The following is a 53,222-nucleotide window of genomic DNA, read 5'->3' as shown; positions in this document are numbered from 1 at the left end:
CCGAGGGAATATTAAACAATTAAAGTATTTTAAAACGAACACAGATGACAAAACCAATAAAGATAGAATAAAACTGAAAGAAATAATAATAATAAAATCCTCCATGTGTAACTGAAAATTTAAAACTCCAATCCTCCAAAACTTCAAAGTTACAACTTGGGAATCTACTGATGGACCCCTAACTAAAGATTCAACTGAGACTGAAACTGAAAATAGATAATACTAGAAACATCGGGGAAAGTCCTACGTAATCCGATGAAAGTGAGACTGTCCTCGACAAGTACGATCAAGCTCTATGGCTGACACCGTCCTGTACCTGAAAAGAATAATAAAGGAGTGAGTCAGACCCACGAGCAAGTTCTAATCTAACTACAATCCATACAGTGACCCGATACGCAGATATATCGTAGACACCTCACCATATCTATTTAGTCCATACGTAAAAATATATCCACACTAAGGGACATTCACTAGTCTATAATAAGGTCTCAACCTGAATAGAAGGCAACATGCGAATACGCACCCAAAGGTGGGCATAGGTACCTAGACCAACAGGGTACACCTCAACCTATTATAACCAGCTACGCATCCACTGTATATACGCACCCTAACCAACGAGTCTGAGACTCAAGCTCAACTCGTGGTACCATAAACATATATATAAAGTCCGTCCAAATCCAGGGTATGCAGTTCAACTATTTATTAAACTGACATACAATAAACCAACTAGTTAGTCACTCAACTTATTCAGTTAATATGACTTAACTACCATCCGTTAATCCAGGAAGTCATCCAACATGGTTACAGCTGATCTGACTTAGCCACAATTAGGATTCGATATCTTTCAATCCATTCCATTAATCCATTAGGTTAGGTTTATGCGTTTTGAGCTAAACCGTCCCTAGTATGTCACCGTCCTATACCGATACATACAATCCTCCATATCCATGTAAATTACAACATATATAACAGTTCAATAATTTACAGACCAAAAACCACCATCCAATACTTGCAGAAGGAATCTTAACAATCTAGCAAATAAAATCCAGTAATAATCCATGTAATTGCATCGGAGAATAAACTATTCTAACAATTAACATCCAACACATGCATAGTTCAAATTTAATAAAACAATGACCCTATCATGTATTTAAAATTAGTTCTATAATAATATTATAGTCCAATAAATCGCTAAATTAAACTAAGCGATCTAGTTCCCTCCATCCGGTTACAGAATACTAAGTCATATACTTATATTGTGTTGTATCCTTTAGCACAGAGCCCCCACTATGCCACAAGTCCAATATATTACTTTAAAAGACTTCATCGTGCATCTAAAATAAATTTAAAATCATTTTATAGCACCCTAAACCATCAGATTAAAATTAATCAACAAATCTCCTTCCAGCCGTTAACTGTACGCAAAGTTGTCAAATAGCGTACTGTTAATTCCATTTAAACTAAGGGGTAAATTTATGCAATTCAAGACCTTAGTTACAAGTTAAAATTATTATTTAACACCCAACTAAAATTTTAAAACTGATTAATAACCCAGATTGCCCAAACAGTGAACATAGTACGTAGAAAAATTTTAAAAAACTTAAAACAAACCAAAAATAACAAGGGAGCTTGCTCCAGAATTTGGAGCAGGCTCTTTTCCAGCCTAGAGCCGGCTCTAGGACTTCTTAGAGCCGGCTCTACTTTGTTGTGGGAGCCGGCTCCCACTTCTATGGAGCCGGCTCTCACCTCATTTGAGAGCCTCTGTCCCCGTTGCTTCGTTTCAGTCCGTCCGCTCATTCTCTGATCAAATCCAACCACTTTGTTGGTCTTTAAAACTAATCTTAGGACTCTTAATTTAGTCTAGAAGCATTCCCCAAGATTGTTTACAATAGTTTTGCAAACAATTACAAAGTTTAATCAAGCCATTTAAACTAGCATAGTTGAAGAACAATACTGAAACTAAATTGCGACATCAGTTTTATCCCAACCCCTCTGTTCTTCCTCCAATTTTAAATTTGAAGTCTTAAATTACGTCTAGTATCCAATCAGACCTCGGTTGATTTCAGTAAGATTCAAAATAAAAATTAAATCAGTGAGACGTTACGCCAAAACAGAGTCAAGAAAACATACGTGCTATAATTGTTTTGTAAATAAATTTCACAGATAAAATGATCAAGTAAAACATATATAAAACATGCATGGTTCAGTTTAAGGCCAATTAATCTCCTAGAGATGTCCAGCACAGAACACAAATCAAAGGGAAGGAGGAAGATAAGAACTTGCCTTTGAGTTTTAGACTTGAAACTCTAAATTCCCAGTTCTGTATTGCCCATTCAATTCCCCACTGCTATTCCACAAACCCACGTTCCTTCTACCTTGCTTCCACCTATCCTTCCTCTCCTATCTCTCTCTATTCTCCCTCTGTATCCCACGGTCTCTGTTGTTTTTACAGCAATTACGTTTAATTATTCTAAAACCTTAAACCACCGTGACACACATACTTATAGGCTTAGTGATTAAACCCTAATCCATGTAACCTTTAAGCCAGAGCCCATCTCGGCCCATAAACCAACCTAAGATAAATACCTACGTCGACCACCTATGTAAAATTGCAACCCTAAATTCACGTAAAGAACCAGAAAACTAAATTCCCTTAAATTTAAATTTCCATTAAATAAAATTGATTAAACAATTAAATAAACACAATTAAATAAATAAATAAAATTATATAAACAGCTACCAAAAACATATTAAGTAACATGACTGATTAAACAAATAAACCATTAAGTAATTAATTAAACCAAATAATGCACATACAACCAATTTAAACAAACGAAAAACAATAAAATAAATAAAAATGCGATCAAGACAATAAAATAAAGAAAAATGTAATACAATAAATATTAAAAATGCCGAGACTATCCTTTTAAAATTAGGGGTATTACAGATTTTTCCAGATTTAGAAAATTTTTGAAGTTGTTGAAATCACTCGGACTGGTCAGACTTCAAACAATTATAACTTGGTTATTTCTAACCCAAATTAGGTCATTCTTGAGTTTAAATTGATGCATTTTGAGCCACATTTCCATTGGTATCAACCTCATTTTATAATTTTAATTTGAAATGACTATTTTATCCCTCGTGAGCTGAAGTAGGCTTTACCATTCTTTAATAATCCGATGTGGTTACAAATGACTAGTATGACTTCATCATGACTCCTAACTCATAGTAAGGTGCATAATAACCATTTTCCCCTTAGTTAACCTTAGGTTTAGGTAAGAACCCGGATAGCGATTCGGATCTTCGGGTTTAGGTCGTTACAGTAGCAAAAGTTGAGAATGCTATGAATTTACTCTCGGGGACACAACGACAAATTATTTGGTCCGGACAATATTTGAATAATTCCACGTCATCCCAAACATATGTTCGAATTTTTGCGAAGGAACGGTCTTTTTCTTGTATGGATCAATGTGAGGGAATTTTTTCGACCGCAAGATAGTTTACGATATCGGCAAACCATGGCACTTTTAATTGAGAAATCTAAAAAAATTGCTCATTCGGGAAAAAATCATGAACCGGAATGGAGTCAAGTGAAGGGTCAATGAGAATTTGAGAAAGATGGTCGGTAACGACATTTTCAGAACCTTTTTTTGTCCCAGATTTCAAAATTGATTTGTTGAAGCAAGAGTATCCAACGAATCAATCGGGGCTTGATTTCTCTTTTGGCTAGCAAATGCCTAGAGTGGGCATGGTCGGAGAAAACAATGACCTTGGATCCCAAGAGGTAAGATCGGAATTTGTCCAAGGCGTAGACAACAACTAGCAACTCCTTTTCGGTGGTAATGTAATTCATTTGGGCATCTGAAAGAGTTTTGCTTGTATAGTAAATGACATGTGGAATTTTGTCCAAACATTGGCCCAAAATTGCGCCTACCGCATAATCGGAGGCATCACACATGATCTCATAGGAAAGAGACCACGTTGGTGGTTTCATGATTAGGGCGGAAGATAGGAGGGATCGGAGCTTCTTGAAAGCTTGAAGGCACGCTTCATCAAAGTGGAAATGAGTCTCTTTAGCCATAAGATGGCAAAGGGGCCCAGAGATCTTGCTAAAGTCTTTGATGAAACGACGATAGAAACCCAAATGACCAAGAAAAGACTGAATTTGCTTCACCGAATTAGGTGGCGGAAGATTAGAAATGTGCCCCAAAACAATGTCTTCTTAGACTATAAAATGGCTCTTCTCCTAACTTAAGATAAGATTGGTTTCTTTGCATCGTTTGAGCACAAGAGAAAGATTTTGAAGACACGTGTCAAATGAGGATCTAAATACGGAAAAATTGTTCATGAACACTTCTAAGAATTTTCCACCATATCCAAGAAACTAGACATTATATATCTTTGAAAAGTCGCTGGTACATTGCATAGCCCAAAGGCATGTGTCTATAAACAAATGTGCGGGACATGTGAAGGTGGTATTATCTTGATCCTTGGGATCAATGGCCACTTGGTTATAACCAGAATAATCATCAAGAAAGCCATAATAGCTTTGCCCGCTAAACGCTCTAGGATTTAGTCAATAAATGGCAATGGAAAATGATCCTTCCTAATTGTGGAGTTGAGCTTCCGGTAGTTAATACACACACGTCAACCCGTAGTTATGCGTTGTGGAATTAATTCTCCTACTGAATTTTGAACCACGGTAATGTCGAATTTCTTTGGCACCACTTGGGTGAGGCTAACCCATTTGTTATCCGAGATGGGGTAAATGATTCCCGCATCTAGAAATTTACCATTCCTCTTATCATAACTTCCTTCATGTTAGGATTTAACCTACGTTGCACCTCTCTAGAAGGTTTGGCATCATCTTCCAAATGAATGTGGTGCATGCAAATGGAAGGGTCAATCCATTTTAGATCAGCTACTGACAACCCAATAGCCTCTCTGTACTCTTGAAGCATGTCTATTAGGCAATTCTCTTGATCTTTAGTTAAATCCGAAGCAATGATCACCAGGAGAGTTTTATTGGAGCCCAAGAATACATATTTTAGCTTGTCCGGCAATGGTTTGAGCTCAAGCTTTGGCGCAGACACAAGGGACGGAATTGGTGGAGTGCTAAAGATAAGAGGAAGAGATTCTTTTGGCAATTTCCATACTGGAACATCCATGATTGTCACCGCATCAAGCAAGGCATTGGCCTCACGAATGGAGTGTTCTATGTTAGAATTATCAATGCCAAAATAAGTTAAGCATGTCTCTAGAGGGTTTTGTGTCAAAAGGAATGGGAGAGAATCCTCGACCATTTCATCTATGATATCAAGAAAGTAACACTCACTTTTATCTGAAGGATGTTGAGATGCATTGAAGACATTAAGCTTGACTATCATGTTCCCGAAAGATATGTCCAGGACCTCGGTTCTACAATTTATGCAAGCATTAGTTGTGGCTAAGAATGGACAACCAAGGATCACGGGAATGTGACTTTTTGGGTTGTGGACAGGTTCCATGTCAAGAACCAAGAAATCCATCGGGAAGTAGAATTTGTCAACTTTGATGATGACATCCTCAATGATTCCACACGGTTGCTTGACAGATCGGTCTGCAAGTTACAAGACAACTGTCGTGAGTTTAATCTCTCCCAAGCCCAATTGCAAGTAGACCGAGTAAGGAATAAAGTTAACACTTGCTCTTAAGTTAAGGAGGGATTTTTAATCTCGTTATTGCCAATGAAACACGAGATTGTTGGAGCACCGGGGTCCTTGAACTTTAGAGGGTCATTATGTTGAAGAATGGCTCTCACTTACTCGGTAAGACGTACTTTCTTTGGGGCATTGCTCTTGAATACTCGCTTATAAGTGCACAAATCCTTTAAAAATTTTGCATATAGAGGGATTTGCTTGATGGCATCAAGAAGAGGAAGGTTGATTTTTACTTGCTTGAATACCTCCAGCATGTCATGAATTTTGTCTTCGTGCTTCCCAAAGGAGGTCGGTTCCTTGAGATGTCAAGAAAATGGAGATTTTGGCCCATATGATATCTCAAGGGTTGGAGTCGATGAAGAAGGTACATCAAATCTCACTTGCTTTTCATTTAAAACTTTTAGATCTTAGGGATGATTTGGATTATCGAAATTATGATTTGGATTTTGGGAATAGTTTAACTCATCATCTTCATTTTCTTGCACTTTGTTATCCACTACCTTTCCATTTCGAAGCGTGGTAATGGCTTGGACTTGCTCATGGTATAATGCACTAGGCGGGACATCACCAATCATGTATTGTCCATTGCAAAATGACTTTGAAATGAGTGGGGCGGACCCAAACGGTAGCTTGAAGAAAAAGAATTGAAAGGTCAACTAGTGGTTTGAAAGTTGGGTTGAGTAATGGGTTAACCTTGCGGTCCATGATGTGGAGTTGAATTTTGTGTGGCTTGTTGCGGTTGCTACGAAAAGTTTGGATGATCCCTCCATCCCAGGTTGTAAGTATTTGAATATGGATTATAACCCGATCAAGAGAATGTTGCATTGACTTGCACTTGATGATTTTCAGAAAATTATTCCATTGTGGGACAATCTCCTAGATGAAATAGACTTGAGCAAAATGCACAAACTTCATAAGATGAACTTGAATGAGGAGGAAGAGAAGGAAGATGAGATGTCATAAGTTGATAAACCTTATGAGCTATGGCAGTGACTTGAGAGCATTCTTCCCTCATGTTTCGTAGTTGACATGGGTTTGCACCCTTGCTAGCTCTACGAGAACCATTTTGCGTAGAATTTTTGCTTATGTTCTCAAGTAAAGTCCAAGCTTCATTCTCATTTTTGGACATGAAAACACCACCACAAGATGAGTCAGCCAATTGTCTTTATGACTCGGTTAAGCCATTATAGAAACCTTGCACCAATTTCCATTTTGGAATTTAATGGTGCGAACATTTTCTTAAGAGTTCTTACAATCTTTCCCATGTTTCGAAAAATTGTTCCCATCTATTTGGGAGAAGATGAGAATTAAGCGGTGCATTTGGTTAGTTTTTCCAATAGGGTAATACTTCTTTAGAAATTCATATTGCATTTGGTCCCAAAAAGTAATAGAATTTGCTGCTAAGGAATTCAACCAATACTTCACTTTTTCTTTTAGAGAAAATGGGAATAGACGTAAGTACAGAGCATTTTGAGGAAAATCCTGCATTTTGATGGTAGAACAGATTTCTAAGAATTCATCAAGATGCTTGTAGGAATCTTCACTATCAAATCTGTGAAATGATGGTAACATTTGAATGATGCTGGATTTGATTTCATATTATTGTGCACCAATGGTGGGCATTTGGATACACGAAGGAGAAGTGTATGCGGTTGGTATGAAATGATCCCTAAGGACCATTGGTATCTCATTCCTACCAGCAACCATGTTATTGTTTTCACCTTCTTGTTCTCTGAACAATTCGAGATCCCTAGGGCTCCGTCTAAGTTGTCTAAGAGTTCTTTCAAGTGAAATAATATCAAGGTGGTTGTCAAGTAAAGGAAGAGATAATGAATGACAACCCAACATACACACAAATTATCAACATATACAAACGAAGCAAAAGTGCATACAAAGATATACAAAAACTTACCTGAGGTCCTGAAAATTTTTGATTCCTTTTTCCAAAATGATGACCTTCGTATCTACATAATGCACTCACAACAACAAAATTTCAAAACCAAATATATACAATTCCTATTCTAAGAACCAAACTAAATTTAATCTTTAAACTTAACGACAAAACCGTTAACGCAATCCCCGACAACTGTGCCAAAAATTGATGCATTCTAAAACTTGATATTCTTTTCAATTAAAAACCACTCGCAATAGCACGAGTCCTTGTAGGATACAGCTACGTAAAGGGTGTCGAACCACAAGGATTGCGAAGTTTATGGCTGTTAATTTTACAAGATTGGTTCCAGTTTAATTTGAGAATGGTTGAATGTTGAATAATCTAAATTACTTGAAATTAAATGATTAAGTTTGCAAATGGAAAGATGTCTAGGGAATTGAATTCACCATCCCCATTGTAACTAAGTCCGATTATGTTTTTCTTAGGGGAAACAATATTAAGCGTAGCAATGAATTATGTGGCTTACACTCACAATAAATTCTTTAAAAGGATGAATGCACATACAATTCAAGAACTAAGCATAGTTTATCTTTGGTTGGTACAATTCATTTACTTATCTAAAGTAATCTAATGTGTAGCACGAATTGTCTTCCCTATGTATGATATATCAAAGTTTTTGCCTTGTATACCATATAAACATGTGTATAACTTGTTATTTCCATTGTCACTATAAAGATGATCATGGCTCAAACACAACAAAATCTTTCTAAGACAAGAAAAAGGGTTTTATCATGAAAGAATATAAACATTAAACTCTATTACAAGATATATAATACTAGAAATATCAAAGTTATACAACAAAGTTATGCATTAACATCATTTTTCCCAAAATACAAACAAATCAAAACATATTTACTTGTAGATGGCTACATCAACTCCTTTAGAAGAGGTTTAGTTGCTCATGGTCAAGGTGGAGGCCTCTTTGGTGGAAGAAGATATCATCTCCAAGTTAGAATCCATGGATGAGCTTCAAGCTTGAAGAACCAAGCTTTCTCTTTCTAGAACTCTCCCTTTCTCTTTCTATAAATGAAGATCAAGTCTTCTATGTAAGACAAACCCCTTAAATAACTTGTGTGGTCTGCCAAGAGGTCAAAATTCGAGCTCCATAAAGCTACTATCAGATCCACAAAAAGGAGGAAAGTTAGCTACTTTTCACCTACTAGAGCATATTAGACGATCGGTCGTAGAGAGTCAGGATGCTAGCCATGGCATTTCTGCGCGCGCGTGGGGAGTTGTCAAGGTGCTGAAGGCTGGCATGCTACGTCCGATCTTAACATGCTACGTTCAGTCGTAGGTTTACAACTTTTGTGGACTGGGAGTGCAATTGAAATTGCAGCATCTTTTTATAATGACGACCGTTCGTAAGGATCATGCATTGGGGCTACGACCTGTCGTAAGCCTTGAGTTTCCAATGTTTCTTGTTGAGATTGTGTTTTGCTTTGCCCAACACCTTCCACCTTCAATCAACTTAGAATGGGCCATGGACTTGGGCAATACTCTTGAGATCTTCGTTGAATTGATGAGCGCTGAAAAGTACACATTTAAACCCCTTAAGCTTGAGTATTCTAGGACCTTTATCTATCTTATTTACTCGTTTTAGTACTTATTTGTGTTTTTGTCTATTTCAGGTTAATAATGTTAAAATGGGCTAAAAATGAGTTCTTAAGGCCTTTTTGGAGTCAAACTAAGTCTTAGCGATGATCCGGAGCAAAAAGAGGCTGATTTGGAGCAAAAAGAAGCTGATACTGAAAAGCTGAAAAGTTGGATGGATCGCAGAAAAAGTTGGATCGATTGAACTTTTAGTTGGATCGATCAGAAAAGTTGGATCGATCGAAATAAGTTGGATCGATCGAAAATAAGTTGGATCGATCGAACTGGACATGCTGGCAGCAAGCTGTCACTTTTTCCGTGCGCGCCCAAAAGTTCACCTACCAAAAAGTTGCGAGATTAGATATTTTTTGGCATATATTCTAGACTTAGTGACTAAGAAAAGGACTTTCTATATAAAGGGAAGCAACCCATTTGTAAAAGGGGATTCTTTAGACTTTTTATCATATTTTATTTTCTACATTGTAATTTTTATTTCTCTAGAAAAGTTAGAGATTAGGGTTAGAAGAAAAGAGAGAAGTGGAGGCACATCTCAAGAACACATCTCTAAATTCACTATCTCTCCATCTCTAGAGCTTCAAAGAAGAAGAAAAAGAAGATAGAGCCATGTTTGGAGCTTGATTCCATGATTACATCCACCTCCTCCATGATTGACTAGATCTACACTTAGGGCTTGGATGAGCCCTAAGTCTTGTGTAATTTAAACCCTTGTATTTCTATTTTTGGGGATTTTTAAATATATTGTTGTGATTAGTGTTCTAGCCTTGTGAATTTCAAGAATCTTGGTATATTTCTATGATTTCCATGGACTAATTCTTCCTATTAATTCTCTAGTTTATTTACATGTCTATGTGTGATTAAATTAGGAATTATGTCTCACATGATTCATATGGGTTAATTCTTCCATTGATTCTCTATTTTAATTACATGTTGTCTTATGTGTGATTATTTGGGGAATTGATCTCTACACTAGTTTTTCTATATTAATTGCATGTCTATGTGTGATTGATTGAAAATCTAGTGATGGCTAGACATTAGTGCTTAATGGAATGCTCTTGTTATGTCTCTTGATGGTTCATACTTATTCCTTGATGGATTATACCTCTCCCTTAGTTTATTTTCATGCTAGTAGTGTAGTTGTAGTGTAGTGTTAGATGGGGGAGACAATTCATGCTTGTTCTTTGATATTCCATGTTTTTGAATGCAAGAAGCATATGCTCTAATATTGTGGTGTAATGGAATTTTGAGCTTAATGAAGGATTAATGACTTGTTATGATATATTGTATCTTTCACATGTGTTTAGACAATATATTCCTCTCCCAATAGATATATTGTGGCCTCTCACATGATGTTTAGACAATATATGTTTAACTAAGTCATCCTTGTGAATTATTTGGACTATGAGCTTAATGAAATGTTCAATGACTTGATTTGATATTTTGTTCTCTTCACATGTTGTTTAGACAATATATTCCTCTTCCAATAGATATATTGTGGCCTTTCACATGTTGTTTAGACATTATACACTTGTTGAGTCACCTTTGCTAGTCGAACCAATTTTGTTCATAACAATGTATTCCCCATTAATGGAAAACAAGTGGTTAATTACACAAGCTTAGTGGTGATTCCAACACCCTAAGTCCTCTCTTCTCATCTCTTAAATCCCTATCTCTACTTAGTTTTATTTTAATTGCATTTTAATACATTCTTTTTTAGAAGTAATCAACCAACCCAATTCTCTTTTGCAATCATTTGGTACGCTAGAGTCGAAGTTGAAATTCCAACACGTATAATCCCTTGGGACGATCCCTACTCACTCTTGCTACGTTAGTAGTGGTGTTGGTAGTGGTTTTTATAAATTTAAATTTGACATAAAAGGCTTTTCTTGAACCACACATTCACTACATTTAGTTTGGTGTATTGGAACGGCCGTCGTTAAGATTTTGGCGCCGCTGCCGGGGATTAACGGTTTTGTTGGAATTAAACTAGACAATAGTGTTCATTAGATTGCTTCTATTTTTATTTTATTTTTCATTGTATATTCTTTTCTCTTGATTCTCATTATTATTTGTTCAATTAGGTACTTGACTACAAGGAAGGCGAACTTTGGAACTTAAAGCAATCATTGGAGCTTAAAAACTAAATTTGGAGTTGAAGTGCTAAAAGACCATTGTGAGCAATTCTTGGCACTCTTGTATTTTAATTGTTTCACTTCTTTGTATGCTTGTGATAGCCCTTGTTGAGGCTCATTTTATTGCTAAATTTTTGTCCAAGCATAGGCCCTTGTTGAGGCCAATTTTTTTTTTTTTTTTTTTTTTTTTTTTTTTTTTTTTTTTTTTTTGCATTTGGGTTTTAATTATGAATGGAGGAATTGTTTGATCCAAGTTTAGGGGGGAATTACATCCCTTCACCTTATGCTCCTCCATCACATTTTAATCATTATGAGATTGAGTCCAATTCATTTCATACATCATCTTATTATGGACTTGATCACTCATTTAATCCTTCTTGTGACTATTACCCTCCCCCACCATTTTATGATGAATCAATTCCACCACCTTCTAAGTACTCACCCGGATTTGAAGAAAAAGTGTTAGCTTTACTTGATGTGCATATTTCACACACTTCACTTATTAATTCTCATTCTCAAGCTTTAGCCAACTTAGAAGCTCAAGTTGAGCAAATTGCAAGTACTCTTTCTCATCAAGAGGAGGAGTAAGAGGCAAATGAAAAAATGGCAAGAACTTCAATGTATATAGATGAGGATGATGAGAGTGAGGAGAATGGAACAAGTGAGCTAATGCCTAGCACTCTATCTTGTATAGAGGAGGAAGTGGCAAGTGAGTTAGTGGCTAATCCAATAGAACATAACATGATTAATGAGGACTTTCCTTGTTTTGATTATGATTTTATCTATGATATGGCTACTCTAGATAGTGAGGAGATGTTGACCACACTTGAGGTAGGAGAGAAGGAGGAGGAACTTGTTGAAGAGGGCCTTCCTTCTATTATCTCTAATGACCCTCTTGAGGAGTGTCTTTTGGAAATGTATAAAAATTGTGGTTTTGACTTTAAAAGCTCTAAAAATGAAATAATCTCTCTAATGGACTCCTTAGCTTACTTATAAGGTGATGAAATGGTAATTTATGAGGAGGAGAAGAGGGATGAAGAGAGGGTGTTTCTTATTAATCCAAATGAGTCTTTGAAAGACAATGCCTCACCAATTATCAATATGGATGATCATTTGAATGTGTTTCAAGAACACAACAAAGAGGCAAGCCTAACCATGATTGATTTTGTTTTCAAGACCGTGGATGAAAGGAACAATATCATCTCTTTTATTTCTTTTCAAGTCATTCTTTTGGAGGATGATTTTATTGTCATAAGTGGGACATTAAATGAGAAAAGTGAAAAGAGGGTCAATAAGGATGTTTCATATCCAGTTTTTGATTCATTTGATTAGTGAGTTGACCTAACGTCTTGCTAGAGACGTTAAATACTAGTATTCGTAGAGTTTCACAACTCTATTCCTCCCTCATTTCTTTTTATTTTTCATTCTTGTGTACATTCTTCCATCTATTTTTCAAATTTTCATTCTTGTTACCATCATTGGGGCTTAGCATAGGATTTTCTGCATTTTTAGTTCAAAATTAGGCATTTGATGCCAGTTCGATCGATCACAAGAGCACATTCGATCGATCGAATTGTTCTTCGATCGATCCAACTATGGATTCGATCGATCGAACTCCATTTGAGTCCCAACACTTAGAAAAAAATTTTGGACCTGCATCCAAATTCCAAAATGCATGCTCTCGGGATCTCCAAATTTTCAAAAGTTCGATCGATCGTAAACCATTTCGATCGATCGAACTACCTTTCGATCGATCTAACATGTGGTTCGATCGATCATGAGTCCCAACACTAAGAAAAATTTTGGACCTGCATCCAAATTCCAAATGCATGCTCTCGGGATCTCCAAATTTTCAAAAGTTCGATCTCGTAAACCATTTCGATCGATCGAACTACCTTTCGATCGATCCAACATGTGGTTCGATCGATCATGAGTCCCAACACTAAGAAAAATTTTGGACTTGCATCCAAATTCTGAAAATGCATGCTCTCGGGATCTCCAAAATTTTACATTTCGATCGATCGAATTTCATCTCGGATCGATCACAGCTATGTTCGACCGATCGAACTTCATCTTCGATCGATCACAGCTCTGCCCCTTTGACTTTTTGACTTTTTCCTATTTCTATTTTTATTTTATTTTATTTTATTTTTTATTTTCTTTTATTTTATTTAGTTACTTCTATCTTGGTATTTAAAATAAAAATATATATATATATATATAAAAAATAAAAAAAATATAATATTTCTTTTCTTTTATTTTATTTCCAAAAATCCAAAAATATTTTGTTTAACTTTAATTTTTTTTAAAAAAAATTTGCATTCTTTATTCCCTTACATTTTTACTTCTTGCATTTATTATTATTATTATTATTATTATTATTTTTTTTATTCAGTTGTCTTTTTATTTTTGTTTCTGTACATATTTGTTTTGTCTAAAAAAATAATAATAATAAAAAAAAAAAAACGGTTTTTCAAAGAAACATTCCGTCTTGATAGAGACGTTAAACTTAGCACCCATTTTGCATATTTCTTACATTTTTAATTTTTCTTTGCATGTTTTCACATATATATTAAAAAAAAAAAAAAATGAAAAACAAAAAGTAAGAAAATTTTGTATACACTTGCATTGTACATATTCTTTCCATTTTTTTGCATTGTACATATTCCTTTTCATTTTTTGCATTGTACATATTCCTTTTTCATTTCTTGCATTGTACATATTCTTTCATTGCATTTTGCCTTATTTATTTTTCTTTTTTGTATTTTGTTCATGCATTTTATTCTTTGTTTTTCTTACATTTTGTATATACTTGCTTTCATTAAATGAAAAATATAAAAAGATTCATCATTGTGCCCTTATGTATAGTCATGCATACTTTATGCTTTAGTTAGGGCTTGATCTTATATCTCTCTTGTATCATGTGTTACATTGCCTTAGAATGCTTGATTTGATTATTCTTATCCCATTGGATATTTGATGTGAGTTTGCTAGCGTGGTTATTCAAGTAGGTTGTTGATTCCAAGTTTGGGGGAGACGTCTTTCAAATTGGATCATGACCGGGCTTCATGTCTACACCACCACGGTATACTCTTTCCACTTTTTTTTTTCCATTGTTCTCATTGCACATTGAGGACAATGTGCGGTTGAAGTTTGGGGGTAAGGTGTCTTGTTGCATTCTACTTAAGATTTGAGCTTTAAATGTATGATTGAGATTTGAGATTGATGTTAGCTATGATTTTGATCTTTTGAGGACTATATTGCTTAAAATTTAAAAATTGCTTGACTTGAGAGTCCAATACTCCTTGTATGCCTTGAGGATGCCATTTAGGAGTAAATTTTTCAAAAGATTGATATCTTGCTTGCATTTGTGGTCCACATCATCCTGAATTTGTGATTGTTTTGAGATTTATTCTAGGATTCTACACTAGCACCGGTGCACACTAGCATTCATTTGTGGGGTACATGCTTTGTTGATTATTGAATTGGTTATATCCCAATTGGGCTAGTAGTGCATTGAAAGCTTTCATTCTTGATAAAGGTGGATAACAACCCCTTTTCATTGAGTAGTCGGGATTCTTGCCTCATTAAGTAGTGAACTTCTCGCCGCCAAAAGGTGGAGGGCCCAAACTCTAGGTTAATAATTGATTTCAAAAAAAAAAAAAAAAAAGAGAAAAAGTTGCAAAAGTAATAAAAGTGAGGACTTCTCCCAAAAGGCGAGAAGTGGGAAATGATTAGATGGTTGTTGTCTTGATTTGTAGCCTAGTTGATTTGAGTTTGTAAGTCCGTTGGGGTGTCTTAACACCTAATGCCCTAAAGCCATCTGGTTTGGGAGTCATTGACCTAACGCTCGTTACATGAATCTTCTAGAAAGCTTAAGAGATCAACACATTGCACAATATTTCCATCTTTGATCCTCAATAAAAAAAATAAAAGAAAAAAAAAATAGAGTGAAAAGAATAAGCGCACCTAGAAGAATAAAGCTTTAATAAAAGGTCCACTCTCTTATCTTGATGATCGGTACTAGATTTGTGTGCTAGTTTGAGGGTAAGGATGTGATTACTTCTCTAGTTGGCTAAGATAGCAACACACTTGATGCCGGACCTCTCACATGGATTCTAGACTTGTTTCGATTTTCATGATCATTTTCTTGATGTGTGGAGGACCATGCTTGCTTGTTTGATGTTGAGATTTTGGGAGATTGCTTGTAAATGGTTGAAAACTTGCATGCTTGAGGTAGTTTTCTCCCAATGCTTGTTTGCAATATTGGTGCCTCTTTTGAAAGAATGAGCTTAATGTTTGTGGGTACCATTTCTGGAAACCCTCACGAGACTTCACTCGTCTACTAGGGGTAACCTAGGGGTTTAAAAGGCTTGTTGCATATGCTAAATGCAATCGTGTTCCCTACGAAAGTGGCGCTATCATTTTATTGCTTTCTAGTTCATAGTTGTTTAGTTGTTCATTTCATTCCTTACTTCGTAGTTCATTGCTAGGGACTAGCAATATTTAAGTTTGGGGGTGTGATGAGCGCTGAAAATACACATTTAAACCCCTTAAGCTTGAGTATTCTAGGACCTTTATCTATCTTATTTACCCGTTTTAGTACTTATTTGTGTTTTTGTCTATTTCAGGTCAATAATGTTAAAATGGGCTAAAAATGAGTTCTTAAGGCCTTTTTGGAGTCAAACTAAGTCTTAGCGATGATCCGGAGCAAAAAGAGGCTGATTTGGAGCAAAAAGAAGCTGATACTGAAAAGCTGAAAAGTTGGATGGATCGCAGAAAAAGTTGGATTTATCAGAAAAGTTGGATCGATCGAAAAATAAGTTGGATCGATCGAAATAAGTTGGATCGATCGAAAATAAGTTGGATCGATCGAACTGGACATGCTGGCAGCAAGCTGTCACTTTTTTCGTGCGCGCCCAAAAGTTCACCTACCAAAAAGTTGCGGGATTAGATATTTTTTAGCATATATTCTAGACTTAGTGACTAAGAAAAGGACTTTCTATATAAAGGGAAGCAACCCATTTGTAAAAGGGGATTCTTTAGGCTTTTTATCATATTTTATTTTCTACATTGTAATTTTTATTTCTCTAGAAAAGTTAGAGATTAGGGTTAGAAGAAAAGAGAGAAGTGGAGGCACATCTCAAGAACACATCTCTAAATCCACTATCTCTCTATCTCTAGAGCTTCAAAGAAGAAGAAAAAGAAGAGGAAGAAGAAGATGGAGCCATGTTTGGAGCTTGATTCCATGACTACATCCACCTCCTCCATGATTGACTAGATCTACACTTAGGGCTTGGATGAGTCCTAAGTCTTGTGTAATCTAAACCCTTGTATTTCTATTTTTGGGGATTTTTATATATATTGTTATGATTAGTGTTCTAGCCTTGTGAATTTCATGAATCTTGGTATATTTCTATGATTTCCATGGTCTAATTCTTCCTATTAATTCTCTAGTTTATTTACATGTCTATGTGTGATTAAATTAGGAATTATGTCTCACATGATTCATATGGGTTAATTCTTCCATTGATTCTCTATTTTAATTACATGTTGTCTTATGTGTGATTATTTGGGGAATTGATCTCTACACTAGTTTTTCTATATTAATTGCATGTCTATGTGTGATTGATTGAAAATCTAGTGATGGCTAGACATTAGTGCTTAATGGAATGCTCTTGTTATGTCTCTTGATGGTTCATACTTATTCCTTGATGGATTATACCTCTCCCTTAGTTTATTTTCATGCTAGTAGTGTAGTTGTAGTGTAGTGTTAGATGGGGGAGACAATTCATGCTTGTTCTTTGATGTTCCATGTTTTTGAATGCAAGAAGCATATGCTCTAATATTGTGGTGTAATGGAATTTTGAGCTTAATGAAGGATTAATGACTTGTTATGATATATTGTATCTTTCACATGTGTTAAGACAATATATTCCTCTCCCAATAGATATATTGTGGCCTCTCACATGATGTTTAGATAATATATGTTTAACTAAGTCATCCTTGTGAATTATTTGGACTATGAGCTTAATGAAATGTTCAATGACTTGATTTGATATTTTGTTCTCTTCACATGTTGTCTAGACAATATATTCCTCTTCCAATAGATATATTGTGGCCTTTCACATGTTGTTTAGACATTATACACTTGTTGAGTCACCTTTGCTAGTCGAACCAATTTTGTTCACAACAATGTATTCCCCATTAATGGAAAGCAAGTGGTTAATTACACAAGCTTAGTGGTGATTCCAACACCCTAAGTCCTCTCTTCTCATCTCTTAAATCCCTATCTCTACTTAGTTTTATTTTAATTGCATTTTAATACATTCTTTTCTAGAAGTAATCAACCAACCCAATTCTCTTTTGCAATCATTTGGTACGCTAGAGTCGAAGTTGAAATTCCAACACGTATAATCCCTTGGGACGATCCCTACTCACTCTTGCTACATTAGTAGTGGTGTTGGTAGTGGTTTTTATAAATTTAAATTTGACATAAAAGGCTTTTCTTGAACCACACATTTACTATATTTAGTTTGGCGTATTGGAACGGCCGTCGTCATGAATCGTAGCCCAAGTAGAAGTATCATTTAAAAGCTTGAATTTCTCAATTTTTATTCTTTTTAAGGACAAAAACCTGAAAGATAAAGAAAATACAACCAAAAATCATGGATTCAGGTGTTTGATTACGCTTGGGGAATGTGTTAGGCAACCCAAGACGCACGTACCAAGTATGGTTACTTACTTTAGCTTTCATGTTGCTTCTGAATATGATGTTACCTAAAGCTAGACTAATTCAATTTGCGAATGGGTCCAAATCATATTTAGGTGTGTGGGGGACATGGTATATATAAGTGTGAATGAAATTAAAAAGGATGGAAATGTGTGGTGGCTTGAAAAAACTTAAGGTTGCCTAAGTTGCTTATGCATCATGGCTATACAAAATGTGTGGGTATCAAGTCAAATGTAGTTCAAAGTAACAAGTTAGAAAGGCGAAGGAGAGTGTGGTGAAAGATATGGAAATTGAGTGAGGCTTGACTGAACTTAGGATTGCCTACGTTTTCTAATTGTACGAAGCGTGTGGGAATCAAGTCAAACATAGTTCGCTTAAATGTATAAGAAGGGCTATGTTTGTAATAGCCTTTACCTTACCCAGACACAATATTGTCCGTTTTTGGCTCCCCCGGACTAGAGACTTCCCAGAAGGTCACCCATCCTGGTAATACTTTAGAGTATGCATGCGTAACTTTGGAGTTCTGATGGGTTCATGTCCATCACGGCTTTAAAACGCATTGTATCATAGAAGGGTGTTGAACCTACATATAGCACTTCACCTTTCCTAGGCGATGTGAGATCATGACACCCTGTAACCTGCCAGTGTGGTAACTCGTCCAGAATCTCGTACCCACCCATAGGTCGTCACTATCACCCCCGTGGGGTCCCAGCATCCTCGTTGGCCATACTTTCGACTGGGCTTCGGCTCTGATACCATTTGTATCAGCCTTCACCCTACACGAACACAATTGTCCAATTTTGGTTCCCCCAGACCAACATCCTGGTACTACTCTAGAGTAAGCACGCTTAACTTTGGAGTTCTGATGGATTCATGGTCATCGTGGCTTTAAAACGCGTTGTATCATGAAGGGTATTGAACTTACATATAACACTTCACCAATCCTAGGCGATGTGGGATCATGATACCTTGTAGCCTACCAATGTGGTAACTCATCCAATGTCTCGCACTCGCCCACATCACACCCGCCCATAAAAGTCGTCATAATGCTTCCTAAAGAATATACAAATCTAAAAGATGTGAGGTATGGGATGAAGAAAGTCCTAAAGAACATACTAGTCTAAAGGATGAGAAGTGCGATGAAAACAATCCTAAAGATAATGTGTGCTTGAAGGAACGAGGGGGGTGATAAAATAATCCTAAAGACGACGTGTCTTAAGGAATAAAGGAAAGTGATAAAACAATCCTAAAGACGATGTGTGTCCAAAGTAGCGACGAAATGTTATAAAAGCAATCCTAAAACGATGTATGTCTCAAGGAACGAGGAATGTAGTAAAAATAAGTGTCTCAAGGAACGAGGAATTCAAACACCTTTTCAAACAAAAAAAAAAAAAAGGAGGAATGTGGTAAAAGCGATCCTAAAGTTGATGTGTATCTTAAGGAATAAGAAACGTGATAAATTGATCCTAAAGATGACGACGGTTTCAATGAACAAGGAATGCGGGAAAAGTGATCTAAAGACGATGTGTATCACAAGGAATGGGGAATGTAGTAAAAACAAAACTTGAAGACGATGAGTATCTCAAGGTACGAGAAATGTGGTAAAAGTAATCATACAGACGATGCACGCCTCAAGAAATGTGTAATGTAGTCAAATCAACACTAAAGACAATGTGTGTCTCAAGGAACGAGGAATCTGGTAAAGTGATCCTAAAAACGACATGTGTATCAAAGAAGGAAGAATGTGGTGAAAGGGTTCCTAAAGATGATGTGTCTCATGGGACGAAGGAATGTGATAAAATGATCCTAAATACATTTTTTTTTTGGAAGTTAAGGTATTGTATAGATTGAGTATAAAATGTACAAGGCCGAAGTCCAAAAACAACAAAACAAAGGACTCATCAAAGAGTCCAACCCAAAACAGGAGGGAAAACCAAGCCCAGCCCACAGTTGACCAAGATAATTGTAGCCTATGAACCCTAGACTAATGTTATCTCTACCAACATTACATCCGGTGTCATCGTTTAGAGAGGCAGAGCCTCCCTCACTCAGTCTGGTTCCGGCGGTGGTCTTATAAAAGCTTGGGGAAGGTCCTAATAAAAAACGAGCTTTCTAGCCATGATGGAGTCTTTAACCCTTATATTGCAGTCGCTGCTTCACCATGTCTAAGGTTTGCTTCAAAATCCCCGATTGCGAACATCTCTTGTTACGAAAGATCCGATCGTTGCGTTCGTTCCAGAGTCGATTGACGGTGGTGGAGAGAACGAGCTTGTTAACAGAATTCTGCAAACTTCGACCCCTCTACTGACGAGAAGCCCAAATTACAAAGTCCTCCCAAGAGAGTTGAGCAGCCCGAAATCTACACTTCGATTGTAAAAAAACTCCAAATTGGGCTAGTGAAGGAACACGAAAAGAACAGGTGATCATGAGATTCGTCTACAGCTTAACAGAGGAGGCAAAGTCTAGATCCCGAGAATGACTGCATACATTATCGATTTTTTGTAGAAAGACGTTTTTGCACAGCAAGCCACAAGCTGACCATGCACCGAGGGATGGAGAAGGAGTTCCAGACCAAGTGATTCCACTGTCGTGGTTAATGGTGAGGGGCAAACCATGTGACTGTATGGCTAAGCGAGAAATCTCTAAATGGTGGGGAAATCCATTCATCCTTATCAGGTGAATTGCAAGGGGGATCAGAGAGCAGCAGATCGGGAAAGCGCTGTGTAAGCTGAACCGGGAAAACCCATCAATTGTTAGCTGATAATGAAGAGAGCTTCTGCCCCAATGAAACATGTGAATCTCTGATGAAATCTGAGCTTGCTCTGAAGGTAAGAGGTCCACCATACATCCAATTGTCGTCCCAAAAAAAGGTCTGTGAACCACAACCAACCTTATTCCTTATCATTGACCTAGCCACACCTCTAAGTTGCATGAGTTTCTTCTAACTATTAGAAGACGCCTGTGGTATACTCATAGTCCAAAAACATCTAGCCCAAATGAGTTGCACCCTCACCCAACTGACCCAAATATTTCCCCTATTAGAGGAGACAACATTCCAAATATGTTTGAGGTATGCGGCAATGTTAACAATTTCCAGACTCCTGAAACTTAGACCACCACAACTCCTGGGCATGCAAACAGCAGACCAAGTGATTTTAGCCCCTGAGAATTTAAGATCAGTCCCAGACCACAGGAAGTTCCGTAGGAGCCTATTAATCTCTGCAAGAACTGACTTAGGCAAAATAAAGAGACCAATCCAGTAGTTGACAATGCTATATAGAACCGATTGGATCAATTGAATTCTTCCCGCGTAGGACAAGAAATTAGATGACCAATGGCAAATTCTTCTAGTTACTTTCTCCATCAGCCCTCTGCAGTCATCCGCCCTTAGAGCAGTAGAGACAAGAGGAACGCCAAGGTACTTAAATAGTAACTCCCCCAAATCAAAGCCCAATAGGATCTTAATGTCATTTACAAGGTCATTAGATACCCCAGAGACGAAGAAACAACTTTTATGATTATTGATGCACAGTTCAGAGAGAGCAGTGAATTGGTCAATGGCATTCTTAAGAGTGGTGATAGAGGCTAAGTCTCCATAGAGAAAAGTAGAAGGTCATCAGTGAAAATGAGGTGGGAGATTGCTAGAGTTTTATATCTAGATACAAGCCTTTATCCAATTTACAAAAGTAGGTGGAAACCCAAAGAGTGTTAACGAGTCGAGTATAAAGTCCCACCCAACAGAATCGAATGCTTTCATTAGGTCATCTTTTACAGCACATCTGGGGGGCACAAGATGCCTGTGATAGCCCTGAAAAAGCTCCTGAGCTAGTAGAACACTGTCACCAATGTGTCGTCCCTTGACGAATGCATTTTGTTATGGATCAATAATTGAAGGCAGAACCTGCTTGAGCCTATTAATAATGAGCTTAGCTATGCACTTATAGATTGTATTACAACATGAGATGGGCCGAAAGTCATTAAGAGTTGATGGGTTGGGTACTTTAGGGACTAGGGCAATATATGAGTTATTAATTTCCTTTAGCAGTTTCCCACTGAGGAAAAAAGATCTGATTCCATCAATGATGTCATTCCCTATAACTGGCCAGGCAACATGGTAAAAATGTGCATTATACCCATCAGGTCCTGGTGATTTCTCTTTGTTAAGAGAGAAGAAGCAAGTTTGGATTTCTTCCTCTGTGAGAATAGAGATAAGTGACGAATGGAAGTGTAATAGGATGGTTTTTGTGATTATAGGCTGCAAGTATGAAATCCCAGGGTATGGGGGAGGGGAAGATCCCAGTAAAGTCTGAAAATGAGAAACAATCTCAGAGTTGACAAGCTGTACCTGATCAATGGTAGTGCCATTAGCTGAAGTTAAGGATGTGATTTTCTTCCTGTTGGTCTTAGAGTTGAAAACCTTAAAAAAAGAAAGCTGTGTTACTATCCCCATCCTTCAACCATCTGATCTTTGATTTCTGCCTGAAAAAATGTTGTCCAGCAAGAGAATAATTAATGAGTTGTTGCATGAGCTCCTTCTCAAGAGTCTTGAGGTTCACATCCATAGGATTAACATCCAGCTGCTGTTGGCATAAGGACAAAGCATGTCTAGCCTGACTGACCTGTGCAGATGCTTGAGAAATTTCCACTCTACACCTTTGTTTGAGTACCCCCTTAAGAGTCTTCAACTTCTGTACTATTTGAAACATTGGAGTTCCTCCGATGTTGGAAGCCCATACTTGCTCAATAGAAGGCATGAAGTGGGGGTTAGAGGCCCAAGAGTTGAAATATCTGAAGGGTAATTTCCTCTTCGGAGCAGGAGGGCCTAGTCTAACAAGGATAGGGTTGTGGTCAGATAGGCTAGGTGGGAGAAAAGTGCAGTCAGACATAGGGAAGATTCTAGACCACTCTTTATTAGTAACTGCTCTATCAAGTTTCTTCGCAATGTTGGCAGATCCCAAGCTCTGATTGTTCTAAGTGTAGTGAATACCAGTGTACCTTAGATCCTCCAACTTAGAATCCATCACTCAGTCATTGAATTCAGCCACTGCACAAGACCTTTTAAGGGAACCCCCAAAATTCTCATTGCAGTTAATGATTACATAAAAATCCCCTAGGACCAGCTAAGGGGATTCACAAAAGAGATTAGCATAGTGCTTGATGGAGGCCAATAAGTCCCTTCTATCAATATAGGTATTGGCACCATAAACAAAAGAAATGAAGCAGTGCTGGTTATTAGGGAGATCTACAGAGCAGTGGATGACTTGTTTAGTGGCAAACACCACTGAGATGTTAATCACATTTGGATTCCACATAATCCAAATTTTTCCAAGGATAGAGTGATCATAGTTGTGAATGATGGACCATTTAGGTGCTATAAATTTATGAATGGCAGCCATATTATCAGGGGAAACTCTTGTTTCCAACACAGACAGAAGGTCCAATTTATGTGACCTAATTATTTCCTGCAGTTCAAGCTGCTTTGAGAGGCTGTTCAGGCCTCTTATATTCCAAGTAGCTAGACTAACCATTAGAGAGGGATTTGGAAGCTCCCTTCAGGTGTCTAATCCCTTTAAAGGGAAAGACATGCACATGCAGCCCCTTTAAGGCTTTCTTTTTCTTACCAATGTTTTTCTTTCCTTTTGAGATGTTTGAGCAGGTCATACTTAAGGAGGATGAAGAAAAAAGTTGCTCAGACTCATCATGAGAGGGGGCAACAGAACCCTGGGGATCATCCTCTGCAATCGGGTAAAACCTATTTCAAAAGTTCCAACTGCTGAGACTCCAATGCAGTGCCTGAGCTCTGAGGGTCACAAACAATGAGCCTATTATCCACGTTGGCTCTTGCTAACTTTTTTAGCTTGTATAAGGGAAAGGTTTTTAGATAGTGGGTTAGTATATGTTTTGGCTGTAGGGGATTGTGCAGGACATTGCAGAAGATATGTGAGAGGGGTAACTGCAATGCTTGTGGGAATGCTTGTGAGATGTGAGAGATCAGGTTGTACTCCAGTTGTGGTGGGGAAAGGCTAGGTGCAGGTGGTGCATGATTATTAATAGCTCCAGCATTCTGTAGGCCATGAGGAGATGATCTACTCTTTTTTTGTGGGTATGACATTCCAACCTGACTGTACCCTTGGGGAGTGGCTATAAGGTGAAGGTCCCATCTTTTGTGGACAAATGGATGAGGGGTGCCCAACCAGTCTGCATAAGGTGCAATATTTGGGGATGCTTAGATACTGAACATGAATTTCCACAGTGCTTCCATCCCCATTCTTCAAAGGGAAAGACCTTAAAAGCGGTAAGTCCAAGTCAATCTCCATACAAATCTTAGCAAATCTCAGTTTTTCTCTACTTTCTGTGAAATGATCAGCATGCAGAGGATGCCTTACTGCACTTGGAATATGACTTAACCCTTTGGCCATACACCAACATAATGGAACATTGAAAATTTTTACCCACACATGGATTAGATGACTGGATTATTTCTCCTTTGACAAGTTGGGATGCCATCTATGGAGCTGGATGGGTTTCTTGGCAATGAAGTACGGCCCAGATGCAAGGATGGATGCCAAGGACACCTCATTTGCAAATTTAAAGTAGAAGAAACCATTCCCGTCCGCGTAAACTTGTTGCAGTCCTTTATCCTTCCAAAGCTTCTCTGCTTCTGATGCACCACACTAAAGGCTAGTTTTCTGTAAGCAAAATGACTTGGAAGTAACCCAGACCAAGATGAGCATCCCTCTTTCTCAATCTCCATGGGGGGCTCTACAACAGATCCCAAGTCAGTTTTAGAAGGTTCAAAATACTCAAGGACCATTTTATATTGTTGTGGAGTGGGTGGTGGTTGGGCAGCAATGTTGGCCCATGATCTTTGTGGGGAAGGGATAAGATGTGATATGTCAAGGGGAGGTGGGTTTGGCCTTCCTGGCTAGGTAATGACCCCAGGTGGCTTAGTGGGTCCAACAGGTGGAGTGGTTACAGTCTCTTCGGTCAAAGCACATTGGGTAAAAGGTGTAACTTCCAAATAAGGTGATACAACAGCTTCTTTTCTCTGACACGAGGATAGAGAGCTAGAAGTAGGTGGGTTGGGGATGGGAGCATCAGCAGGGTGTGGCCCTGCAGCAGTGACAGTGGAATTCAAATTTGAAACAGTCTGAGGATGAGAAGTTGAACTCCGGTGGCCTATACTCCGATCAGAGAGTGAACCAATTAGAGTTTGAAGATCCTTGATGATGTCCAAGATGAAATCGTGGCTTCTTTTGGCTTTCTCCAAGACAGCCTCAACATCCTGCTTCTGTGGCATGCTTTGGCAGGAAGCACAATGGGTGGGGATGGGTGAATCATTGGTGTGGTTGGACTGGGAGGCCTTTAGCCGAGCTAACTCTTCATTAGAGTCCAAGAGACGCTTTTTCAGTCTAGCCACCTCGTCAATAAGATCAACTTTGGACGCAACCATAATGACGGCATCCACACTCTCCGGAAGATTGTAAATGTCATTAATGGTTTTGTTGGTTGGGTTGAGGATTCATCGTTTTGAAGGACCTTCTTGATTCTATCAATGGTGTGATGAGTAACAGAGGGGGGTCTGGGTTCGTAACGAGCCGAGTTGTCTCTAGGAGAGGAGCTGGATCCTTCAACCTGCTTTGTGGCCGAGCTGGGTCAGCTAGAGTGATCGTGGGAGTTTGTCTGAGCTGGGCCTGGAGATCTTGTTTAAGGAACGAGCGTGCTTGGTGGATGGGTGAATCGGCTAAAATGATCCTAAAGACATTGCGTGTCCAAAGGAATATGGAAATGTGATAACAACGATCCTAAAGATGATGCATGTCTAAAGGAACGATGAACGTGGTAAAAGTGATCCTAAAGCCGATATGTGTCTTAATGAACGAGAAGATGACCTTATTCTAGGTGCCTTCAAAATGAAAGAAGATCCGAACAGAATGGTGGGCCAAGAGGAGTCCCACGAGGCTGTAGATATGAATGACTTTATTCAAAGTGCCTTTGAGGAAGTTTTAAAAAGCAGAGTGTTTTGTTATGAAAATGCGATGAAAAATACTCATGCTTTGAGAGAAAAAGGAGTAAAATGTAACAAGAAATGAAAAATACCTCATAGATTTGTTTCTAGTCTAGCACATCATCGTAAAAAAAAAAAAAAAAAATCCAAGCTTAATGTCACATGGGGTGAGCTGAGTAACCCAGTTAGTAGAGGCACTCCGCTAAATTGTGTGGGAGTCCAAGTTCGACTCACCCCATCCTCCCCTTCCCCCTCCTTCCTAGTTAAAAAAAAAATGCTTCATGACACATAAGCAGAATAATGTCTAGAAATGGCTCAGTAGATGAATAAATAAGGAGTCTCCACCGCTATGTTTGATTTTCTTTAGGTGCAAAAACACCCTAACTTAAATGATATATATGGTATGATTTGCAATTGCTTGCACATATCCGGAGTTCATCCGAGTGTCCAAACAAATAGTATATATCCACTTCCACATCGTATCTGCCGAAAGAGAATAAGAGAGACTCGTATCAGTTGGGAACAAAAGCTCTGAAATTCTCAACATAGCAAAAGATTATACTCCGTATTATACATTAATTGCTGAAGCATAAATAAAAATGACTAATGAACTATGTCACAGTAACAGAAGTATCACGCATTCCATCATTAGAATTCACTTTTATATTCACTCCATCTATACAAGTCATCTTCACTGTCACAAGACTTCACAGGACTCTGGACCTCCGATAAATTGGGTTCCATATCCTCAACTTTTTCCTGAACCTGCTCAAATTTTGCCATCTCCTGCACAAATCAATCATTAAAAGGGGAGAATCAGGTCATTACTACGAAGACCAAACCATATTAACTATTGAGGCTTAAACTAGAATGATATTACCAGCCATACATGCATTGAGAAGAAAAAAATCAAATCCTTAAAAAGGTCAGAGAGGCAGAATAACAAAAGGCCACAAGCACTAAAAACCAATTTAGTCCTAGCCAATCATTTTGCATTTAAATGAATTTCTGGTTGGGTTACCTGAAGTTATCTGAAAAAACAGTTCATTTACCTAATTATTTGACTTCACATTAAGATCTGTGTCCACAATAACAGGCTAGAGCCAAAAGCTCTGGTATAACCCAATTTTCGGCCTTCCTACAAATGCAATTTTTCTAACCTCTTGCTCGCATATATGATATCATTTAAGCCAAAAAGGCGAAATATAATGATATGTTAACAAGAAATGAATAACTATTCTAGAAAAAAATCTACCAATAAGCACTAATGGCCTGGATTGAGAATAATGCAAACGAGGAATACTGAGAGGATATCGAATAATGTACGAAATCATTGGTCACTAAAAACTTACATGGGATGCAACAATTTAAAAGAATGCCATTAGCTTGAACAGATCAAATGACTTTAACAGAATGAACTCATTTGTCAAAATTCTCCAAAAAACAGTTAAAACATTCTTCAAAATATATCTTAGGTGAGATCCACTAACAGTGAATGGAAGAAACAAAAAGCTTGTACTTGTATGAATGTACTCTACATATATAGTCTGCACGCTGCACATGCATATATGTAATTTCCATGACAATCTTAAACCACACCTGCTATTTACCCATGCACAACAATAAGAAATAAGTAAAGAGCCATACATTAGTTTCGGGAGTCAACTCCACCTCCTGCTCTTCTGTTAAGCCATATGAGTCATCTCCACTGTTCTGTCTTTCCTGGGCTGCAACTTGCTGTAGGCGCTCAATTACTAGATCAAAATGGGAATGGTCTGAAAGAAAATTATAATTATAATTACAATTTCCAGCAAATTACAACTCACAATATATAAAATTTCATAAAGCTTCCAATTGAAAAAAGAAAGTCATCTCCTTGGATTAAATTATGGTGTGAATCAAGAAACTGCACATGCATTCTACTCCGCTCGGCATATTTTACTACGTATGGTGAACCCAACAGACCTCTCCTGAGTGAGATACATGTTTTCATTAAACAAACCTGGTTGTATCTATCAGAACGCACATCATTTAATTTTTTTCTGGGTGCAATATTAATATCAATATCAAACACTTTAAAGTTGATTCACCAAGTACCCGAGTCCCAAGGTGAGCATTCCCTTTTTATAGGAAAAATTACTCTCCCTTCCAGTTCTCGTAAGCTTTTTTTGTCACCTGTTATGCTGATAATTTCTATAATCTGAAAGACAGCAGGATTATAGTACTCTATATACTCTAATATGTGGTTTTGTATATGTAGGTTAACATAAATCACAGAGTTGGAATGTGCTGAGGCATTTCTAAATGTGCGAGTCACTCTCTTTAGAAATGAGAGCCAATTATAGGTGACACAATAAACTTCTTGTTTTGCATGAAGTGACTGATCTGAGACTCATTCCTTCTCGAAATTTGCAACCTAAGCTTCAGCAATGCATCTAGCAATGACCTCTTGAAATTGATTATATTAGAACTTATTACATAAAAACATAATACTTGGTATCTGCCACATCAGTTGAGCGTTACAAGATGACGGTTTCTTAACATCTTTAAAGGGTGTGAATAAGAATGGCAATGGTGCGGGTTTGGGCCAGGTTTCCATAAACCCTACTGGGCCTACCCTGCCCTGCTAAACAAAATACATTGTTTCATAACCATCCCAACCCTGGTACGGGTTTCATTTTCCCATCCCATCAATGCTTTTGAAGAGAGTCCAAAAACCTGTCCCCGCTCCGTCTAGCCCATTCCCATTTAATTTACGAGAACCTTGAGAGATGTGGAGGCTCACAGCTTTGGAAGATCAAAGATCACTGGTCATTGGCATATCACTGATCGGAAGGCTTGGAGGGCCAACGATTACCAAACAAAAGCATTTATAAATTGTTGAAAGGTGATCTTCAGCAATGAGCAAACCACGGGTAAGAAGTCTTGGAGACCAAACAATCACCACACAAAAACACTTACAAGTCGCCAACTGTTGCTCCGCGAATGGGAATGACTGGTGAGATCATGAGGGGGCGGAGGGAAAGGGGGACTGATGAGATCATGAAGGTTTTTATTTTTAATAGAATAAAACTCATCTTGACTACAAACTAAATCGGGTTTTGTCATCTTTTTCTGTACCCGCCCCAAACCCTATTCAAAGTCCTTTCCCCAACCCAAGCAGGGTGGACAGGTCAAATTGCCATCCCTATGTGTGAATATAGCAACTGTTGCATGACGAATTCGAACTTTAGTCCTATTAATTAAGTGGATTGCAAACCCTGCCTCTCTGTAGTGTGGATGGGCTATGGGACATGCCATTAACAGTTATGGCTGTCCTAAATTGCAACTGAAATCTGAATAACGAATCTGGCCAGAGTTTCTTGACCTGAACAAACATAAGATTGATGGATTATACTGAAGTTCATCTCACCATTGACCCTTAATGAGGAAAAAGTTGCTATTATTCAATTTGAAGACATAATAGAGGAACTGCATATGTAGGTGAGCATTGGTGGACTGCGCATCAGGCTGGAGATCCATTTGAGGAGAACTAGAAGTTCTATTGAGAGTATTTTTGGAAAATTAGAGTATACATGCTAGAATATGTCGTTTATGTATAACTCCATTTCTAAATATTCTTATTGAGTCCAGTCCTTAGCTTTGTATATTCTTGCTTTGGCTATCAACCATGTCCCTTTGTTGTTTTTGTCATTTTCCTTTTTGAGTTGTTTCTTCTCTCCTGGGGCATGCCCCTTGTACTTGTAAGCCTGTTTCTTTTAATAAAATCTAAATACCAAATAAGAAAATCAGTGAACCAGAATGTTATAATAAACATTCAAGTCGAAAAGGGGAACAATCAAGTTTACCAAAATTGAAAGAGCAATAGGTTGCGTCCTATGTTTTCTATTTTGACAAGTACAGCAGAAAGCATCAAGGACGTGCAACCTAAGTCACACAGAGCGGGAGCGAAAGTGAGAGCGCGAAAGCGTCAAAGTCTAATTTTTTTTTAAAGCGGGAGCGTCTGTATATTAGGTTTAAATAAAATTTTATCAGGTCATGACATATATATTTTATTTTTATTTTTTTATTTAAATCCAAATGCAAATATATTCATCATTATTTATTCCATTAATGATATATATAATAAATTAGCCAACTTTTCTCACTAATAAATGTGTGATTTATTTGTAATATTCTTCAATTGGGAAGTTTAAAAGTGGTATATTTTCAAACATGTATAATTAATATATATATATATATATATATATGATAGTATAGCAATGCCATACAACTAGGGCACACGCGAAGTTTTAGTAATTAATGTATATATTGAGTAATAGTGTAAGTAATAAATGCATATATGGTAATATAGATGTTCCATATCAATAGGATTCTAATAAATTTAGCTGTATAAAGTAAATTCGTATGGAAATCTCGAATTAGGAAAACAAATTCGCGAATTGCATCAAGTCGAACCCCCAACACCCTGTCCTAAGTTTCTTCTAAGAGTTATTATCAAGAGTTTCTTCTCTCTATGACTTTTCTCTCTACCCTCTCAGACGCCGGAGTCATCCACTCAGCATCTTCTGATTCTTTTCTTTTATTTTGTCTGGTTCGTTGTTCTTCATCAAAAAGCGGTGGATCTGAGATATGCTACGGTCTTTTGTCGATGTGGCAACACTTCCATTCCTCAACCTCAGCGGTGAGATCAAAAGTTTCTCAATTAGCAACGGAAAGGTGTTCAGGGTTGATCATCAAAGTACAAAGATCCGTGAATCTGCTCTGAAATCCTGCCTAATCGGACGTTTTGATCGAGACGTGGGAAGCACTTAGAGGATTGAGTCGTGGGCGATGAAGATTTGGAAGATATCGTATGGGGTGGTGGTTTCATCCCTGCCTGACGGTTTGCTTCTGTTCAGACTACCTTATGAGGAAGAGGCACAAAGAGTCTTGGTTTCAGGGAAGAAGAAATGGGGAGACGCTATCCTATCAATTGATGTTGGGTATTTTGAGGTGGGATGTTCAGTGGTGAGAGCAAGAGACAGGATAAGTAGGGCGGTGATGTACAGTTTGCCTCTCCATCTATGGTGCCAGAAGCTATTCGAATCCATAGGAGATATGTGCGGTGGTTTCAGAGGTGTGGAGGTGGACGAGATGGCGGGAGGTGAGAGAGTTATTCTCTACGCTTTTTCCGGAGGTGCAATACCGAAGTTCGTCTTTGTCGAAGATCAGAGAGTAGCCTTTAAGGTCGCCTTGACGGAGGAATCCTCACCACTCATCCTTCCGAAGTCCTCTTACGGCACAACTGATGGTCCCCCCCTTTATACCCAACGAGACGAGATTTGGAATAAGTCGCCATTCACTGCAGTTGCAGGTTCACCTCGGCCCTCAAGGACAGCGACGCGTGTTCCTCAACGCGCCGTATGCTAGTGGGGTAAGGAGGCCCGCGAGTTGTACGTGTAACGCCCCCTTCCATTCCTTTTCAGGCTTCCCTCGTTTTGAACGGACCACTGGAGGCCAACCACGTGGATGGGCAAGCGGTTATACAGATGCCCTTCATGCAGATTATGCTGGGCCTAATCTGAGTATTGGGCCATGGTTATTGGGACTCCGCCGTGTTATGGGCCACAAGACTAATGAATTAAAGAGGAAGGTCAAATGCGGGCCCAACAACCATATATCCATTTCTTTTCCAAATGCGAAGCCCAGCCTAAAGGTCCTGATAAAGCCCAGCGATTCAGATCATGTTCTTCTACCTCCATTGCGTCTTTCTTATGACTTCTGCAAACAGATTGTGGACCTCGCCGGAGAAGAGGAGATGGATGTAGATTAGTGCAGGCGAGGCTGGTTTGAGCACGGACGAGAAGACTTTTCAACATAATTAGTTTTGATAGAAGCTCTAGATTCTCAAATCAGGGCTCTTATATGATTTGCCATGGTAATAGATGGTCTCGAAACAATAAACAGAAGTGAATCGCTCGCACCCCTTCTATCAACGACCCAGGTATGTCCTCTGTTCCTCACGATCGGAGCTCTCCTTCTGCTCTTTTTTCTTCTTCTACTCCTTGTGGGGTGTTGAGGAGTGGTGCTAAGACGAAGAAGGGTTGTGTGTTACTAGTTGAGCCATCGGCGCCTGAAGTTGAGCCTGGATTGATTACGGAAGGGACGGTTGGCTACAGGCCTGTTCTCCCTGGTATGTTGACCCAGTTGCTTGTGTTGTAAAGGAATCGTCTGAGGGGGTCACAGTTTGTGTGGGGCGTGATCTTCATTTTCAGTTGACCAGCTTCGGCTATGGCTCCGCTTAAAAAGCTTCGTTTCTGTGTAGCTCTGAAAGGCCTTAATTGTTTGCCACCTGTAAGGGTAGAGGCGAATGATTCTTTCAGCTTTTTGAATCATGGTATGGGTGACTATGCTACAGATACGAATTCGCAGAAAGAGTTGTATGTAAGTGGAAGATTAATTGATACCAAAGGGGAAGCGCACATTAACTTAAAACAATTAAAGCATTAAATTAGATAAAGCGGTATATAACCGACCAAACATATATATAGTATATATATATATAAATATTAAAACAAATAAAATAACTGAATATTAGACTTGGATTAATAACAGAAATTACAATTGAAAATAACTTACAAACTAATGTAACTGATATGTGTCTGAAGTATACAGCATACTGATGTTGTATTTCACTCAGAAAATAAAACTTAGAACTGAACCGAATATTACAATATGAAACTAAGAAAATGTAATGAAGCCTGAAATCTCTCGAATGAAGCCTGAAATGCAATGAGACTGAGCATTCCTTTTATAGCCGAGCTCCTGCACTGTTGTAGGATGCTTCAACGCGAATTCTGGCTTTTTGAAAAGTAACTTTTGCTTTTGACAGCTTTTAACTATAGATGAATAGTATTATGTCGGGGTACTGTAGAAACAGTGATTCTGCCGACAATTACTGTTGAAATAGTGACCTTGACCGGTTACGTGGCTTTCTTGACTTTTACTATAGCAAATAGTAACTTTGACCAAATAGTGATTTTGACTTTTCTCTGATGAATCCTTAGAAAGGATCTTCGTAAGGATTCTGACTGTCTTGAAAGACAGAGTCATCATATAAGTTGACTTGGTGACTTGGAGTAGCAGCAGAGGAAGCTTCTTCTTCAACTTCCTCATCTCTGGATAGCACTTGAATGCGATCTGTCAATGAAGCTGCCATTTTCTTGAGCTCTTCAAGTTCGGACTTGGACGTATTTTTTCGTGGCTTTGTGGAAACAGCAGAACTAGTAGGGGAAGGCTGTTTCCGTTGAATGACTGTCATTGCAAGAGGAGTGACTTGTGTTTGTGAAGTAACTTGGACTGAGGATTGCTTGGGGTAATCACCTTCAACATACCCAATAATCCTGTCAAATTTGAAAATGTCCCACCATTTGACATAGAAGCGACGGATGACTATATTGTCCTAGATATCATATTGCCATTTGAATATCCACGGAACTTTGTATTTGCTGCAAAATAACAGAAGGACTGGAAATTGGGAACCATGTTTGCTAACTTTGTGGACAGTGGAAAAGTATTTGACTTCTTTTGCAAGGGAGAGGGGGAGAATCTCTGGAATAGCCCCATGAAGAAACCACCATTTCAGGAACCAGGTAGGGATCTGAGTTTTGAATTGACTACCAAAATTAAAAAACCATGAATGAGTAAATGACTCATTTTGGTATAGGAGCACAGATGACCAGGCTGTCATGTAATCATAGTAGGTAAATTGAATAGTGTGATCAGGTAATGGCTGGGGTAGGGAAGGATGACTGCCCCATTCTTCCATAGAAATTATCCGACAGATGTACAGGGAATGGTAAATGACTTTGGAAGAATCATATTTATCATAAGTAGTTTTGACTGTGATGGAGTTAGTATTGTACATGATATCTCTGTAAAACCGAAGAGTTTTAAGAGGATGACTTGGAGCGTAGTGTAGGTTACTTGGGAACTAGGAGCGAGCTAACTCAAGTGGATCTTTGATGTGACTTAGGTATGGCTCAATGTAAAACAAGGAACTAGCGGGTTTTTCAATATAGGGACTTGGGGGTTTCTTTGAAGTTGTGACTTGAACTTGGGATTGGGTTTGATATTTTACTTGGACTTGAAAAGGGTCTGGTGGAGGATTGACCAGGGCTGACTTAAAGGTTGATGGAGAAGCAAGAGGTTGAAATCTGTTGGTGACTGCTAGTGCAGAAGTTCGTGCTTGTGACTGAGATCTGGTGACTGGGGCTTTGCCAGAGCAAATATCGAATGGTTTAACTAGTTGGGGCCTTAGGGGAGGCTGCTGGTCTGCCATCAAATTTCCGCAAGAATTTCCTTGTAAGAAAATCTGGAATAGAATTGTTACTTCCCTTGATATATTTTATATCGAAATCAAATATACTTAAAATAGCATGCCATCGGGCAAAAATCTATTTAGAAGCAATATTTTCAACATCTTTTTCTAAAACATATTTTGCACTTTGACAATCAACTCTGACTAGAAACTTTTGATTTAAAATATCATCTTGAAATTTACTTATACATAAAACAATAGATAAAATTTCTTTTTTAATAGTACTATAATTACGTTGTACTTTTGTCCAAACACCGGAATGGAATCGAACTAATTGTTCAGGTGCATTTGGACTGACTCGTTGCTTGAGGATGCCACCATAACGAATGTCAGAGGCATCAGTTTCAATTATTTTGAAAGAATCAGTAATTGGAATGCCAATACAAGGCAATGACTTGACATAACGTTTAATAGATTTAATTATATCAATATGGACAGAGGTCCATGGAGGAGAATTACTCTGAAGACGATCAAAGAGGGGATTACATTGCTTACGGAGATCTTTGTAAAAATCAGCAATGTAATTTAGAGACCCTAAGAATCGCTGAAGTTGTGACTTTTCTAAAATTTGGTCTAGGAATTTATCAGCAAATTGAAAAGACCTATCAATAGGACGAATCTGGCTTTGATAGATATGGTAACCTAGAAACCTGATATTTGTAGCAGAAACAACGAGACCATTCTTTTGAATTGTTGCCAGAAACGATTTCAAATGTTTCCAGTGTTCATCAATTGACTTGGAATAAATAAGAACATCATCAATATAAACAATGGAAAAATGACTATAAGGATTGAAAATATCATTCATGATATTTTAGAATTCACTAGGAGCATTTTTCAATCCAAAGAGCATTATTTTCCATTTATAATGACCAAATGGAGTAGTGAAGGCAGTTTTGTATCTATCTTTCTTTCGAAAGCGAATCTGCTAGAATCCTGAGGCAAAATTGGAGAAAATAACTGCTCGACTAAGGCGACTAATAAGATCTTTTTTATTGGGAATAGGATACCTAATCCATTCTAAGACCTTAGTTAGAGGCTTGTAATTGATAACTAGACAAGGAACACCTCTTTCTATTTCAGAGTTTTTCTGGACATAGAAAGCTGGACATGACCAAGGAGACTTGCTCTTTCTAATGATCTTTTTGCGTAAATGATTAGACATTTCCTTTTTGCAAAATTCCATGACTTCAGGGCTCATTTGGATAGGCCTTGCTTTAGTGGGAATGTGTCTTCTCCTAAAGCCTTTAATGTAAGGTAACTTCACAGAATGTCTTTTTCTGTGCCAGAAAGCAGTTGGAAGATCAAAACAAACTGTATTTTTAATTTGTTGTTCAAAATCTTGAATTTTTGTTTGGAGCACTGGATCAGCTAACTGATCATCAATGCGTTTGTAATTAACTTCTTCTTTTAAAAATACTAACTGCTGAGTTTTACGTTGAAGTAGGTTTATGGATTTGGACACAGAGGAATCAATTACAGATTTTAATTCTTTCCTGGACGGTGGACTAAGGAACTTAAACTGAACTTCATGTCCAAAAGGTCGAGTAACTAATCCTTCATTATCAGTAGTAAAGGGATAGAGGAGGTAGATGAATGGAACTCCTAAAATGAGCTTATCCGTCATATTTTTTACCAAGACAAAGGATGTCTTAAAACATACATTGTTTTGGCAAATATGGGCTTTAGATAACTTATATTTTATGTCCATTTTACTTCCATTAGCTAAGCTTAGCCTTTCAGAGGTTTTCTCATAGTATTTAGTTGGTATAAGACCTTCCTGAATGCAATTAAGATCAGCTCCTGCATCAATCAAAGCAACGACTTCAAGTTTGAAATCTTTGTTGATAATAAGGGTAACTTTAGCATACCATTTTTGAAATGAAATGTGACTTAAAGTTTGGAGTTTTTTAGAAGATTCTGAACATCCTGAATTTTTAGAGGCTTCTGAATGAGCAGAGACTTCTTCATCAGATGATTCTTTTCCTGTGAGGGAAAAGGCAGGATTCACGTTTAACTCCTGAATATTATGCTTCATAACTTGGTGTTCTGACTTGAGATTTTTAATCTCAGTTTTAATTATGTTAATTTCTGCTTGAAGGTCTTGAATAGTGACCTTTTTAGGCTTATTATTAAACCTTTCTAAAGTTTTACATAGACTAAAATTGGGTTTACTGACTGTTGGGGGTTCAGTTTTTGAGTTGCCTAATAATACCTTAAGTTTTTTAAGATATAAGGTTTTTAACTAAGGGTTATCTACCTTACTGATTAAATCAATAAGTAGATGTTCTTGTTCATCATTTTTTGTGAGAACATTAAGTGACTTATTCGGATTGCAACAACTATCTTTACATCTTAAGGTAATGTTGGGAGAACTAAGGGAATTATCAGATGATTGAGAGGAAGAACTAACTTCTGGGTCACTACTACTATCATCAGCATCTTTTAACTAGAGAATTTGATAAATGGATTCTTTAACTTCATTGGAGATTTGTAACTGACTGATCTTTTTCTTTGCATAACAATCTTTTGCAAAGTGACCTAGTCGGCCACATTTGCAACATTTGACTTTACTAATATCTGTGGTAGCGGGGTTAGTCTTTTTCTTAAAAGTCTGTTTACTAAATTTCTTTTTAGGTTTAGACTTTTGAGAATAATATTCATTTTTTAAAAAGACGGGTTTCCTGTTTTTGTAATATTTACGATAACCTTTGTAACTATTCCTCTGAGGTTTGGGGTTTCGTCTAGAGGGAGCTACGGGTGGAAGACCATATTGTTCACAAAAGGTTCCCATTTCATATTTAGCTCTTTTCCTATCATCTTGTAATTGGTTACTAATTTTCATGTCAATACACATCCTTAATCCTTCCTTTTGGATTAAGCTGATGATATTGCCATTAGTAAGGTTATCATAATCAATACTACCTGTGACTTTACTTAGAGTATCTCTAATCTTATGGGCAAAGAGATTGAGTAAACCATTAATGAATTTTTCTTTCCAGAATGGTTTGTTACTATCATCTTTAAGCATGACTCTAGATAAGAATATATCTTTATACCACCAAAAATCACTCATGGTTGGACAAGTGAGATTGGTAAGTTGGTCATATATCCTGGAGGTGATGTTACTTGGAGTACCTATGAAATGGTCAACTATGGTGTATACTAATGTATTAACTCCATCAGGGATACCATGTCCTATAGCTTCATCAAAGATAAGAAGACCATTATCATCCCTTCGAACAACATTTTTAATGTTATTGCGAGATTCTTCAGTGAGATGTTTTTCCCACCAGGATTTTAACATTCCCGAGAATCCTGAGGTGAGCAAATCAACAATTTCTGGTTGACTGAGATTATGGGTAGTGACATAATTGTTGGCGACCATAGAAATATGACTTAATTTATTCAAAATTTCTTGTTCAGATAATCCATCTATATTCCATTCATAGAGTTCATCTGAAGAGACAGAGATTTTGAATATTCTTTTCCTCAAATTGGAGGTCTGGAGGAGTGGGTCTTGGATATCAGTTTTTGGTAAGACTGGTAGGGTTGACTCTTTTGTTGGTAAGACGATTGAGTTCAAAATTGGAGAAAGCAGTTTCAATTTTCTGAATATCAGAAGGGTAACTGGTATTATTAGAAGAAGAACTATCAGAACTGTTAGGATAATTGATGACAGTGAGAACTTTCTCATCTGTTTCTTCTTTGACTTTAACTTTACCTTTTTCAAGGGACTTGAGAATGGATTCAATTTGATTGATAACAGAAGGGTCTGGCAAGGCTGGTGGAAGACCTTTTCTGTTGGTTTCATGACAAAAATATCACATTTTAAATTATCTTCTTTTCCTAAGTGATCAAAAACTCTAAATGAACAGTCAATCTTCAATCATCCCAATGAAAAGTTTCATGCAATTTGTAACCGACTCTGTGGTTTTATGTAATTTTGTGATCAGATCTCTACTTCATCCATGGATGTTGGCGTGTACCGGAACCTACAATGAGCGATGTCTCAATCTCGCACCCAAGGCCTCCCAAAGGAAACAATTGACCTTTTCACGAACACTCCCATTCAGATCCCTCCAATGGACAGAGAAGCCAGAGTCCTAAGGTACAGAGAGAAGAAGATAAGAAAGTTTGAGAAGACAATCGGATATGCCTCAAGAAAGGCCTATGCAGAAACCAGCCCCGGATCAAAGGCCGGTTTGAAAAGAGAACAAAGAACTTGAAGTGGAGCAGATGCTATCGACAACACTAATGGCAGAACATGGATAATGGCTTTGTTCCATCATTCTAAATCCGACTATAAGAGAGGAAAAAGAAGAATCTTCATATGAGAATTTTGCTGATATGTATTTTACTTAATCTAATTGTTTGTTTTTCAAATAATTAGTTATAATTATTTATTATGTGCAATGATAATTCCCCTTCTGAGTTCTTAGTCCATATTTGCAATTCTAAATTTTGGGTCTCCGGGAGCTAAACCAAGAAAGGTTAACCGGAAGAACTGAATAGCCTACCCTAAGTGATTATCTTCTTTCCACTGAATAGCCTACCCTAAGTGATTATCTTCTTTCCACTGAATAGCCTACCCTAAGTGACTATCTTTCATGGAAAGAAGAATCCAAACACAAAACACAAAACATCAACAAATCTAAAGGAATCCAAACCAACCATATACAGCAGCAACAAATTAACTACGCGATGATTGCCAGTGACAGAACACAGTTGAAGCCTCAAAATTCTACTTCTACTACACATACACTATGTTGCACACAGCAACCACTATGGTGTTGATGCTAGTCAAAAGTACAAAATTTCACTTACCACATTTACTGTCCTTGAATTCATTAGTCCAGCTTTAGCAACCTTCCAGGTCCCAACTCTTGGGCTGCTGTGCTGCCACTTCATTGAGTCTTCATATCTATGCTACTAGTTGGTTTGGGCTTTAGGAGGCCTCCCCCGGCCTCGACGCTTTGGTTGCGCCTGCTGCTTTGGTTCCTCCTGCTGCTTTCTAGGCCTCCCACAGCCTCGACGCTCTGGTTGCTCCACTTGCTCCAGCTGCTCCCGTTGCTTCTTAGGCCTCCCCGGACCTCGACGCTCTGGTTGCTCCACTTGCTCCAGCTGCTCCTGTTGACGGGGCAACGATTCAGTCGTACTTGCAGCTGCCAGTGATCCAGCTTTAGGAGGTCGAGGCCGTAATTGCCTACGTCGTGGCTTCTCCTGTGTCCGCTGCTCCTCATGCTGATGTTGTGAGGGCAAGGATTCAGTCATACTTGTATCTGTCAGTGATCCAGCTTTGGGAGGCCGAGGCCGTAATTGCCTACGTTGTGGCTTCTCCTGTGTCCGCTGCTCCTCATGCTGATGTTGTGAGGGCAAGGATTCGGTCATACTTGTATCTGTCAGTGATCCAGCTTTGGGAGGTCGAGGCCGTAATTTCCTACGATGTGGCTTCTCCTGCGTCCCCTGCACCTCATGCTGATTTTGTGAGGGCAAGGATTCGGTCATACTTGTATCTGTCAGTGATCCAGCTTTAGGAGGTCGAGGCCGTAATTGCCTACATTGTGGCTTCTCCTGTGTCCGCTGCTCCAGCTGAACCGGTGTGTAACTCAATTCTGTTGATTTTAGTTCCGAAATTTTTTCAGGAAGTGGAAGATCTAATTGCTGTTCCGGCTGCAAAACAACGATATCAGAATTTTCCTCTCCAGGACTCTTCATCGGATGCTCTTCCTCTGAAGATTCTTTTTTCTCTTCTTCCATAATAGGCTCAAGGGACTCAACAGACAGCAACTTTAAACTTTCATCATTCTTCTCATCTTCTAATGCTTGATTTTGTTCTTCAATCCCTTCCATCGGTTCTTTCAACTGATATTCTGCTTCAATTTCTTCTTCCATAATGGGCCCAAGAGACTCAACGGGCAGCACCTTTAATTTCCTACCCTCACCCTTCTCACCAGCATCACAGGATTGCAACATCTCACTGATATCACCATCCTTCTCATAGTCTAATGCTTCATTTTGTTCTTCAATCCCTTCCATCGGTTCTTTCAATCCTTCCATCAGTTCTTTCAACTGATATTCTGATTCAACTTCTTCTTCCATAATGGGCCCAAGAGCCTCAACGGGCAGCAACTTTAATTTCCTACCATCACCCTTCTCACCATCATCACAGGATTGCAATATCTCACTGATATCATCATCCTTTTCATATTCTAATGCTTGATTTTGTTCTTCAATCCCTTCCATCGGTTCTTTCAATCCTTCCATCGGTTCTTTCAATAGATATTCTGATTCAATTTCTTCTTCCATAATGGAGCCAAGAGCCTCAACGGGCAGCACCTTTAATTTCCAACAATCACCCTTCTCACGATCATCACAGGATTGCAACATCTCACTGATATCATCATCCTTCTCATCTTCTAATGCTTCATTTTGTTCTTCAATCACTTCCATCGGTTCTTTCAACTGATATTCATCTTCAATTTCTTCTTCCATAATGGGCCCCAGAGACTCAACGGGCAGCAACTTTAATTTCCCACCATCACCCTTCTCACCATCATCACAGGATTGCAACATCTCATCGAATGACACTTGATTTTGTTTGTCAAAAGTATAATGTTCTAGTGCTTGATTTAGTTCTTCAATCCCTTCCCTTGATTCTTCTAACTGATATTCCGCTCCAATTTCTTCTTCCATAATGGGCCCAAGAGATTGAACAGGCAGCACTTTTAATTTTCTACCATCACCCTTCTCACCATCATCACAGGATTGCAACATCTCACCGATTGGAACTTGATTTTGTTTGTCAACCATTTCAGTATTATCTTCTAGTGCTTTATTCAGTTCTTCAATCACTTCCATTTGTTCTTTCAAGTGATATTCTGCTTCAATTTCTTGTTTGTTACATGGACAACCCAGTTCCCTTCGCCGCTTCTTGCTTTGCTTTCTCTTAAGTTCCTTCCTCTTAGAATGACGTGTAGAGCTAGGTTTTTGTTTCATGATTGCACCGGCAAGCAAATAAGAATTGTCACGAGTCAAAACAATCTCACCACTCACACAAAGTTTCCCCAGATGATGATTCAAGAATATAGAATGTGCCCATGGCAATTCTTTATACTCCTTTCTAATAAAATTTGATATTGACTCTTCACTAGAACCACCTTCCTCGTTCAACTCTTGAAGTGCCCCGTGTATCATCTGCGCAACATGACACCACCCAAAAGATTTTGTCCATCAACACAGACAAAGCAACAAACACACAGACACACGCGTATGTAAAATAACTACAAACAGACAAAAGCAGAGCAATTATACCAACCCTCTATAACCTTTCATTTTCCAACCACCAAACCTAGATTGTCCATATTTGAACATTTAAAAAATAAGAAAGTTACTCTATTGTAGCTCAAAGTCCCCAATTCAGTTAATGATGTTGGCTTTTTTTTTTTTTTCACCTCAAAATAAATACAATCATGCATTCATGTATCTGGGTCTTCACACACAAACAATAATTTAAAAAACCAGCTCAAAGTCCCAATTTTATCATTCGCAGCTTAAAGTTACAATTTTATCACTCATGTATGATATCTACAAAAATATATATATATATAAATATATATGTATATATAGTCGTTGAATGTAAAAATTGAGAAATAATTACCGCAGAGTGAGGGGGATGATCAGGAGGGCTGGGCGTGTGGGCGAAGAACTCTCGGATGCGTTTATCAATTAGACATTTTCGCGCCTCCGTTAAGGGTTTGCTTGGATGTCTGCTTGCCATTTCCATAACCGCAGCTCTAAAGTTTTCCATCGGTAATCGGTCATTGCTGTCTCTCGACATTGGGTTCGTCAAACAGTGAAGACTTCTCTTCGAGTGAAGATGGATTCGCGGAAGCGACACCCAAATGGAGCGCAAGGTAGAAATTCTAATTGGCTTATTTGAAAGATTGAGGATGCGAGAGAACGGATTTTAGGGAGGAAAATAACGATCAATTGATTAGGGTTTCGATTGGGTTCCCTAATTTGATTGATTAGGGTGGTTGATAATGGATAGTTGCTATCAAATAGACTGGCTCTTGCTCTTGAGTTGGCCCATCATCAGTTCTAGTTTTTATACGTAGTACAGCAGCGCGAACTTCTAAAAGTTTAGTAGTACTCGAAAAAAATTCAATATGCAATATTGAATTTTCACTGTTCACTTAATAATAATAATATTCCATATACAAAATTGCATTATTTAACCTTTCCCCAAAAAAAAAAAAATTTGCATTATTTATTTTGATTTTATTATTATTAATCATTAACAAAATAAAAAATATATGACAACGTCCATATAGTTAATTCGTGCTCGTGGGTCACAATATCAATATGAGATTATTCTACTAAATAACTCAATCCGAATATAACTCGTTTAATATTTATGTCGGGAACCCTAGTAAAAAATATATGACAAGGTCGATAGTTAATTAGTGCTCGTGGGTCATAATATCAATATGAGAATATTCTACTAAATAACTTAATCCGAATATGACTCGTTTAATATTTATGTGAGAAACCCTTAGCACTAACTCGACATATTTATTAAATGAGTTAAACGTGTAATCCGTTTAATGACTTATTTACTAAAAAGAAAAATTATATAGTCTATAGTCTACAAAAAAGAAAACTATAAGACACAAGTGTAGATGTTATTTTAGAACTTAAATACAAATTTTTGTACAACACATATAGTTAAACGGGTTAAATTACTCTAACCCAAACACGACACAATTAACTCAACAGTGTTGGTCCCTGTGGTACGACACAATTAACTCAACGGTGTTGGTCCCTGTGGTACCCCCAACTTCAGAGACACGTGTTGATCAAGTCCGCGCCCAAAACTAAGAGACATCAAACAATTAATAATAAATAAACACATAATACAAAAGGATAAATAATAAATAAATAATATCGCTGAAAAGGAAACTAAGTAATGAATAATTAATCCTCTAAATAAATCCAATAACTCCCAAACGTTAATAATTCTTCAGAATGCAAAATCCGTATCATGGACTCCTAATAAAATTCCATAATTAAAAATAATAATAAAGGTCTAAAACTGAATAAAAAAGATATAGTGGAAAATCTTACGTTGACGACACCGAAAGAGTGATGAATAGTAGTCTTTGCTCTGCATAATCAACCTCTAGGTCTGCTACTGACGAGGACCTGAAAAATATAACAAAGGTGTGTCAAAACTCACGAACAAATCTTTTCTACAACAACCCAAACAGAGACTTGATGAGCGCTACATCCCTAGCTAACTCATGCAATATTTACATATTCGATAGAAATATATATACACACTAAAGACTCTCATTGGATTAAGGGCAGACTCAACCGGATAGTGAGTATCTCATGCAAAACGCACACAAGGTGGTTATGAATCCTCCTTTTATTAGAGCACACACATCCTTATATCCAATTACCCATCTCAACTGGGAATATACACCACAATCCTAACCACTGATTACGAGACCTCAAGCTCGTATTGTGGTACACAAAATAATATAAATATCTAGCCATATCCTAACAGTGGCACAACTATACATAAAATACAGTAACTATATCTTGATAATGGCACGGCCACATATAAAAATATTGTAGCCATATCTAGACAATGGCACAATAAACAACATAGCCATATCTTGACAATAGTATAAATAATAAAGGATCCAACTTATTAGTCGGTTCATCAATATCAATACAATACTAAAACCATATCCTGACAATGGTCTCACGTACAACAAAGATAGATCAAATATTAGATCATAAAAACAGCCATGAATATGATTTAAGTCACATTATCAAATATTGTAATTAGTGTAACAATTGAACCTTATTAAATTACATGAATCATTTATAAGTTACTAATGTTCCATACATCAACCATAAAAATCCTAACTCCGGCCATGAACGATTCTGATAACTTGTAATTCAAGCAAATTAGATGATTACAATCATATACCATGCTAAACATTTAAATTCCAATGCTTGAACAAGTTAAAGTACTCAATTTACAAATTAATAATTGAATAAAATCCGAATTAACATGCATACCGAAACTTCATACCATTTAATCCACATACCACTGTTCCTGAGTCCCTATTTAGTGTTCGTGGCCTTAAAAAATCAAACCGGGGTCATTCAGGGTGTTTTTAACCAAACCAGACCCGTCAGCGCTCGATTCCTGTCAAACAGTGCTCAAGTGTTGAACAACGCTCGAGCCCTATCTAACAGCGCTCGAGTGCTATTTTCCCAGAATCAGCGCTCGAGCCCTGTGATGGGAAAATAGCTCGAAATGGCTGATCTGAATTCATAAATTCATTTTTTAGGGTCCAAAAACATGCTTCTAAGTCCCATAAACATACAGTAATTAATTATAAACAATTCAACATGTAAAAACAAGTTTAGCATAAATCAAATCCTTTGATTCACTAAGAACATACAAACATACGTACATATATACATGTACCAATTCATAACTTTGTTCTAGCCCGATCTAATCATGAATTCAGATTCATTAATTATTTTATACATCCCTAATTAAAGTCATACTAGAGACATATTGAACACGAGATCTAAGAGAGAAATGTAAAACGAAGAACTTGCCTTACGGGTTTCGGACCGAAAACCCAAACTCCTTCTTCTTTGATATATTCTCTGACTCCAGCGACCTTCGAGATGCCGTTGACTGGCTCTTTGCGAGAGGTCACTTCATAATGTCAATATGAATGTGTTTTCGGAAGCTTTAGAAGCCAAATTTATATTTATAAAACCACTACTACTATGTAGCATAGCGAATAGGGATCATCCACAGGGATCAACGGCTTAAGTCAATTTAAAATTAGTGAACAAATGATTTATTAGAAAAGATAGTTTGTTTAAAATCCTAATTAAACTAAATAATATAAACAAATGCAAATAAAATAAATGATAAATGGATAAAGGAATGGAGATATTGAGATACTTAGGTCATGGACTCCACCTTTGGCCTTGAAATGTACCATTGCAATTAACTTGGGGAAAATACTTGTGCAATAAAAGAATTGTGGTTACAAGCATACATCGATAATCATACGGATAATGTAAATTGCATCAATAAGCATAACTTATCAAATCTAAGCATGAATTGTCTACCTACATACTTTTACACTTGTAGCACAACCCATCAAATCTAAGCATGGACTATCAAACCAATTTCAACTACATCAATAAAGCACTATTGTTTAACAATAGAATTGTGGCTACAAGCACACAATCATGGTCAAGAAGATATGTAAATTGCATCAATAAGCATAACCCATCAAATCTAAGCATAAATTGTCTACTTACCTACTTTTACGCTAACGTTGTAGCACAACCCATCAAATCTAAGCATGGACTATCAAACCAATTGCAACTACATCAATTAAGCACCATTGTTTAACCATCACCCACATAACTACAAGAAGTGAAGATGTTGAGATCAATGAACCACAATCAATGCATAAGATAATGTAAAGATCATAAGAAGACTAACGGAAGAATTAAACACATAATAAATCTTGGTACAACCAAAGATAATTCACAAGGTTAAACAATCTACAAAAATAATCCCTAAAACTAAAGACAAATAACACAATACTTGGCTTAGAGCTTAATCCAAGCCCTAAGAGAAGAAATTGGTAGTCATAAAGATGACGAAGATGAACATCGATGCTCCAGTCCCCATCTCCAAGCACAACCCAAGGTCTTCAATGGTGGAAGAGAGGGTTTCTAGAGAGATAAAGTCTTCAAAGCATGGCCTCTCATGAACTCCAATCCACATATCCTCCTCCAAAGGAGGCTTCATCCTCTACATATGGTTGGATTTTGGCTCTAGGATGGTCAGAACTCGGCCCAAGGATCTCATCTTTCAAGCACAGCCCGAGTTGGATCGAAATGAGCTTTAGATATGTTTTTGTATAGCTTTTACGATAAGTTCAATCGATCCAACCTTAGGCGTGATCGATCACACTTAAGGTTGGATCGATCACACTTAAAGTTGGATCAATCACAGCATAATCGATCACAGGTCTGGCTCGATCAATCGTCTCCGATCAATCCAAGTAAGAAATTTTTAACTCATCTTCCTTTTTACTCCCATTCCTTGCCAAGATTCTGTTTGACTTCCCAAGGACTTTAAGACATTGGAATTAGCTCGCTTAAGCCTTATAAACCTAAAATAAAAAATAAAACAAATTAAGACTAAAACGGGAAAATAAAGATAGATAAATGTTCTATTATACCTAAGATTAGGGGATAAAATGTGTATATTTTAGCACTTATCACACCCCTAAACTTAAATATTGCTAGTTCCTTAGTAATGAACAAAAAACGAAATAAAAAGAAATAACTATACAATTAGAATAAATAAAGTAATAAAAAGATAATGCCGTTTTCATAGGGATCATGGTTGCATTTAGCACATGCAACAAGCCTTTTAAACCCTTAGGTTACCCCTAGTGGATAAGTGAAGTCTAGTGAGGGTTTCTAGAAATGAAACCCACAAACATTAAAGGCTCTTTCTCACTTAAGAAGCATTAACACATTTCAAACAAGTGTCGAGAGAAGGCTACCTCAAGTATGCAAATTTCAACAATTTCTAAGCTATTCTCAATATTTCAACATCATGCAAGCAAATATGGTCCCCACACATCAAGCAAGTTAATCATGCAAAACGAATCAATTCTAGCATCCTTTTTGAGTGAACCGGTATCAAAATATGTTACTATCTTAGCAAAATCAATGTAAATATCACAAATCAGCCTCAAACTAGTACACATTTTAAATATCAATCATCAAGACATTAAATGAACCTTTTATTTACTTGAACAATTTTTTTTTTGATTGATTTCATTTTTTTTTTCAATGGAATCGAAGATAAGAGTATGGTGTAATATAAACATCTCTTAAGCTCTCTAGAAGACTTGTGTAAAGAGCATTAGGTCAATGGCTCCCAAACCGGACGACTTTAGGGCATTAGGGTTTAAGACACCTCTAAGGACTTAATAACTCAAATAAATTTGGTTACAAATCAAAACAACTCTCACTTTTCATTTCCCAACTCTTCACCTCTTTTGGTGAGAGTGCTCATTTTATTTTATTTTTTTTTATTGGGGCCTTTCGCCTTTTGACGCGAGAATCAATGCCTAATAAGACACGAATCCTGGTTACTCGGTGAAAAGGGTTTGTTATTTAACATGCAAGGTCATTTTATCAAGAATGAAGATTTTTCAAAGCTTACTATCTTAAATAGGATATAACCAAAACAAGAATCAACTAAGCATGTATGCCACAAATTGAATGCTAGTGTACGCTTGTGCAAATGTAGTACTCTAGAATCAATCCTCAAAACATTTTTAACAAGCAAGATGATGTGTACCACAAAAGCAATCATGATATCAAAAATTTAAAATTTTACTCCTAAATGGCATCCTAAAGCATACACGAAGTATTACACTTTCAAAACTTGTTACTTTAAAGCAATATCTATGCTTCAAAAGATAAAAATCATAGCCAAAATGGACCTCAATTCTCAATCATGTAATTTAAGTTCAGAACTTAAATAGAATGCAACAAAGTTACCTTACCCCCAAACTTAAACCACACATTGTCCTCAATGAGTAATGAGAGCAATGGAAAAGATGGGAGAATATACCAAAGTGGCAAAAACCTATGAAGTCCGGCAAAAGAATGATCTAATTTGAAAGAAGACACCCCTAAACTTGGAATCAAAACCTGAAAGAACCACACTAGCATAACTCTCATCAATATGAATATGGAATAAGGATAAGCAAACAATACACTTTGAGGCAATATAGAACAAGATAAAAGAGAGAGATGAGAACAAGCCCGGGATAAAAAATGAAAATATGAAAGATAATACATGACTACACACAAGGGCAAAACAGTTTAAACCAGTTTAAAAATTTTTTTTTTTTTTTAAACTCGATCAATTATAGAGAAATTGAATCGATCGCACAGGATTTTAAATATTTTTTTTTTAATCTCGATCGATCATAGAGAAATTGGATCGATCATGGTACTATTGGATCGATCATGGAGAAACTTGAACGGTGAGACCAAGAGCATGCAATTTGGGGTTCTGAAAATTTGAAACTTTTGATCGATCCAACATCAAGTTCGATTGATCCAATAAATTTTTTTTTTTCAATGAAAGCATGAATCATGGAAGCAATTGCAAAAGATAAAAGAAAAACAAATAAACAAAATGCAAGTAAACTAACCTACGGAAATGAAAATGCATATGAAAACCTACAAAATCTAAGTCCTAAAAGAGACACGATGTGTCATGAGTGCTAAGTTTAACGTCTCTAGCAAGACCGGATGCTACTTTCTAGCCTGGATCCAACAAATTTATTAACTCCTTCCTTACCATGGTTTTAAGAGTATAGTAATGCTTGAGAGCCCTAGGTGGAGGATTAGGCAAAAGTTGTGGTTCATGAGGAGGGTGATGCTTTTCATTATTGTTCGCCATTAAAATTAAAAAGTGATACAACAAAGCACACTGAAGCAACAACAACATCAACAACACAATTCATCCATAGAAATTGATCCCGTCCTCCTCAAATCAACACAAAAAAAAAAAATGCAAAAGTAAATAGCCACAACAAGGACCAATTATTGAACAATAAATAAAGCTCACAAAGGTTCCAAGCAAAGTAATGATCCCCAAGCTTGCTCCTCTCTCAAACAAGTACCTAGAAATGCCCAAAAATAAATAATAAGCAAAATATATACACAAATCCTAAACTAACCATCAAATGATCACTAAGGTTAAATTAAATCAATTAAACCGTAGTCCCCGGCAACGACGCCAAAATTTGACTGGCTCTTTGCAAGAGGTCGCTTCACAATGTCAATGTGAATGTGGTTTTAGAAGCTTTAGAAGCCAAATTTACATTTATAAAACCACTACTATTATGTAGCATAGCGAGTTAGGATCATCCATAGGGACCAATGGCTTGAGTCAATTTAAAATTAGTGAACAAATGATTTATTAGAAAAGATAGTTTATTTAAAATCCTAATTAAACTAAACAATATAAACAAATACAAATAAAATAAATGATAAATGGATAATAGAATGGAGATATTGAGATACTTAGGTTATGAACTCCACATTTGGCCTTGTAAATGTACCATTGCAATTAAATTTGGAAAAATACTTATGCAATAAAAGAATTGTGGCTACAAGCACACATCGATAATCACACGAATAATGTAAATTGCATCAATAAGCATAACCTATCAAATCTAAACATGAATTGTCTATCTACCTACTTTTACACTTGTAGCACAACCCATCAAATTTAAACATGGACTATCAAACCAATTGCAACTACATCAATAAAGCACTATTGTTTAACAATAGAATTGTGACTACAAGCACACAATCATAGTCAAGAAGATATATAAATTGCATCAATAAGCATAATCCATCAAATCTAAGCATGAATTGTCTACCTACCTACTTTTACACTAATGTTGTAGTACAACCCATCAAATCTAAGTATGGACTATCAAACCAATTGCAACTACATCAATTAAGCACCATTATTTAACTATCATCCACACAACTACAAGAAGTGAAGATGTTGAGATCAATTAACCACAATCAATACATAAGACAATGTAAAGATCATAAGAAGACTAATGGAAGAATTAAACACATAATAAATCTTAGTATAACCAAAGATAATTCATAAAGTTAAACAATCTACACAAATAATCCCCAAAATTAAAAACAAATAATACAATACTTGGCTTAGAGCTTAATCCAATCCTTAAGAGAAGAAATCAGTAACCATAGAGATGACGAAGATGAACATCGATGCTCCAGTCCCCATCTCCAAGCACAACCTAAGGTCTTCAATGGTGGAAGAGAGGGTTTCAAGAGAGATAAAGTCTTCAAAGCATGGCCTCTCATGAACTCCAATCCGTATATCCTCCTCCAAAGGAGGCTTCATCCCTTACATATGGTCGGATTTTGGCTCTAGGATGATCAGAACTCGGTTCAAGGATCTCCTCTTTCAAGCACAGCTCGAGTTGGTTCAAAATGAGCTTTAGATCTGCTTTTGTATAGCTTCTGCGACAAGTTCGATCGATCAAACCTTAAGCGTGATCGATCACACTTAAGGTTGGATCGATCACGGCGTGATCAATCATAGGTCTTGCTCGATCGATCACCGATCGATCCAAGTCTGGCTCGATCGATCTCTAATCGATCCAAGTAGGAAAATTTCAGCTTAACTTCCTTTTTGCACCCACTCCTTGCCAAGACTCAGTTTGACTTCCCAAGGGCTTTAAGACATTGGAATTATCCTCATCCCCATGGACCTAAGATCCAAACCCAGCTAGGATCACTTCCAAATAGTCCAAGACCCATCTAGTTGGTCCAAATACTACAAGCCCAAATCTTAACTAAATAAAAATAATAAAGCATTTAGCTACACAAATAAACTATTTAAACACAAACAATTTAAGAATTAAACACACCACACATAGCCAAATAATTAAATTGAATGAAAACAAATAAATAAATGCACATAAATAATTAGCCACATTATTTAATTAAATAAAATAAAATAACTAAAAGCAAACAAACAATTAGTCACATAATTAATTTGAATGCAATAAAATAAATAAATAAATAAATGCCATGAAAATTAGAGGTATTACAGTCCCACCTTTGATTTAGGGTTTGCCCTTTTAAATGTCAAAAAGTCCATCACAGGTTTTCTACATTGTGTTCTAAGTGATTCTGGCATGAACAGTGCATATTACTGATCTTTAGGGGTAGCATGGTCATTCCATAGGGTTAATAAGACTATTCAAATGATCTAAGGAAGGTACATTATCTTGAAGGCTCATTTTATAGGCCATTTAGGGTTACATGCCCTAGCACATAAGTTGATATCTGGCTACAGAGCATTTCAGGGGCAATTAGGTCTTTTTACACATGTATTATATCATAATACACTTGTGTATGATGGTATATTGTGTTTAATTGCTTATATTCTCAGGTTAATCAAGTAATCACAGTCTCAGCTACAGAAGGCAATGTATATTGACAAATGTCACTACAAAGACATTCACGTCAAAGCTGAATTGAAGAGAAAAAAGAGCTAAATATGAACACACATTTTTGATATTATTTGAAATAATCAAAGCTTGATTTAAGCTCATAAATACACTCAAAGAATTCATAAGAGTAGATGATCAAATGGAGGTCTGTTGTAGTAATTTTTATTGGTGCATAAGCTGGTTTGGAGGTTTAATTTTGGTTTGACCTTGTTGTGGTGCTGAGACAAGGTTGAGGCAAATATAACTTATTATTTTACATCTGTAGAAAGTATGTTTATGACCATCTTTTAGCTACATTTGATTTTGATGTCTCAGACCTGTGTATTAGCTTATTTTTCTGGTTTAACTTGTTGATCTGAACTTAATATCACTATTTCTTGCTATATAAGTTACATTATTATCATCTAAACAAGTTTCTATAGTTGAATCAAGGCTTTTGGAGGTTTGCACATAAATAAGGTAAATACAGAATTTAACCTCGTGAAACCTTAGTTTTTAAAGGTTCTGCAGAACTGAGCCTATATATAAGTTGTAATTTTGTATTCATGTTGTATTCATCTTCATTATCATCTGAGCATGTCTATAATGAAGATACAAGGCTTTGGATTTCATCTCTGAGTTTGTGGGACACAAAATTCCTATTTTACCCCTCAAACCCTAGTTTCAACAGAATGAAGACAAGGTGTTTGTATTGATATTGTGAGCTGATTATTCACTCTTATCTTATGTAATAGCTTGAGTATTATTGTAATACATATTTATATATATATATTTGGTGAGTTGTGAGATCTTACAGAGTCCAAGCAGGGTTGTTTAAGACAGGGGGAGTGCAGAGTGCACTTAGTGGTGCTAGTGTGTTTGTAAAGGCTGTGAAAGCTAGTGTTTCATCTTATATAAGGGTGTGTGTAGAGAATGAGATAGCTGAGTGTGTAACTACTTGCATACAACTAGTGGATATTTTATTGGCTGAGGCTAAGAACCAAGGTTTTTCCCTATTGAGAGGGTTTTTCTCTTAAATGCACTGAGTACTTGTATGTGTGTGAAAGCTTGTTGAATCTGTCATCATCTTCATCATATTGTATTGATCATACAAAGAAGAAAAGTTTATACAAGAACCAATTCACCCCCTTCTTGGTTCATCAATTGGTATCAGAGCTTTGGTCTACCTTTTAAGGTTTTAACCAACTTATAGAAGATATTGTGTAATGGAAGAAGGTCAGGTTACAAATAAAGCACCTAGTTTTGATGGGTCCAATTATGATTCATGGAAAACAAGGATGTAAGCTTTTCTCATGTCTCAGTCCTATAATGTATGGAATGAAACCATATATGGTTTTATGGTTCTTAATCCAACCAACCCCTCAACAGATGATAAAGCTGCTTTAGGAAATTATGGAAGAGTAAGGGATGATCTCTTCTGTACTCTAAAGCAACAAGAGTTCACAAGGATAAAAAATTGCAATATAGCTAAAGAAATATGGGATTCTCTCAAGGCTGCTCATAAAGGGAATAATGTTATCAAGGAAAACAAAATACAACTTCTCAAGGTTTAATATGA

The 53,222-nt window shown here is 37.1% G+C and overlaps 1 protein-coding gene across 2 annotated transcripts; it reads right to left on the bottom strand.

Annotated features, from left to right (window-relative positions):
• Positions 1 to 26,459: 26,459 nt before the first annotated feature.
• Positions 26,460 to 42,614, bottom strand: LOC132286320 (uncharacterized). Of its 2 annotated transcripts, XM_059788641.1 has the most exons (5): positions 42,157 to 42,614; positions 39,324 to 41,693; positions 27,782 to 27,909; positions 26,772 to 26,920; positions 26,599 to 26,617 (listed from the first exon to the last, which is right to left on the bottom strand). In XM_059788641.1, the coding sequence occupies exons 1-2, from the start codon at positions 42,334 to 42,336 to the stop codon at positions 39,429 to 39,431; spliced, it is 2,445 nt and encodes an 814-aa protein (XP_059644624.1). In that variant the 5' UTR covers positions 42,337 to 42,614; the 3' UTR covers positions 26,599 to 26,617; positions 26,772 to 26,920; positions 27,782 to 27,909; positions 39,324 to 39,428. The 2 variants fall into 2 exon arrangements, with proteins under 2 accessions (XP_059644623.1, XP_059644624.1); XM_059788640.1 differs by having other exon boundaries at positions 26,460 to 26,920.
• Positions 42,615 to 53,222: the final 10,608 nt, after the last annotated feature.

Source organism: Cornus florida, unplaced genomic scaffold (genome assembly GCF_030987335.1).
Source record: "Cornus florida cultivar Cherokee Brave unplaced genomic scaffold, ASM3098733v1 CherokeeBrave_3.0.0_Hap2_Chr11, whole genome shotgun sequence".
NCBI classification, from domain to species: domain Eukaryota; kingdom Viridiplantae; phylum Streptophyta; class Magnoliopsida; order Cornales; family Cornaceae; genus Cornus; species Cornus florida.
The sequence above is the reverse complement of the archived record's forward strand: the minus strand, read 5'-3'. Positions and strand labels throughout refer to the sequence as shown.

Coding starts and splice junctions, on each gene's coding strand:
- LOC132286320 (XM_059788640.1), bottom strand. CDS start 42,336: ATGTCGAGAGACAGCAATGACCGATTACCGATGGAAAACTTTAGAGCT. Junction 41,694..42,156: donor ATCATCCCCCTCACTCTGCG/GTAATTATTTCT, acceptor CATGTTGCGCAG/ATGATACACGGGGCACTTCA.